Consider the following 68289-nt stretch of genomic DNA (forward strand, 5'->3'; position numbering starts at 1 on the left):
GTGTTAGTGTAAGCCTAGTTGTGACAATAATTAAGATTATTATTAGTATCTGGGAATAGGATATTTTCAGGGATTAATGAAACAAAGAATGACGGAAACCTGATTTGAATACATTTAAATTTAATTAACAGGCCTCCGCACTCTAACATCCCCCCACGTAGGACCCCCACCCCACCCCGCCATGTGACATCACGTCAGTGGGGTTTAAACAGGTTTTTTGAAAAGGGGGAACTGGCAGACAGAACCGGCCAGGGGCGTACAGCTAAGCACAGCAACCAAGGGGGAGAAGGTCATGCCTGGGCACAACGCTGGCAGTGCACCATGGCAGCATCCGCCCTGGGGGGCATTGCTGGGGAGTGGCGGGGGAGGGGGGGGGGGGGGAGCTCTCATTGAGGAGGTTTGGGTGGGGAGGGGGCTAGTTTTCCGGGGGTGAGAGGGCGATGGGTGATGGGATGTTTCATGTCTCTGGGGTCATTCCTTTTGGGTTTTTTGACATTGGGGCACCCTTTTAAAAATGGCACCCGGATCTCTCAGGAGCTTCAGTTGCTGGCGGGACAGGCTCAATCAGCACTAACCTTGCCAGCGTGACGCCGTGGGACCCGCCTCCTGGATATTTTTTCAGAGTGTTCAAACATTTGGGGGGGAAATGCCAGCTGCAAATGTGAGCGGCCTGCCCACCACTTCCCCTGCCCGAGTTGACAGTTTGAAACAGAATAAGAAAATTGCCCGCTTGCTGTCATTTTCCTCTCTGAAAGTGTGGAATTGTGCTGGGATTGTGTTGTGGGAGCCCACATTCTCTCTTCCTTCGGTACCCTGGCCAAGTGCCCCATCTTACCTGTGTTGTGCCAGGGAGTGATTCCTGACAAGCTGTTTGATCTTTGGGGCATCAGCCTGATCACGTCCTTGTTTGACATGTATGAGCAACACTCAGCACATACATGCTCAGTACATGGACCCATAACACACGTGCACACAATCCATAGGCACGAATACACTTAAGTGTCACCGGTTAGAATTGGAATGGCTGATTTCTCCTCTCTGTTCCCCGGGCAGTGAGGCCAGAGATCAAATCCAGGGCATGTCTGTCGTGTCTGGACTTGCTGCCACGTTGCCCATTTAATTCAATATCAGTAATAATCGCTTCTTGTCACAAGTAGGCTTCAATGAAGTTACTGTGAAAAGCCCCTAGTCGCCACATTCCGGCGCCTGTTCAGGGAGGCTGGTACGGGAATTGAACCCGCACTCCTGCTGGCCTTGTTCTGCCTCACCAGCCAGCTGTTTAGCCCACTGTGCTAAACCAGGCCAGCGGTTAGGTCAATTACTATTCATGCATTATGACTTGATAAATGTTATGAAATGCCATTGCACAGTAACAACAGGGGTGTCACTGGCCACTGGTACTGCCATCAATCACAGAAAAACAGGGACTCTAACAGAACAAACCAGTCTAACCTCACAGTGTATATGTTACTAAAGCAATGCAGACAACAAGGCTGAAGTCACAACTCAAATTCTGCACTTTCAGGTAATAGATAATTCAGGTAAACTGAGGCTCTTGGGGAGATTGCAGTCATTCAATCAGTGTAGAAACCTTTATTTACTATATTGCAGCATATCTGAATAAGCCGAATGGTTTCAGATGTATTATCAAGAAATAAGATCATCTTTCTGCAGCTGAATAGTGTGTGCAGCCACACTGCTAGTAACTTCTCATTGCCTTTTGACGATTGCATGGCTTGTCGATCAAATATTCCGTTTGTTATTGCTTATTCATGGGCAGCGTTGTCCTGTATGAAGCCCCTTTGAAATCTCACGCCATTTTTATATCTGGCTTTCCAATAAATATATTATAACTGCCTGTGAACTGTCAGCCTCGATAACGAACTTGAATTTGATCTGTTTGTGCTTTTTATGCCTTATTGTCGTTTACAAATCCACCAATCTGAAAATCTACAGGTTTTTGAAACTTCATCCAAAAATGAAACAGATTATTAAGGGATGGATTCTTCGCCGCCCATCGCCAGCCATGGAATTCCCAATCTAGCGAAGAATCGAATGTCAGGCTAGGACCCCAACTGTTCACATGATATATTCATGATTTGGATGAGGGAACTAAATTATCTCCAAATTTGCAGATGTTACAAAGTTGGGTGGGAGGGTGAGCTGTGAGGAGGATGCAGAGATGCTTCAGTGGGATTTGGACAGGCTGAGTGAGTGGGCAGATGCATGGCAGATGCAGTATAATGTGGATAAATGTGAGGTTATCTTCTTCGGTCGCTAAAATAGGAAGGCAGATTCTTATCTGAATGGGTGTAAATTGAGAGAGGTGAATACTCAGCGAGACCTTGGTGTCCTCGAGCATTAGTTGCTGAAAGTAAGCGTGCAGGTACAGCAGGCAGTAAAGAAAGTATGTTGGCCTTCATAGCTAGAGGATTTGAGTATAGGAATAGGGATGTTTTACTGCAATTGTATAGGGCAATGGTGAGGCCACACCTGGAGTATTGTGTGTAGTTTTGGTCTTCTTCTCTGAGGAAGTATGTTCTTGCTCTCGAGGGAATGCAGCGAAGGTTTACCAGACTGATTCCTGTGATGGCGGGATTGTCATATGAGGAGAGACTAAGTTGTTTAGGATTATATTAATTGGAGTTTAGAAGAGTGAGAGGGAATCTCATAGAAACGTTTAAAATTCGAACAGGATTAGATAGGGTAGATTCAGAGAGAATGTTTCCGAAGGTGGGACAGTCCAGACGAGGGGTCATAGTTGGAGGATAGTGGAGGAGATCGAGAGAGGTGGCCAGGTGGGGGAAGGGGGGGAGGGAGACGGGAGGGGATGGGGCAGGGAGGCGGGAGGGGGGGTTTGCGAATTGGCAGAGTTGGCGACTGAGCGTGGTCATGGATGGAGAGGGGGGCCATCTTGGATGGGCCCGATTTAGGGTGGTCTTCGAGGAGGCAGAGCTGGAGGGGGCTGATGGTGGACGGTAGAGGGGAGTGGGCTGATTAAGAGGTCTCGGGGTTTTTGTGCACCTGAGGAGTTTGAAGATACAGGTGATCTTTTTACAGGAGACGCATCTCCAGGTGAAGTTAGGTTGAGGAAGGGATGGGTGGGACAAGTATTTCACTCGAGGTTTGACTCATAGTCGCAGGGCAGGGGGGCAGCCTTGTAGGGGGGCAGCCATTTTGTTGAACAAAAGAACGGAATTTGTGGGGATCAAGGAAGTGCGGGACCCAGGGGGAAGACATGTACAGTGAGTGTGGTCATGGCTGATCATAGAGTTAAATACCCTGATCCCGCTTTCCCCCACCATATCCCTTGATTCCTTTAGCCCCAGAGCTGAATTTAATTCCTTCTTGAAATTACACGTTTTGGCCTCTACTACTTTCTGTGTTAGTCAATTCCACAGATTCACCACTCTCTGGGTGAAGACATTTTCTTTTTTAATGTATTTTATTCCAAACATGTGTCAAAGCAGTTACTGGGCTAAATCGCTGGCTTTTAAAGCAGACCAAGGCAGGCCAGCAGCATGGTTCAATTCCCGTACCAGCCTCCCCGAACAGGCGCCGGAATGTGGCGACTAGGGGCTTTTCACAGTACCTTCATTGAAGCCTACTCATGACAATAAACGATTTTCATTTCATTTCATATACAATAATAATAATATAATAATCACATTGTCACAAGTAGGCGTCAATGAAGTCACTGTGAAAAGACCCTAGTCGCCACATTCCGGCGCCTGTTCGGGGAGGCCGATACGGGAATTGAACCCGTGCTGCTGGCCTTGTTCTGCATTACAAGCCAGCTGTTTAGCCAACAGAGACCCCCACCCATCTGACCCCACCAACAGACCCCCAACAGAGACCCCCACCCATCTGACCCCACCATCAGACCCCCAACAGAGACCCCCCATCTGACTCCACCATCAGACCCCCAACAGAGACCCCCCCATCTGACCCCACCATCAGACCCCCAACAGAGACTCCCCCCCCCCCCCCCCCATCTGACCCCTGCATGAATGCTGAAACTAGTCTAGGCTGTAGGTTGAAAAATCCTTGCCTTTCCATTTACCCTTTTCTAATACCTGTTGCCTGGGACAGAAATGTTCGAAGCAGCAGCTGTTACAAATGTCAGAGGCTCCCTCGAAGGCCCCATACAAGGGCTTGAACGCCCCTGACAACCTTTGAAATACAGATCTTCCATTCAATTTTACACAGCAACACATGGCATTAACCAGTGATTGACAGTTTTATTACTCCAGAGACAGCCGCTTGGTGAATTGTTTATTGATCTTTCCCTGCACGCTTGAATGTATCTCCATTACCCTGCTTTGATGCCAACCACAATGTTTATAAACAGTCTTGCTATGATTGATAGCTCCTCACCACATCAAAAGCAGCTCAGGTTTTTCTGCTGTGGAAAAGAGAAGGGGAAAGCACTTAGCTGCTTTTGATGTGGGGAGGAGCTGTCAATCATAGCAAGAGTGTTTGTAATGTTGGAGCTCTCTGATGGGGGGGGTTCTGTGATAGGGGGTCTGTGATGTGGGGGTCTGTGATGAGGGGGGTTCTGTGATGGAGGGGGTCTCTGATGGGGATATTGCTCTTGCTGGAAGTTCTGAAGAAGAAGTTGGAGCCAGTGTAAACTATACAGCCCGTTGAGCCTGCTCCACAATTCAATAAAGCTGCGCTGATTCACAGAATTTACAGCGCAGAAAGAGGCCATTCGGCCCATCGAGTCTGCACCAGCTGTTGGAAAGAGCACCCTACCGAAGCCTACACCTCCACCCTACCCCCGCACTGCCAACTTATCCCCGTAACCCCACCTTACCGTACCTTTTTTGGACACTAAGGACAATTTAGCATAGCCAATCCATCTACCCCTGAACATCTTTGGAATGTGGGAGGAAACCGGAGCACCCGGAAGAAACCCACGCACACACGGGGAGAACGTGCAGTCTCCACACGGACAGCGACCCAAGCCGGGAATCGAACCTGGGGCCCCGGCTCTATGAAGCCATGGTGCTAACCAATATGCTGCTGTGCTGCCCAAATCTTCTACTTCAGCTCCACTTTCCTGCCCTGCCCCTATAACCCTGGATTCATTTGTGACAACGGCATATTTATTTTAGTCTTGAATATTCTCAGAGGTTTGTGGGCGGGGAGGTGGGAAGGTTGGAGGCGGAGTCAGCGTCTCGTTGCCTGGTTGGGTCGGTGGGAGCTTTTTTGATCTAAACCAATGTCTGGAAGATATGACTCGCGGGACGAGCATATCCTCGCCAGAAGGGCGGCTCTAGCAGGTGGAATGGGAGCCTGGGGATCTCAGCAAATGACAAGTGGCTGTAGAGAGACGCCGCCTGCACAAGCTACTGGATGAAGTTTTCTTTTCCGAAAAAATAGATCAACTAAATGATGATAAGGCTTGTAGTGTCGCAGGAATAACATCAGATGCCAATGTTCTTCCCAATGGAGCTGCGATTGATTGCCCAGAGGTACCAGGAGCTGATGCTGTGTGAGGAGTTGGTCACAACACTCTGTGATATCCAGCGTCCTGTTGGTGTTTCACTCTGCCAATTGTATCAGAGTGACCCCAGCGGAAACGACGCAGGCTGCAAAGCCCCATACATCGGGAATCACAGCGCTGCTGCAGTATCTATGCTGAAGCAAGATTTCAAGGTGGGTGACATGACTTTGGAGTCGTCACTTGCATTAGCAGCGAAAGTGCTGAATAAGACCATAGACGTGGGCAAACTATCGGCTGAAGAAGTGGACGGTCACCAAGCTGCTGAGCAGAAGGAAGTGGAGGCTTTAATTAAGAAGCACGAGGAGGAAGAAGCATAATCTGAACGTGAGAAGAGCAAAATGAGAAGAGGAAATTGTGCTACGAATTGATTGATGCCAAGGTTTGTGTTTGAGTAAAGAAAATAGAACAAAGAACAAAGAAAAGTACAGGAACAGGCCCTTCGGCCCTCCAAGCCGTGCTGACCATGCTGCCCGTCTAAACTAAAATCTTCTACACTTCCTGGGTCAGTATCCCTCTATTCCCATTCATGTATTTGTCAAGTTGCCCCTTAAACGTCACTATCGTCCCTGCTTCCACCACCTGCTCCGGCAGCGAGTTCCAGGCACCCACTACCCTCTGTGTAAAAAAACTTGCCTCGTACATCTCCTCTAAACCTTGCCCCTCGCACCTTAAACCTATGCCCCCTAGTAATTGACCCCTCCACCCTGGGGAAAAGCCTCTGACTATCCACTGTGTCTATGCCCCTCATAATTTTGTAGACCTCTATCCGGTCGCCCCTCAACCTTCGTCCTTCCAGTGAGAGCAAACCGAGTTTATTCGACCGCTCCTCATAGCTAATGCCCTCCATACCACTGATGTTTATCTATAATCCAGGTGACTGCAGGTTCCTCAGTATGGAGTTGGCCCAGCCGGCCACCATCCACCTTTCTTATACACTTCCGCACATCAATTGTATATGCACATTGACAGATGGGTTTTTAAAATAAAGAATAAAGGCAAAAAATTAAAAATAAGAAGGTTGGAGGCGGTGAGAGAAGGTTATACAAATGTGCCATACTTTCTCCTGCAGAATTTTCCAGTCTTTTCAATCAATGTTTATGTTGGCATAGTTTGGAGATGGGTTTGGTGACCTTATAGGGTCTCTGGGGGTGCGGGAGCGGGAGGTGATATTTAGCTCAGCTGGCTTGATAGCCAGTGTATGGATCAGTATAACACCAAGGGGAGGCAGTGGCGTAGCGGTATTGTCAATCCAAAGACGCAGAGTACTCTGGGGTCCCAGGTTCAAATCCTGCCTCTGTAGATGGTGAAATTTGAATTCAATAAAAATCTGGTGATGACCATGAATCGATTGTTGTAAAAACCCACCTGGTTCACTAATGTCTTTCAGGGAAGAAAATCTGCCGTCCTTACCTGGTCTGGCCTACAATTGACTTCAGACCCACAGCAATGTCGTTAACTCTCAACTACCCCTCAAGGGTAATTAGAGATGGGCATTAATTCGACACCCATGAACGAATAAAAAAAAGCCCATTTGAGCTGAGGTAGACTAGATGCGGTGCCACCATGTCTCCTCAGTGTGGCTGTCGCCATGGTTTCTCAGGTCACCCTCTGGTCCTGACATTCAATTAGAGGAGGCGGCCAAGGCTAGACGGCATCATCGATAGAGAAAGTTCACAAGGTCATGAGCAGGGAGCCATTATTGATCACTACCCAGGATTAATTTGGATAAATTATATTAACCAGACTACTTCAGACTGGTGCACTCTGAAACAATCCAATATTTGTGTCACAAATAGAATGTGAAGCAGCTAGATTTTCATTTGCAACAATTAGCAAGCTATTACGCAGGAGAAAAATGTATAATATTCTAATGCAAGACTGTCTCCTGGCTCAGTATTTTAAAGGAAAGCAGAAGGTTTGGAAGCCTGAGTGACAGTGATATTTCCCAGTCCATCAGAGGTGCGCAGCAGAAGTAGGGTTTATGATTGTAAAACGGAAAATCATTAATAATAATCTTTATTAGTGTCACACGTAGGCTTACACCAACACTGTAGTGAAGTTACTGTGAAAAGCCCCTAGTCATCACATTCTGGCGCCTGTTCGAGTGCACAGAGGGAGAATTCAGAGTGTCCCATTCACCAAACAAGTACGTCTTTCGGGACATTATGGGAGGAAACCGGAGCACCCGGAGGAAACCCACGCAGATACGGGGAGAACGTGCAGACTCCGCACAGATAGTGACCAAACGGGGAATCGAACCTGGGACCCTGGCGCTGTGAAGCAACAGTGCTAACCACTGTGGTACTGTGCCGCCCATATTAAATTTAATGTGATGGAGAAGGGGCAAGAGATAATGAAGTTAATGTACCCAGCGGACAACATTTAAAACCGTTATTGAAAGCATGGATCATCAAGCATGGACCATAAGCATGGATCATCAAGCATGGACCATCAAGCATGGATCATCAAGCATGGACCATCAAGCATGGACCATCAAGCAGGGCCATCAAGCATGAACCATCAAGCATTGATCATCAAGCATGGATCATCAAGCATGGACCATAAGCATGGACCATCAAGCATGGATCATCAAGCATGGACCATCAAGCCTGGATCATCAAGCATGGATCATCAAGCATGGACCATAAGCATGGACAATCAAGCATGGATCATCAAGCATGGATCATCAAGCATGGATCATCAAGCATGGACCATAAGCATGGACCATCAAGCATGGACCATAAGCATGGACCATCAAGCATAGATCATCAAGCATGGATCATCAAGCATGGACCATCAAGCATGGATCATCAAGCATGGATCATCAAGCATGGACCATCAAGCATGGACCATCAAGCATGGACCATCAAGCATGGATCATCAAGCACGGACCATCAAGCATGGATCATCAAGCATGGACCATCAAGCACGGACCATCAAGCATGGATCATCAAGCATGGATCATCAAGCATGGATCATCAAGCATGGATCATCAAGCATGGACCATCAAGCATGGACCATCAAGCATGGACCATCAAGCACGGACCATCAAGCATGGATCATCAAGCATGGACCATCAAATTTGAAAATATATCGAGAGAGAAAAACATTGGGCGGGATTCTCCGAGCCCCGCGCCGGGCCGGAGAATTGCCGCAACTGCGCCACGCCGCCCCGACGCCGGCACGCGATTCTCCGAGGAGCGGAGAATCAGCGCCATTTGCGCTGGCGGGTTTGGCGCGGCGCCGGCCGCGGACCACTGTCTGCGGCCAGGCCACCGATTCTCCAGCCTTGATGGACAGAGTCCCGCCGGCGCCGTTCACACCTGCTCGCAGCCGGCGAGAACTCTGCGCGTAGGGTCTGGGGGCGGTCTGTGGTGGTGGTGGGGGGGGCCTCCGAAGGGGTCTGCCCTGCGATCGGGGCCCACCGATCGGCGGGCCGGCCTCGGCAGCCCCGGCCCTATTTTACTATGTGGCCGACCCCTGAACCCTCACGCCATGTTGCATCGGGGCCGACACATTGAGGAAGTCCCCCGCGCATGTGTGGGTTGGCACAGCGCCCAGTTGGCGCCGGGAAGGGAGGCTGGAGCGGCGTGAACCACTCCAGCGCTGTGCTGGCCCACCGGTAGTGCCCGCGCCCTTTTTAAAAAAAAATAGAGATCAATCAGGCAAAGTGGAAAATCGATATTACCTTGGCAAAGTATTTGAACCAAGTGCTTGAGCAAGGAATCAAAAGCAAGGAGATGGAATACTTTTTGAGTTAGTTAAGGGATTAGCCAAGGAAGAGAATAGGTGCAAAATAGATTGGGAACAAATATACCATCAGGCAGCATTCACAACAGTTACTGCAAGCATGGATCATCAAGCATGGATCATCAAGCATGGATCATCAAGCATGGATCATCAAGCATGGATCATCAAGCATGGATCATCAAGCATGGATGACAATCAGGCAGTGGTGAAACAGATTGCTGTGATTTTATATGATCGAGGAGGGTAATTGTAACTTTGTCCAGTAGTGGAAAATACTTCTGACTTTCCCACCCATTCACTTGAGTGGAAGGAGAATCGCGCAGTTGGGTTGGGGTTGGGGGGGGGGGTTGCTGACTAATTCACTAGCACACATTTTGTATCATCCCCAAAATTACAATTAATCCAAATGTGGGGAACTTCATAACAGGATAAGTACGAAGAAGGAACGAACAACAATCTTCGCAGGAAGAGAAGTGGGGAGATGAACCTCAAAATAAATTCCTCCCCTCAAGGTGTTGTACCGATTCGGATAATCATCCGATATGTAAATATGCGAACAGACAATGAAAAGTGGCTCAGTGGTTAGCACTGCTGCCTCACAGCACCAGGGACCCAGGTTCAATTCCGGATTCGGAGTGACTGTCTGTGTGGAGCTTGAACTTTCTCCCCATGTCTGCGTGGGTTTCCTCCGGGTGCCCTGGTTTCTTCCCACATGCCAACAATGTGCAGGTTAGGTGGATTGACCATATTAAATTGCTCCTTATGAGCAGGTTATGTGGGGTTACGGAAACAGGGAGGTGGAATGGGCCTATGCACGGTGCTCTTTCTGAAGGTCGGTGCAGGCTCGATGGGCCGAATGGTCTCCTGCACTGTAGGAATTCTGTGGTTCTTTGGTTCATGAATTTTCAGGTGAGTGGTGCCCAGTGAAGAGTTGCAAAGAATGAAGAATTGAAATGGAGTGCTTTCTGTGACTTGTTCTCCAGCTCCCTGAAAATGTGGATACCACCAGGCGACTAGATATTAATTCTGAGTCTTTGTCCAAGGTAAGACAGAGGTCCACATTTGGCAATTGCAGACCAGTTAGCTTGACATCAATAATGGAATATATAACCCATTAGTGTCTATTATTATAAAACTATCTAGTGCAGATCCCAAGTATGAAACAAAACTCTTCTAGGTTACATGAAGAGAGGGTCATGCCTCACTCAGTTATTGGACTGACTTACGTTGGTTCCTGATGTGGAAACACCTCGGTCCGAATTCTCCATTTCTGAGCGTAAGTGTGGACGATCCGCGGTATTTTACGTGAAACAAAATCGGCACCAAACCCTCACTGATCCTGCGCCCGGTCAGGGTTTAGCAGATGTGCCAAGTAAAACTCCCGGCTCCCACTATATTAGCGTCCGGAGAATGGCCGTGTCCATGGCCGCGCATGCGCATAGCGACAACCTGCAGCGGTCGCGCCATATAAAATGGCACAGGCCGCACGCGGACCCGACCTGCCAAATACTGACCCCCTGGCCACCCCCCACCCGTTTCCGCCCCCCCGTCTTCGCGGAAGCCACCCCCCCCCTCCCCGGCCAGCAGTGCGCCTCCCGCCCGAAAGGCCGGGAATTCAGCCCATCGGGGGCCGAGCATCGGGGGGAGGGGCAGCAGGCGACGCACTGAGGCCGTCCCAACGGCGTGCGACACGCGACAAAGCCATTTTAGAGGGGGGGGGGGGGGGGCGGAGCATACAAAACCTGCCTCAAACAGGCACCGCCCCTGATTTCGGCCTGAAAAGGGATTCTCCACCCGATCGGCGATTGCAAAATCGCGGAACGGAGACGCCTGCCCCTCAAATTTAAAACCCTCACCCTCGTGTTCAAATTGCTCCATGACCTCGCCCCGCTTGATTTTCCTGATGGGCTTGAGAGAAGTGACCGAATTATCAGATGAAAGAAATGTGGTTCATGTTGTATCGCTTCCGCCAATGTTTGTCATGGTCTGTTACCAGGATTTATACGTCAGATTTGTACGATCAGAGGTGAAGCGGTAAATTGGATAGAAAATTGGTTTGAAAAAAGAAGCTGGAGAACATTCTTGAATGAGGACAGCTCAATCTGAGACCGGGTGACTAGTGCAATCACAAAGGCATAAATCCTGACACAATGGCTATTCAAACTATTTAAGAATGACCTTGGTGAGATGATTACAAACAGAACGTCCCAGCTTGCTGTTAAAATCACAAAATTATGTGTTGAGCAGAGGGCAGCACGGTAGCATGGTGGTTAGCATAAATGCTTCACAGCTCCAGGGTCCCAGGTTCGATTCCCGGCTGGGTCACTGTCTGTGCGGAGTCTGCACGTCCTCCCCGTGTCTGCATGGGTTTCCTCCGGGTGCTCCGGTTTCCTCCCACAGTCCAAAGATGTGCGGGTTAGGTGGATTGGCCATGCTAAATTGCCCGTAGTGTCCTAATAGTAAGGTTAAGGGAGGGGGGGGAGTTGTTGGGTTACGGGTATAGGGTGGATATGTGGGTTTGAGTAGGGTGTTCATTGCTCGGCACAACATCGAGGGCCGAAGGGCCTGTACTGTTCTATGTTCTATGTTCTATATCATCGAATGGGATTTACAAAGACTTAACAGTTCAGCAAATAACTAGAGTACATGCTTTAATTAATGTTGATGAATGTAGTAGCAACAGATGTTTTATTCAAAATACTGATATAAAGAGATATTAGGCCAGTGTTGTAATCCATGCAAGATATACAACGTGGAAACTGTGGTGGGAAAAAGGAAAACTCAGAAACAATTAGTCATGGATATGAGCAAGTCGTTTATTTCTTACTCTGCAGAGGACACGTTCCTCTAACCACAGGAGAGAGAGGAAGGCGCCCCGAGCGCAGCAACCTTCAGTCTTTATACATTCAAAAGATAAGCAGGTTAAACACAGGCATTCACGTAGACAATGGCTGGCTTTGCTTCTTACTAGTATTCCTCCATTCCATAGAAGGAGTTGTTTTTCTCCTGGCTTTACTATCTCGTCCTTCATACAGCTGGCATATCAGTTTTGCAGCTCCTCTCTCTAACCTTGCACACACACACAAACAAATGCCTGCAGCTTTGGTTAATCACAATATTAAGCAGTTATTCAATATTAAGTATTAAAATTGTCCATTACAAAACTATTAGCCTCCCCATGAGCCTCGCTGGGCATGATCTCCCCTCACTGAGGGACGGGGAGTCCATGGGCCGTCTAATAACCTCTAATATAAAAGTCAGCTAGGTTTGGAACCGACAACTCAGGCCTAGCTGGGATCAGAAGAGTACATATTATTACTTTGTAATAAAATTAGTTTATCTTATCCCAGGACTCGGCTGTGGTCACTAAAGTCAGGTGACCAAAAGCCTAGTCAAAGAGGTAGGCTTTAAGGAGTGTCACAAAGCGAGGAAGTGACATAGGAAGGCAGCGAGGTAGTGTGGTGAATGTACATCATGTAATTCACACTGTATAGTATTGCGTTCGCACTGTATAGCGTTGTGTCCTTGTGGGCTCTGTCTGTGAGCCACAGGGGGAGATGAGGAGCTTGTACAGGGCTCCACCCTCGGCTCTGCCCATGGCTCCTCCCACTACCGGAAGTATAAATGACTGCAGCCTTGTGAGTCTGCCCTCAGTTCTTCTGGTCGCAGGCAGGCTCAGTTGTGAGTCTATTAAAGCCACAGTTTACTTCCTATCGTGTCTCGAGTGAATTGATGGTCACATCAGGTAGTGAGAGGGAATTCCAGATATTGGGCCCGAGGCAGTCGAAGGAGTGGCCACCAATAGTGAAATGATTTAGATTGGATATGCTCAATATATTAGAAAGAGGGGAGTGCAGATATCTGGAAGGATTGTGGGGCTGGAGGAGATTACAGAGGTAGGGAGGAGTGAGGCAACAGGGCTATTTTAAGGACGAGTATTTTAAAAAGGGGACAGTGGCCGACCAGGGGACAAGGTAGGTCAGCGAGGGCAGGGCTGTTAGGGGAGCGGGACATGGTGCAAATTAAGATATGGGCAACTGTTTACAAGCAACATGCCAAGAAAGAGAAAATGGAATTAGATCCAATGATAGTCTTGCTCTCCTGTTGTTAGTTGATCTAATAAGAAATATTTTCCTCTCCCCTTCCAACGTTATCAACCTGCTGAAGTACACTTGGGAAAATCAATTAATCTCGGAGCAGCTTCCCTTCTCGATCTGAAGGTTCATTGGGTAACAAAAGGTAAGGGCAGCAGGGTAGCATGGTGGTTAGCATAAATGCTTCACAGCTCCAGGGTCCCAGGTTCGATTCCCGGCTGGGTCACTGTCTGTGTGGAGTCTGCACGTCCTCCCCCTGTGTGCGTGGGTTTCCTCCGGGTGCTCCGGTTTCCTCCCGCAGTCCAAAGATGTGCGGGTTAGGTGGATTGGCCATGCTAAATTGCCCGTAGTGTCCTAATAAAAGTAAGGTTAAGGGGGGGGTTGTTGGGTTACGGGTATAGGGTGGATGCGTGGGTTTGGGTAGGGTGATCATGGCTCGGCACAACATCGAGGGCCGAAGGGCCTGTTCTGTGCTGTACTGTTCTATGTTCTATGTTCTATGTTCTTTGCAAAGGTGACCTTGCCAATCTGTGAGCGAGACACTCAGTAACAATACTCCAGGGACAGCTCTGGTAAGAATAGCATCACTAATGGAATGAGATCGTACAAGTCAATGGATAATGCAACGCAGCTAAGCACGATAGCCATTCAGAACAGAAATTTCATTGCAGAAGAAACGGCATTAATATTAATATTGTAGGAGAAGCTGCTTCTGAATTCTCATTACATCATTTCCACTCGGGCGGTCCACAGGGCGCCCCTGACAAAGTCGAGGATGAGGCGACTGTTTGAGGTGGTAGAGGACATTTGTGAATGGTGTGGGAGGGGCCCAACTAATCATGTCCATATATCCTGCTCCTGCCTGAGGATTTCAGCACCATTTCAGCAATCTAATTTGAATAATAATTGTGGTAGTCTGCGTAGAGGTATTATGGTACCTAGTAATGCTGGAACACCATTGGTAGATAATGTATGCTTTCCATTGGTCGAGCCTGTATGGTAGCTACGCCCTGAAAGGCGGGGTATAAGAGCCCGTGCCACCCCAACAGCTTCCTTTCGGTACCTGAGCTGCTGGGGGAAACATCTAGCTTATTAAAGCCTTCAGTTGGACTACAACCTCGCTTTAGTAGTCATTGATCGTGCATCAATAATCTTTATTGTCACAAGTGGGCTTACATTAACACTGCAATGGAGTTACTGTGAAAAGCCCCTAGTCGCCACATTCCGGCGCCTGTTCGGGTACACAGAGGGAGGATTCAGAGTGTCCAAATTACCTAACAAGCACATCTTGTGGGAGGAACCAGGAGCACCCGGAGGAAACCCACGCAGACACAGGGAGAACTTGTGGATTGCGCACTGACAGTGAAGCAACAGTGCTAACCACTGTGCTGCCATGCCGCCCGCCTCAATTTGGAGCCTGGTATCCTGGGGGCCATATTCGGAGTGCCAGATGTTTTAGCCTTCGTCTCTCTGATCATTGGCAGGTGGGTTTTGATGGGGTGGAGGTAATCTTCTCCACCCTGTACCCCAGTATGGCTGGGGGATCTAATGGAGTTCCTGCATTTAGAGAAGGTGAAATTTGCCCTAAAAGGGGCGAAAGAGGGGGGTCCAGAAGAGATGGGGTTTATTTATTCCACATTTTGGAGAACTAGCTACAATCCACTGTTAGGCTGAGGGGGGGGGGGGGGGGGGATTGGGTTGCTGGAGGGGGGCAGACCTGGGGTGGGCTTTTGTGTCGGGTTTCTCTTGTGTAGTCATGTTTTTCAAATGTTTAAATGTAAAAAATTTGAATCGGAATACTTGCAAGAAACATTTCCATTTGTGCTAGCTTATCTTCTGTATCGTACCCGCAAAAGAATGAATAATGGGCTCAAATATACGCGATGCTCCCTCATCGCCCCATTCTAGCCCAGTGCAAATCGTGTTAGAACACCTTCACGAGAATCCCAACAATTTGTAAGAGTGTGAGGGAAGGCTAGTAAAACTAGCCATCAAAAATAAAGTCAAGGGAATGATGTCCCCAAAACCTGGCTTCACCGACTTCAATAGAAGAGACAATTCGGCATTGTCACCTGTTTCATTATGTCAAAGACCAATCTCATTCCCCTTTACACAAGATAAACCCGACACAAAAGCCCACCCCAGGTCTGCCCTAAAATGCCCCTTTACTCCCACCCACAGTATAATATGTGCTCTGGGACAGACAGAATTATCCTCCCTCTCTGGACCAGGATATTGTTCTTCACATTGATTACAAAGCTCGTCGTGGGGACCTACTCCAAAGGGTAAGGCTGGGATTCGAGGTAACACTCCCAAGAATCAACCAACTTTTCAACTTCGTCTGTTTTTTCGACAATGTGTAATAGAGACCTTCCTACATGGCAAAATAGCATCTATAAAAATTGTTGAATTGGAGTCAACCCAACCTTTCAAAAAGAAATCAGACTGCTGCCTGTTAAAATGTGTGAGAAATGAACAAGTAAATGGGATTAAACTGGGAGGATAGTTTATGAAGAGAAAGCAAGAGATGGGCTGAATGGCCTGTTCCTGTGCTGTAATTCTCAACGATCCTATGAAGCAAACTAAACCAATAGAAGGAAATGGTGCATCATGTGTCACTGCAACAGAGCGTAAGGATTGATGATGGAGAGTTCATTGCAAGTCGATGTACCTTTATCCCAAAGGATTTAGGTCAGTGGGAAGATGGACTATTCATCTCAATTATTAATTACTGAATAATCTCTTTATATTGCTCATTTTATTGTCCCTTTATAATGCTTTCTTTCTGCACTGGAGGGTAGAGGCTGGCTACGCTTTGTAATGTGAACCTTTCAAAGCAAGATGTGATTAATTATTCACGCACATAAATTTACCGAAAGAATATTGCGCCATTATTGCAGATGGGTATCTGGCTTTCATTTGTTTGTGATGGAATATAATTGATTACTTCATTAAAATGGGCGTGAAATCTCGCCAACAAATCTCATCGGCAACTTCAAAATAATTTCAGGTGAAATTGGAGGCATTTTCTTCATATATATATTTAATACGAGCAGATCATCAAATTCTTCCCGAGACTAACAGAGACGACAACTTGCTCGGTCCTGGGTATGTGAGATTTCAATGATTTCTTGGACAAGTCACAACCTTCCTAATTCCTTCTGCAGGTGGTTTTATATTGTTTTTGATTGGCTCTGCACGACCTAAATAGACTCTTAGCATTCTCTACCTCCGGTGATGCATTTGAATCCTTTAACAGTGAGTTTTAGAACATAGAACAGTACAGCACAGAACAGGCCCTTCGGCCCTCGATGTTGTGCCGAGCAATGATCACCCTACTTAAACCCACGTATCCACCCTGTACCCGTAACCCAACAACCCCCCCCCTTAACCTTACTTTTAAGGACACTACGGGCAATTTAGCATGGCCAATCCACCTAACCCGCACATCTTTGGACTGTGGGAGGAAACCGGAGCACCCGGAGGAAACCCACGCACACACGGGGAGGACGTGCAGACTCCGCACAGACAGTGACCCAGCCGGGAACCGAACCTGGGACCCTGGAGCTGTGAAGCATTTATGCTAACCACCATGCTACCGTGTTGCCCTTTTACTGTAACTTTTTCTGCTAACTCTGTGGGCCTGAAAGGCAATTTCTGCTTATAGTTTGTTTCCTCAGTTACCTCACCTCTCTCCCTTCCCCATATGCCCAATCTTCTCCCATATTATCCAGAACCAGCACTGGTAATCCTTTGCGACCAGCGTTGGTACTGGCATTAGCAATCCTTTGTTAACGAGTGGCATATTTTGCTTCTGTGATGAATGTAAGAAATGTTCATATTTTATATTTCTTGCAATAATGTTCTTAAAATCTGTGTTGTGGTGCATACAGATAGTATGACTGCTACACAGTGATTAAGGTGCTGTCTATGCCATGTGCACAGTCATGCCTGGCCAATGGACAGGACCAGGGAGCTAGCAGTGGGAGTATGAGTTGAGGACCCACAGGGGCAAGGCTACCGAAAATAGAGAACATGAAGTAAATGTGGATCGTGAGCCTGAGCTGACAGAATATGGATTTGGAATGGGCACAGGTAAGGAAGGCAGGGAATGATCTTTGGTAAGTGGTTACAGAAAGAGAGGCACTGATGATTATGAGAGGGTCAATTGATATTTGGAAAGTTTGAATATGTTGAAGATAAGCAATTTAGTGCCATATTTAAAAAGGCGAACAAAACAAATGCAGATATCCATTTGCTATACGCCCATTGATTTTAGCACACTGGGCTAAATCGCTGGCTTTGAAAGCAGACCAAGGCAGGTCAGCAGCACGGTTCAATTCCCGTACCAGCCTCCCCGAACAGGCGCCGGAATGTGGAGACTAGGGGCTTTTCACAGTAACTTCATTGAAGCCTACTCGTGACAATAAGAGATTTTCATTTCATTTTTTCATTTCACTCTGAATTGGTCTGAATGCCTCCCAGATGGTCAACATCCCATATCATCTTGCACCCGTTTGTCCCATTGCATGTAAAATAATGCAGTTGATTATCTGGAGCAATGGAGGAGTGACAAGAAGGTGGATTGAGCAAATCACTCGTTCCTCAGCTACATATTGGCTAAAAATACAGAGCGATTGGAAAGGTCATTGAACGTCCTCTGCTGATCACTGCGATCTCAACAGGGCCTGCAAATCGAAGCATGGGCCCTCTGAATTGGTTTGGACTTTGCCAACTCACCATCGAGGCGCTTTATTTATTTTTTAAAAAGTCAAAAACAATTTCATTGCTTTGGAACCTGGTTATAATTAAGGTCTCCCGTTCCGATGATTTCTGCTGGCTAGGATGAAAGGCCCCATTGGGTCAGTCCCACAGTCCACGATGTCTCCAGATATGGAGCATCTTGGCATTAGGGGGCATCTTGACAAATACATGAATAGGATGGGATTAGAGGGATACAGACCCAGGAAGTGTAGAAGATTGTAGTTTAGTCATGCAGCATGGTCGGCACGGGCTTGGAGGGCCGAAGGGCCTGTTCCTGTGCTGTACGTTTCTTTGTTCTTTGTTCTATGCCCGGGAATGAGAAAGTTCCAACTCAAATCGGTGAAGAACAGGATAACAGTTTAAACAGCAGTGTTATTTATTTAACCAGGTCATTGTGTGGAGTACTTATCTAGTTCAAGTAGATAATGACTAAAAAGTAATTCAAGTACTTAATCATCTAATTATCCAAAGAATTAATCTGCTGCAAGGAGATGGAACTGTCACATGTATAAGTGAGGATTTAGGGTGTGAATCTGAACACATCCTCCCTACTTTATCAAGGGGCTGGTTTAGCACACTGGGCTAAATTGCTGGCTTTGAAAGCAGATCAAGGGAGGCCAGCAGCACAGTTCGATTCCCGTAAAACATGCCTGAATGTGGCGACTAGGGGCTTTTCACAGTAACTGAAAATCGCTTATTGTCACGAGTAGGCTTCAATGAAGTTACTGTGAAAATCCCCTAGTCGCCACATTCCGGCGCCTGTCCGGGGAGGCTGGTACGGGAACTTAATTGAAGCCTACTCGTGACAATAAGCAATTTTCATTTCATTTCATCAGGGCAGCATTTCCAAATTGTAATGAGCTCATTGAAAGGCCACAGTTTGAATATTTCATCTCCTGTCACAAAAGCACATTTTTAAATTCATTCCTGGATTGTGAGTATTGCTGGCAAGACCAGTGTTTATTTCCCATCCCTAATTGCCCTTGGGAGGTGGAAGTGAGCGACCAATAACTCGCTCGGCCTCGTCAGAGAGGAGTGCTGATTCAACCACATTGATGGAAGTCTGGAATCACAGCCATGTGGGAACAGATACATTCCTTCCCTGAAGCAGCTATAAATTAGCATCAAGAACAGCATTAATGAGACTAGCCTTTCATTCCAGATTAATTGATTGAATTTAAATTCCTCCAGAGATTTGAACTTGCGTCCACAGAGCATTGGCTGTATTGCTAATCCAGTAACAATGCCACTGTGCTACCCTCCAAGCATCCAGCCTTGGAAGGAGCGTCGAGATTGCTTTGATTTTCACTTCTAAACGGCTGCTTAAATGGACATGTCGAGGTCCTTCAGATTTCACATTCCATGTATATTATTGAAGGAACACTTACTAAACGCAGCAATAAACCAAAGTATTCACTTGCTGGAGGTATGGGAACGTTGATTCAATTTCATAGAAACATAGAAAATAGGAGCAACATGAGGCCATTCGGCCCTTCGAACCTGCTCCGCTATTCATTATGATCATGGCTGATCATCCAACTCAATAGCCTAATCCTGCTTCCCCCCCATATCCTTTGATCCCTTCACCCAAGGCAGGGGCTGTTTAGCACAGGGCTAAATCGCTGGCTTTGAAAGCAGACCAAGGCAGGCCAGCAGCACGGTTCGATTCCCGTAACAGCCTCCGCGAACAGGCGCCGGAATGTGGCGACTAGGGGCTTTTCACAGTAACTTCATTTGAAGCCTACTCGAGACAATAAGGGATTTTCATTTCATTTCAAGATCGATATCTAACTGCTTCTGGAAAACATACAGAGCGCGATTATCCCGTTCCCCCAGCCGCATTTTCCTGGGCAGCACGGCCTCGCCGGCAGTAAGATTCTCTGTTCCCACAACCTGCCAACGGGATTTCCCATTATGGCCACCATATTCCACTGAGAAATCTACGGGCATGGGTACGCTGTCAACGCAACGGAGAATCCCGCTGACAATATTTTGGCCTCAAATACTTCCTGTGGTAACGAATTCCACAGGCTGACCACTCTCTGGGTGAAGAAAGTTCTCCTCGCCTCTGCCCTAAATGGTCTGCCCCATATCCTCAGACTGTGACCCTGGTTCAGGACGCACCCACTATCAGGAACATCCTTCCTGCATCTACCCTGTCCAGTCTTGTTACAGCTTTCTATGATATCCCCCCTCATTCTTCTGAACTCCTGCGAATAAAGTCCTAACCGACTCAATCTCTCCTCATATATCAGTCTAGCCATCCCAGGAATCAGTCTGGTAAATCTTAGCTGAACTCCCTCTGTAGAAAGAACATCCTTCGTCAGATAAAGAGACCAAACCTGCACACAATATTCCAGGTGTGGCCTTACCAAGGTCCTGTATCATTGCAGCAAGACATCCCTGCTCCTGTACTCGGATCCTCTCACTATTAAGGTCAACATCCCATTTGCCTTCTTTACCGCCTGCTGTACCTGCTCGCTTACCTTCATCGACTGGTGTATGAGGACGCCCAGGTCTTGTTGCACACTCCCCTCTCCTAACTTATGGCCATTCAGATAATAGTCTGCTTTCCCATTTTTGTTCACATTTATTCAAATTATACTGCATCTGCCATTCATTTGCCCACTCACTCAACTTGTCCAGATCACGCTGAGGGATCTCTGCATCCTCCTCACAGCTCACTCTCTCACCCTACATGTTGTCATCTGCAAATTTGGAGATATTACATTTTGTTCCCTCATCTAAATCATTGATATATATTGTGAATAGCTGGGGTCCCAGCACTGATCCCTACTGCACCTCACTAGTCACCGCCTGCCATTTTGGAAAAGGACCCATTAATTCCTACTCTTTCTTGCCTGTCTGCCATCCAGTTTTCTTTCTATATCAATACACTACCCCTTTCCCATGCCATTTTACATGCTAATCTCTCATGTGGAACTTTGTCGAAAGCCTTCTGAGAGTCCAATTACACCACACACCCAATGGCTCCCCCTCATCAACTCTATGAGTTACTCATCAACTCGACGAGTTACTCATCAACTCGACGAGTTACTCATCAACTCGACGAGTTACTCATCAACTCTACCAGACTTATTTCAGCTAGAATTTCTTGCCAATTTGTTAACACCAGGAGGGGCATTAACATTTCAATTAAATTAAGATTTCCGTGCAGCCTTTTAAAGATTTGTCCTAAGATTGTGCTTCATGAAAAGATATTGTGCGTAAGTTGTATCCCTTCATTGAGATGAGATCTTAAACCAAGGGATTCTTGTGCTATCCAAAGTGAATGTAAAAGACCCCATGGCATTACTCGAAGGAGAGTGGGGACTTATTACTGGTTCATATTCATTGTTCAACCAACATCAGGAGAACATATTATCTGGCCGGTAGCCTCTGTTGTGTTTGAACTTGAAGTGCGCAAAATAGCTGCCACATTTTCCGACATTATTGACTTCCTAACAGCACTGTGGGTGTACCTACACCACATGGACAGCAGCGGTTCAAACAGGCAACTCACCGTCACTTTCTCACGGGCAATCAGGGATTGGGCAATAAATGCTGGCCTCGCCAGCGACTCCAACATCCCGCCCCCCTGCCCACCCCACCCACACCCCCCACCCAACCATGCGTTCTCTGGCAGTGGAGAGTCCAGAAAAACAACAGGAAAATCCGTTGACAGCGGCGAAACCAGAAGATCCTGCCACCAGCCAATCATGGGTCACCTTGACCGTGGCAAGACATGTTGCAGGAGGGGGAGGACAATATAGATAGTCCCACCCATTGATTCATCCTGCATTTAATTAGTAGCTGCGAATATAGAAACAAAGGTCTGATCCTCCATTCTCCCGGCATACCAGATAAAGTCTACCACTTTGCTAAGCTATCTTTGAATATTCTTTGAGAAGAGTGGGCCGTCTGTACTGAATAATTGGGATGGCTCTATAATAAGGCAATAACATCCCACCCTCAGCAGTATTTTTCCCAGAGAGAACACCGCGTCCTGATCACTCTCAGTAACACAGTGTACTTTAAAGAGATCATTTTCACACTTTGTACTGCTGGTTAGGAGCTGAGCGATCAGATTTAATATTCTGCGCATGTTTTACCTGGTGATGATCTTGTGATGAAAGTTGGGAATGTTTTCAATCTGTGTTCGGTCTGCCTGCCAAAAGGCAGAGCCAGGAACGCATTCTTTAAACATTTCATTCTGCAGTACCATCAGAAAGCTGAGCTTCGAGGGCGCTTCACGCCAATGAACTGGGTCCATGATGTTGTAACATTGAGTGGGGTTTTTTCTGGCCCCAATGGGAGAAGCGAGCAATTTAACACTGTCGGCCAGTTCCCCAGTTCCATATTTCCCCAGGGGCAGAATGAAAATGAAATGAAAATCGCTTATTGTCACGCGTAGGCTTCAATGAAGTTACTGTGAAAAGCCCCTAGTCGCCACATTCCGGCGCCTGTCCGGGGAGGCTGGTACGGGAATCGAACCGTGCTGCTGGCCTGCCTTGGTCTGCTTTAAAAGCCAGCGATTTAGCCCAGTGAGCTAAACCAGCCCTGCTGGAATGACAGTGTGGGAGGGAAGCAATTGACCCTGTTATTCCGCTCTATTGTTGGAGATCAACTGGCAATTTCAGATGACCTCCAGGTCACTGCAGGTGGTGGGGAAAAGTTCATCCACCTCACCATGGCGTCCCTGTGCCTCAATGATCCAGTGCACCGACCTGGCTGGTCAGAGATCAACAGGACACAACTCGCCATCTACAGTAAGAGCATCTGTGGCAATGTTGCAAAGTTGGGATGGGACTATAAAAACGTTGGAGAGAAGTCGCCTCCTTTAATGGAAAGAGAATGGAATTAAAAGGCAGTCCCTGCTCCGCCGATGGAAAGAGAGCTTGCCCATTGGTTGCTAATAGACCATTTAAATCCCAGACTGTTCTTCACACTGTGCAGGTTTTGATCCCCATTTAACGAAGATGGTGGGGTTCTGAAATGCACATGGAGGGGTAGCCCTGTCCCTTGCCTCCACACCTGACTGCCTATGAGCGTGGCTCCCTGTTGAAAGCTCATGATTGGAAATTAAACCCTATTAAATAGGCAGAATTGTTCTCAAGTACCAAGCACTTCAGTCTATCTTTGCAGAATTAATTTGTGGAATCATTAGTTTAATGATGAAAGAACCTTAACCGGACCATCTTTTTTTTTTAACCACTTCTGCCTCCTTAAAACCCAATCGTTTGACCACCTCTCATAATACCTCCAATATGTGGCTCAGTGTTCAATTTTCTTTCCTCTGAAGCACCTTGTGATGTTTTAGGCGCTGTGGAAATGCAAGATATTACAACTTCATAGGGAAACAAGAGCCGGCGATAATTATACCTAAACAGAAAGGACATGGGAAAGTCACACGTAAAGACTGTGTCATATATCGTCATTCTACAAACTGTTTATATCCACAGATAGAATCCCTTTTGTGCAAGTGGCTAACTGGGATGGCCTCTGTAGCTGACTCCCTGCTTTTTTGGCTGCTGTGCAGGAGGAAGGTGTTATAAATAGCACAGCCCTTTAAACAATGCACCAGCTCACATTGTGTGTGAAGCCGGACATGGTTGATTGGCACATTTGTTCACCGTTAGTAACTGGCAGGATGCAGTAATATTGAACGTTCAGGAAGGAGTGGCCATTCCAGGGAGGGGTAAACGTCGCTGATATGATGGAAGGTAATCGCAAGTCACTAGAATTTATCATTTCACTGAATCAAGCCAGCTTCTAAAATTACAGTTCTCAACAAGCCAAATAATATGGCCTTTGCAGAATCATTTTTGGATTCTGATTTTCTTTTTTGAAAATTAATTATTTTCCCATTTGTTTTATTCCTCTGGTCTGTAAATGGGCATATTAGTTTATATCTGTTAATTTATTAATAAAACATATTAGTTTAATTATGTGAAGTAAATGCAAACTGCTGTGCATGCAGGAGTTTTATTTGTTGTTTTTTTAGAAAATATTTTATTGAGGCATTTGTAATTTTGCAGGAGTTTTATTTCATATGCACTTTGAGTGGGTTTAATGATACCAGTTTATAATTTTGGAAATTTAGGTACAATATTATATATGGGTTTACTCTCCCATCAATCCAGTCATTATTGACCTGACTATCGTCAGTCAGTTAGTTAGCTAGCCTTTCGGTAATACTTAAACACCAGAATTACCACCCATGTTTTCTATTGCAATTGTTATCAATGGAGCCCGTTTAGAATTTAATGTAAAGAGAACATTATAACACTCAGTGCTGGCGAAGGTCACCAGCACGGTAGCATGGTGGTTAGCATAAATGCTTTACAGCTCCAGGGTCCCAGGTTCGATTCCCGGCTGGGTCACTGTCTGTGCAGAGTCTGCACGTCCTCCCTGTGTGTGCGTGGGTTTCCTCCGGGTGCTCCGGTTTCCTCCCACAGTCCAAAGATGTGCGGGTTAGGTGGATTGGCCATGATAAATTGCCCGTAGTGTCCTAAAAAAAAGTAAGGTTAAGGGGGGGTTATGGGTATAGGGTGGATACGTGGGTTTGGGTAGGGTGATCATTGCTCGGCACAACATCGAGGGCCTGTTCTGTGCTGTACTGTTCTATTCTATCATCCCAGAAAGCCAGAGACTGCTCTCAAAGTGGTTTGACCTGAGGATCACAACAGAAGATAACATCAGCTTGTGGTATTACCATACATGATAGTTAACAAATAGTTAACAGGGTGGTTTTGGCCATATTCCCAGCTTCAAAATCCTGCTAAAATCTATTTCGGGAATTAGCTATACATAGGGCAGCATGGTGGTTAGCATAAATGCTTCACAGCTCCAGGGTCCCAGGTTCGATTCCCGGCTGGGTCACTGTCTGTGTGGAGTCTGCACATCCTCCCCGTGTGTGTGTGGGTTTCCTCCGGGTGCTCCAGTTTCCTCCCACAGTCCAAAGATGTGCGGGTTAGGTGGATTGGCCATGCTAAATTGCCCGTAGTGTCCTAAAAAGTAAGGTTAAGGGGGGGGGTTGTTGGGTTACGGGTATAGGGTGGATGCGTGGGTTACGGGTATAGGGTGATCATTGCTCGGCACAACATCGAGGGCCGAAGGACTTGTTCTGTGCTGTACTGTTCTATGTTCTATGAAGGTAATGGAAGAGTTAATGTAATGTGTGCAGACAGCCACCAGAGGGAGCAATCCTCGAAGTATGTAAGGGATGAAGCTGAGCCTTGTGGGGAAAGAAGGTTGGATTAGGTGGTAGGAGCAGAAACTGGGCTAGACTTACTGAAGATAGGGAGAGAGCATTTAATGAGTTAGTCAGTTCGTGTGTTTAATCAACGGTTTGTTTCTTAGGGATAAGTGTCGAATGCAAGTGTAGTGTTTCATAAATAGTTTTGTTAATTGACAAGACTCGTTGTTCTCTGATCAACATTGAAGCCATCTGGTTCGAGCATGGCAGAGAACAACACACAGCTGGCACAGGAATTGAACCTGCATTGTTTGCCTTGCTCCCCGTCACACCAGCCAACTGAGCTAGCCGTCCTCCCTCAGGTGCTGGCAGCACATAAACAAATAGTTAACAGGGTGGTTTTGGCCATATTCCCAGCTTCAAAATCCTGTTAAAATCTATTTCGGGAATTAGCTATTGTGCAAAAATTGTAAGAACTCTTTCATTTCACAACCTTTCATTACGGAGTAAGTATTTACTTTTCGTAGGCGGTTTTCAAAGCCTATTTAAGTCACTCCTACGAGCTGATGCAGGTGGGGAATGTATCCAGTGTGGACTAGGCCTTCAACTCGGCATGCAGCCTGTCAGATCAGGTGCCGTTCTGTGAGAGACAGAAACCAGAGGAATCCTGGATTCAAGCATGAGATGGTGTCATTACAGCTTGCTGAATAATGACAATATTGATAGTGGCTCATTCAATTTTTATTTTTATTTTCAGTAGTGCAGCTTACCTTTCAATAGCAACTATAGACATCTGCCTTTTCTTCCTTTGACTTTAATCTGTTAGATTTGGACCATCCCATTTCCTGTACTCCCCCTCACACAACAAATGGATTCCTCCCATCCTCAGCTTGGGCCCCACTCGCTTCCAAATCTGCCAGGTCATCTCCTGCCGTTTTTGTCATTTTTGAGAAAAGCACCATTTGTATTGTGGTGCCTCCTCTCTCACTTTGCTTTCCAATCCCCACTTCAGAGTCTTCTCCACTGGACGCTTGTGGTGAATGTAACTCCGTAATTCACACTGTATTGTATATACATGAGACCATGCATTTGTAAGCGCAGTTGCGTTGCCCGACCACTAGGGGGAGTAGCGCTGGGAATGCTTAGGAGTTTGTACAGGGCTCCACCCTTGGCTCCGCTATGACTCCTCCCCCTGGACTGCTGTATAAATACCAATGCTCAGAGCCAGTCGTTCAGTTCATCGAGAGTTCAACGCGGAATAGGCTGGCTCTGTTGTAAGTAGATTAAAACCACTGTTCGTATCTTAAAGTACGTGTCTAGATGGTTCCATCAACGCTTTCCGTTCATTCCTCGTAGATGTAACATCTGTCTGCCGTGATTATGGGGGCTGGTTTAGCTCAATCAGTTGGACGACTGGTTTGTGATGCAGAGATGAGGCCAACAGCGTGGGTTCAATTCCCCGTACCGGTTAAGGTTATTCGTGAAGGCCCCGCCTTCTCAACCTTGCCCCTCGGCTGAGGTGTGGTGACCCTCAGGTTAAAACATCCCCAATCATGGAAGAGGATGGAAGCGGCGTCCTGGTGTGGGCACGACTTTGGAGGTGCTGGTGACGGCCCCGCTCCCACTCCCCCGGCAAGGTATTCTACGAGTCCGGTAGTGGTGGCTTCCCTCAAAATGTGGGGACAGTGGAGGCGGCATAGGGGGGAGGTGAAGGCCTCAGTGTGGGCCCCAATACGGTGCAATCACCGGATTGCACCAGGGAGAATTGATGGTGGGTTTTTGAGTTGGCATAGGTGAGGCACCTTCAATTACGATGCGAGAGCGAGGTCGGTAATCAAAAGGCTTTAATCTACAGAGAACTGAACAGCATCCGAGAGAAGTGTGCTCACCACATGGAGCCTTATCCTATATACCGTTTCCTGGGGGCGTAGCCAGAGGCGGAGTCCCTCAGGGGTCCAAGCCTCTTAAAGGGGCAAGGTATTAAAGGTCAGATACCGTTTACGGCAGTTATTAATACCGTTCATCACAATAGGGCAGGCATCAGGTGGATGGGGGATCTTTTCCTCGATGGGAAGTTTGCGACTTTAGAGGAGTTGGAGGGGAAGTGGGGTCTCCCCCCTGGGAACAATTTTAGATTTATGCAGATTAGGGCGTTTGTTAAGCGGCAGGTGGCAAAGTTTCCGCTACTGCCGCCTAGCGGGGTGCAGGATAGGGTGCTCTCGGGGACGTGGGTCGGTGAGGGTAGGATCCCGGCAATTTATCTGGTGATGCAGGAGGAGGAGGAGGCCTCGGTGGAGGAGCTGAAAGCGAAGTGGGAGGTGGAGCTAGGGGAGGAGATTGACGAGGGGACGCGGGCGGACGCCCTGGGGAGGTTGAATTTGTCCTTTTCTTGCGCACGGCTCAGCTTGATTCAGCTGAAAGTGCTGCATAGGGCGCACATGACTGGGGCCAGGATGAGCCGGTTCTTTGGGGGAGAGGACAGATGTGGCAGGTGCTCGGGGGGCCCGGCGAACCATGCCCACGTGTTCTGGGCGTGTCCGGCGTTGGAGAGGTTCTGGAAGGGGGTGGCGGGGACCCTGTCTAAGGTGGTCAGCTCCAGGGTGGAACCGGGCTGGGGGCTCGCGATCTTTGGCGAGAGAGGCCGGCATTCTGGCCTTTGCGTCTCTAGTAGCCCGGCGCAGGATTCTTTTACAGTGGAGGGACGCGAAGGCCCCGAGCCCGGAGGCCTGGGTTAACGACATGGCGGGGTTCATCAGGCTGGAGAAGGTCAAGTTTGCCCTGAGGGGGTCGGTACAAGGGTTCTTCCGGCGGTGGCAGCCCTTTCTCGATTTTCCTGCGGAGGGTTAGAGGGCGGTCAGTCTCAGCAGCAGCCCGGGGGGGGGGAGGTTTATGGGGGGGGGGGGGGGGGGGGGAGGGGGGGGGGGGGGGGGGTTCGGGATCTGTTAAGGGGGTTTGTTTTTGCGACTGTTTGTTTGCTACTTTCTTGTTTTCTTTGTAGTTATTAATTTATTGCTTTGTATTGGGCGGGGGGTGTTTTTTCTGTTTATTTTTATACTCTGTTTATTTTATTGTTGGGAGAAAATTTGTAGTTGAAAAATTTGAATCAAAATTATTTTTTTTAAAAACATCCCCAATCCGCGCCCCCCCCCCCCCTCAAAAGGGGAAAACAGCCTATTCATCTGTGACTATGGTGACTTTACTTCCTGCATCAATATGTAGGGGCAGCACAGTAGCACAATGGTTAGCACCGTTGCCTCACAGCTCCAGGGACCTGGGTTCAATTCCGGCCTAGGGTGACAGTGCGGAGTTCCCACTTCCTCACTGTGTCTGCGTGGGTTTCCTCCGGGTGCTCCGGTTTCCTCCTACAGTCCAAAGGTATGCAGGTTAGCTGGATTGGCCGCGCTAAATTGCCCCTTAGTGTCCAAAAGATTAAATCAGGTTACGGGTATAGGGTGGAGGCATGGGCTTAAGTAGGGTGCTTCTTCCGAGGGCCGGTGCAGACTCGATGGGCCTAATGGCCTCCTTCTACACAGTAGATTTTACATAGGATTCCAAATATGTGTCACAAGAGACAATAATTTATGTGCATTTTCATTTCACTGCTGTCAAATTCCCCAATGATATTACTCCCCCCCCCCCCCCCCCCCCAATCTCTGTCACCTCCTCCAACCCTGAACCCTCTGCGATCTCTGCGCCTCCGACAATTCTGGCACCTTATCCATCTCCGATTTCCATCGCTGTACCCTGCGCACCCAAGCCTTCAACTGCCTCAGCCCCGAAGCTCGACAGTCCCCTCTCCAAACCTCTCCACTTCTCTCTTCTGGTTTAAGACATTCCTTAAAACCTACGTCTTTGGTGAATCTTTAGAGCTCCCTCCCTCACGTCTTTGGGACGTTGAGGACGTAAGTTGTTTTCGTCGTCGATGTTTTGTTCAGCAACGGGACGTGAGGGCCGAGAGCAGAGGTCTCAGATTTTCATTGGCAAAGTAATTTGATTCGCTGTGCGACCTTCATGTGCAATCAGTCACAAACTACCTGAAAAACAACCGAGAATTTCTGCGCAACTCTTCTAAGGCGTACAGTAGGGATAAAGATTGTTGCCCTATTTCCCTCAGCATGGTGCCTGTATTTCTCAGGTATAGATTGGTTCTTAATCCTTAGAAAACTGCCTGGGCTGTGTTGCCTGACAGGATGTCAATAATTAACCACACCAAAATACACTCTGAACCTTGTTATTCTTTGCGGCAAACATGTATTTGGACTATGATTGTTTTATCAGCTTTACCGAGTACTGACATTTTAATTAAAACAGCTCTTCATCTTGGCGAAGCGAATTACTTCTGGACACTGAATAGCAACAAGTCTACCTTGAGCAGTGTTTTTCAAACTTTTTTTCCGGGTCCCATTTTTACCAACCGGCCAACCTTCGGGATCCAACCCGGCCGACCTTCGCGACCCACGCCGGCCAACCTTCAGGACCCAACCTGGTCGACCTTTGCGACCCACGCCGGCCAACCTTCAGGACCCAACCTGGTCGACCTTCGCGACCCACGCGGCCAACCTTCAGGACCCAACCTGGTCGACCTTCGCGACCCACGCTGGCTGACCTTCACGACCCACGCCGGCTGACCTTTGCGACCCACGCTGGCCGACCATCGCGACCCATGCTGGCCGAACTTTGTGACCCACACCAGCTGACCTTGGTGACCCTTGCCAGCTGACCTTTGTGACCCACGCCAGCCGACCTTCGCGGCCTACGCCAGCTGATCTGCGCGACCCACCATTTTCTCTTACCTTGGGCGGGATTCTCTGACCCCCCGATGGGTCGGAGAATCGGCGGGGAACGGCGCTGATCCTGCCCCGCCACTCTGACGGCGGCTGCTGAATTCTCCGCTGGTGGTTTTTTGGTGGGGGTGGGGATCGCGCCGGTCAGGGGCCGTTGCCGTGGCCCCCCCCCCCCCCCGGCGATTTTCCGGTCCCCGATGTTTTTGGCCAGTCCCGCCGGTGTGAATTACACAAGGTCTGTACCGGCGGGAACTGGCTCTGAGGGCGGCCTGCGGAGTCCTCGGGAAGGGGGGGGGGGGCGCGCGGGGGGATCCGGCCCCGGAGGGTCCCCCACGGTGGCCCGGCCCACGATCGGGGCCCACCAATCTGTGGGCGGGCCTGTGCCGTGGGGGCACTCTTTCCCTCCGCGCCGGCCTGTGGAAAGGTCCGCCATGGTTGGCGCGGAGAAGAAACGCCCTGCACATGTGCCATCTCACGCCGGCCGGCGGAGACCCTTCAGCACTGGTTGGCGTGGTGCCAATCACTCCAGCGCCGGCCTAGCCCCCGAAGGTGCGGAGGATTCCGCTCCTTCCGGGCGGCCCAATGGCGGAGTACTTCACGCCACTCTTTGGCGCTGGTACGGCCCGCCCCGCCGGATAGTGGAGAATCCGGCCCTTGTTTGCTGCTGATAAAAATGGAGGAAATGGTTTTGGGCCCCTTTGGCCCTCATACATGCTCCTCCGATGGAACCTGTTGGATGAAGGTGAAGCCTTCCGGTGTCGGAAAGTATGGAGTCTCCATCTGTCCAAAGTTCAGTATTTTTTTCCTGTAAAAGTTTATCAAATAAACCCCCTGAACTTGTAAAAATAAATTTAAAAAACGAATAAAATAAATGAAAAAAATTAAAAATAAAATGAATAAAATAAATGAATAAAACCCCCCCTGAACTTGTAAAAAAAATAGCTGTTTAAAAAAAAACAGTCACACTGCACATGCGTGCCTGATCACCGGTGTGCATGCGCATAGTTTTGCGCACCGATGATCTGGCACGCATGCGCAGTGCGGCCGCATTTTTGTTACATGTTCGCGGCCATTTTGAAGGCCGCTTGCAGCCGGAGTTATTAAATGCCGGCTGTTGCCCGCGGATTTGCGCGATCGGGAACGCCGCGACGGACAGCTCAGCGACTCTCCCAACACCTGCCCACGACCCACCTGCCACCTGCGGGTCGCGCCCCCGAGTTTGACAATGCCTGGCCTAGAGTATAAAATATTTATATGACATTGGATATGTGATCACATGACGCAGTCAATCATGGATGACACAGCGGCACAATCATAGAATTTACAGTGCAGAAGGAGGCCATTCGGCCCTTCGAGTCTGCACTGGCTCTTGGGAAGAGCACCCTACCCAAGGTCAACACCTCCACCCTATCCCCATAACCCAGTAACCCCACCCAACACTAAGGGCAATTTGGACACTAAGGGCAATTTAGCATGGCCAATCCACCTAACCTGCACATCTTTGGACTGTGGGAGGAAACCGGAGCACCCGGAGGAAACCCACGCACACACGGGGAGGACGTGCAGACTCCGCACAGACAGTGACCCAAGCCGGAATCGAACCTGGGACCCTGGAGCTGTGAAGCATTTATGCTAACCACTATGCTACCGTGCTGCCATAAATGGTTAGCACTGCTGCCTTACAGCGCTAGGAACCCAGGTTCATTTCTGGCCTTGGGTGAGTATCCAACAGTGTACAGGTCAGGTGGGGTTACAGGGATGGGGTGGGCGAATGGGCCGAGGTAGGGCGTGCGTTTGGAGGGTTGGTGCAGACTCTGTGGGTTGAAGAGGCTTCTTCTGCACTGTAAGTGATTCTAATTGGTTTGGCAATGTTTTTGCTGCCGCTGGTTTTACTACAAAGGTGTTTAAGTGATCATTGGCGCTCACCTGCTCTTCACTTATGGAGCTCAGTATTACGCTGACTCTGGCTGCATCAAGGACAGAAAGAAAATTCTCGCTTCCAAATTAAATCCTGAAGGCCTTCCAAATCTCCGTGGGATGCTTCAGTTTGCAAAATTGGAAACTGACTCTTCCAAGGTTTTGGTGATGAATCTGCTCTTGCAGTCGTTCTGTGGCTGTTTAAAAATGAGGGAATGGCTATCTGGCGATGTTCCAGAAGTGGAAACCTGGTTTCTAAAGTGTCGACATATTCGGAAAACTGAAACCATATGAGTAGGTTCTTCCCGGAGGTGGAGGACAGATGTGAACGGTGCCAAAGAGGCCCGGCCAACCACGCCCACATGTTCTGGTCTTGCCCCAGACTTGTGGAGTACTGGACAGCCTTCTTCGAGACTATGTCCAAAGTAGTGGGGGTGAGGGTGGAGCCATGCCCGATAGTGGCGGTCTTCGGGGTTTCAGACCAGCCAGATCTATTCCTGGGGAGGAGGACGGACGCCCTTGCCTTTGCCTCCCTGATCGCCCGCCATAGAATCCTGTTTGGCTGGCGGTCAGCAGCACCGCCCAGAGCTGCAGACTGGCTGTCCGACCTCTCGGAATCTCTCCAAATGGAGAAAATCAAATTCGCCATCCGAGGGTCAGACGACGGCTTCCATAGAACGTGGGAGCCATTCATGCAATTGTTCCGGGACCTGTTTGTGGCCAACGTACAAGAGGAAGAATAGTCGGGTGGCCAAGAATCAGGGGAAAATGGACGTGAATCAGGGGAAGGTAGCCCGGGGGAGGAGGGGGGGGGGGGGGGGGGGGGGCTACGGGTTCGTTATGGGGGTTTGTTCTCATGATTTTATGCTTATTTCTTTTTCTTGTTAATTTATTGTTTTTGTATTGGAGGGGAGGGGTTACTGTTTTTCTCTGTTGTGATAAAATTTGTTGTTGAAAACTTGAATAAAAATTATTCCATTAAAAAAGGACTTCCAAATATTCCATTTACTATAAGGAAATTTGAACTCATTCTTGTCAAGAGAATGTCACTTTGAGAAATGTTTGGCTTTTCATGTTACTGCAGTGATGTCAGAGTGGAATACTGTGTCCAATTCTGGTCACCACACTACCAGAAGGAGGTGGAGGCGTCGGAGAGAGCATAGAAAAGGTTTACCAGGATGTTGCCTGGTATGGAGGGTATTAGCTACGAGGTGAGATTGAATAAATTGGGAATGTTCTCCCTAGAAAGACGGAGGCTGAGGGGGCGACCTGATAGAAGTTTATAAAATTATTAGGGGTATAGATAGGGTGAACAGTTGGAGGCTTTTTTCCCAGGGTGGAGATGACAATTACAAGGGGGGCACACGTTCAAGGTGAGGGGGGGAAACGTTCAATGGAGATGTGCAGGGGATCTTTTTTTACACAGAGGATGGTGGTGGCCTGGAATGCACTGCCAAGTGAGGTGGTTGAGGCAAGTACGTTAGCGACCTTGAAGACTTATCTGGATAGGCACATGAACAGATGGGGTATAGAAGGGCACGTGGTCGGCGCAGGCTTAGAGGGCCGAAGGGCCTGTTCTGTGCTTTGTTCTTCAGGAGAAATATCTTCACCCACCAATGAGTGCTCAGCATGTGGATCTCCCTGTCTCAGGGAGTCATTGAGATGAATATCGGAGCTCGTTCAAGAGGCAACCATAAGCACATGAGGGAGAAAGGAATCGAAGGAACTAAAAGCAGAAAATGCTGGAAAGCAAGTTCACACGGCAAGCCTTTCACTGCCACCTTCCCTCTGCCTGCCTCTGGACTTGATTAAACTTAAAATATTCCAGCCGTTTCCAGATCTGACAGAAGGTCAGGGACTTTAAATATTAACCCTATTTCTCCCTCTGACCGGCCTAAGTATATTCAGAATGTCCTGTTTTCATTTCAGAGTTATTTCAGAATACTCACAGTATTTTGCCTCACCCTCGGAGGTATCCACTCTACTGTCATTTCAGCCTCTTGAGAGCATCCTCGATTCTAATTGCCCCACCATAGGCGACTTTGCCCCCTTAGCTGACTGGATTCATTACCTGCCTAAACCTGCCTCCCTCGCTTCCCCCCGGTACAACGCTGCTTAAAGCGGGGGCAGCATGGTAACATTGTGGATAGCACAATCGCTTCACAGCTCCAGGGTCCCAGGTTCGATTCCGGCTTGGGTCACTGTCTGTGCGGAGTCTGCACATCCTCCCTGTGTCTGCGTGGGTTTCCTCCGGGTGCTCCGGCTTCCTCCCACAGTCCAAAGATGTGCCGGTTAGGTGGATTGGCCATGATAAATTGCCTCTAGTGTCCAAAATTTCCCTTAGTGTTGGGTGGGGTTACTGGGTTATGGGGTTAGGGTGGAGGTGTTAACCTTGGGTAGGGTGCTCTTTCCAGGAGCCGGTGCAGACTCGATGGGCCGAATGGCCTCCTTCTGCACTGTAAATTCTATGATATCTATGAAGCCTACCTCATCGCTAAGATTTAATCCACCTAATGGCTCCTTATCCTAGCAGAATCATAGAATCACTAGAGTGCAGAAGGAGGCCATTCAGCCCTTCGGTTCTGCCGAGCACCCAACTTAGGCGCACTCCCCCAGGCCATCCCATAACCCAGTAACCCCACCTAACCTTTTGGACAATAAGGGGCAATTTAGCACGGCCAATCTACCTCAACCTGCACATCTTTGGACTGTGGGAGGAAACCGGAGCACCCGGAGGAAACCCACGCAGACACGGGGAGAAGGTGCAGACTCCACCCTGCAAGGTAACAGTGCTAACCACTGTGCCACCGTGCCCATGTCTCATTCTATAACACTGCTAAAAGTACAATATAAATATAGCTTGTTCTTGTTGCTCCAGTGTGAAGCTCCCTTTTTATCACCTCAATAACATGTTTCGCTCAATTTGAAGCTCTGCATGATCGATAGCAATTCTGTTTCTCACATCAGACGCTGTCTTTCGTTTCCCACAGAGTGAACTTCTCAGTGTATTACCAAGCTGTGGGCTGTTGTCAGCTTCACTGATTGGCAAAAGGAATTTGACTAAGTGTGGCCCAGTTATACCTCACACCCTTCCAGGCAGCAGTTTCCAATCCAGATGACAGAATGGGCGGGTTTGTCCGCCGGCGGCATGTTCCGTTTTGCCGGCGTCCGGGGGTTTCCCGACGGCGTGGGGCTGCCCCACAATGGGAAACCCCATTCACCATCCGGCGTAACGGAGAATCCCGCCGACGGGTCGAGGCAGAAATGTGGCGCGGCGGGGCGGAGAATCCAGCCCAATGTGTGCAGTTATCAAACTGTCCGGCTGCCGACACTAATGTCTGAAAAAGAGACACACTGGACTGAAAATGCGATCCCTGTTTCTTGCTCCACGATTGCTGCCAGACCTACGGAGTTTCCCCAGAATTTTCTGTTTGTATAAATTTCATGGGTCGGGTTCTGATCCTGAGGCTAAGTGTTGACGACGCCGTCGGAAATGCCGTCATATTTCTCGACGGCGCCAACACGGCCTCAGGATCAGCAATTCTGGCCCCTACAGGGGGCCAGCACAGCGCTGGAGAGCCCCGCGCCGCTCCAGCTGCTGATCGCGATGTCAACTGGGCGCCGCGAGGTCCGCGCATGCGCAGTGACACCGGCGCCAACGTGCGCATGCGCAGCGGCTCCCTTCTCCGCGCCGCTCCCGCAACATGGCATGGGGCTAAAGGGGCCGGCGTGGAAGAAAGGAGGCCCCCAGCCCGAGAGGCTGCCCGCCAATCGCGGGCCAGGCCACAACGGAGCCCCCCCCCCCCCCCCCCGGTCGATCCCCCCCCCCCCCCCCCCTCCTTACAGGCCATCTCCGGAGCCTTCCATGCCAAAATCCCTCCAGCTGAGAGCATATTAGAATGTCACCGGCCAGACTGGGGCTTTTTGTTATGGCCGCTCGACCCATCCCGGACCGAGAATCGGGGGGGGGGGGCAACCAGAACGGCCCCCGACTGGTGCCACGCGGACCGTGCTGGCGCCAGTGGCGCCGATTCTCCGCTCTGTGGAGAATCATGTCCCGGCATCGGGGCGGCGTGGTGCGATTCACGCCGGTCGTGGCGATTCTCCAGCCCAGCCCCGGACTGAGAGAATCCCGCCCCATATTTCCAGCTTCCACGGTATTTTGCTTTTACATTAATCGTTTTAATGTTGAAGGAGGGAGAAGGTTTTGGGAAAACCAAATCTCGTTTTCACGGGGACAGTGGTACCTGTCTTTATTTATTTCTTCGCCATGTTTTATTCTCACGCTATAATCGTCGTCAGAGAATGCTAGAGGAACACAAAATGAAGGAATGTGCGGGTCAGAGTTCATCTCAGGCTTTAACGTAAAGTGGGCCTTGGCCTCTTACATGTCTGGTCAAATATCCGGTTCTTCGATTAGCTGATCATAGAATCATAAATTCCCTACAATGCAAACGGAGGCCATTCGGCCCATTGAGTCTGCAACAGCCCTTGGAAAGAATACCCTACTTAAGCCCATGCCGCCACCCTATCCCCGTAACCCAGTAACCCCACCAAACCCTTTGGAAACAAAGGCGCAATTAAGCAGGGAGAACGTGTAAACTCCACACAGCCACCCAAGGCCGGAATCGAACCCAGGACCCTGGTGCTGTGAGGCAGCAGTGCTTACCACTGTGCCACTTTGCCGCCCCTTTGGAGGCTTTAAGCGTGGCACATTCAACCCCATCAGTTTATTGCGACTGCCAAAATGAATTCCTATGCTGTGCAATTCTGTGAGTAAAATGTTAGATACAGCAGGGGCTGTTTTGGTGCGAGCAGGTACTAAATGGGTGTGTGGTTTTAGTGCACAATCTTTGATTCTAATTGGTGATTATTTGGCTAAGGGAGGGGACGGGACTGGCAGCTCAATGTTCCAGGGTACAGACACCATAGGAAGGATAGAACAGGAGGTAAGAGAGGAGGAGGAGATGTGTTTTTGATTAGGGAGAATATCACAACAGTACTGAGAGGGCGGGCGGAATTCTCCGCAGGGGGCCGAATTCGTGAAGGCCACGTGAACTCGGCCGAGGTTCACGACGGCCTTGGAGCCCGCTCCCCGCACCTAATTCACCCCCACCCGGGGGGCTAGGAGCGGGCCTCTGTGCTTCTCGGCTGCGACCTCGTCGCGCCAAGAATGACGCGCATCCGGCGCATTTGTGAAGTCATCTGCGCATGCGCGAGTTGCCGGTTCCAACCCGCGCATGCGCGGATTACTTCATCGCGCAGACGGCATGAACCCGCGCATGCGCGGTGCCGTCTTTCCCCTCCGCCGCCCGGCAATACGTGGCGGCTTGATCTTGCCGGGCGGTGGAGGGGAAAGAGTGCGTCCGTTTTGGACGCTGGCCCGACGATCGGTGGGCACCGATCGCGGGCCTGTCCCCTCCCGAGCATGGTCGTGGTGCTCCCGTGCCAATCGGGCCCCTAGGTGCCCCAAACGGGCATCTGCCGCCCGTTTCACGAATGCAGCGACCAGGTGTGGTTGCTACCGTGTTGAAACGGGCGTGAAGGGCCGGCCGCTCAGCCCATCGGGCTCGGAGAAGGCGAGTGGTGATTTTTCCGAGCCGGGGGGGGGGGGGGGGGGGGGGTGGAACCCGGGGGGCGCCAGGGGGGCGTAAAAAAATGTCGGGGGGCCCTCCCGCGATTCTCCCAGGCCGTGCGGGGAGCGGAGAATTCCGCTATTGGAGGAGTCTATATGGGTAGAACTGAAAAATAAGAAGGGAGATACCACTTTGATAGGATTGCACTACAGGCCCCCAAATAGTCAGCGGGAAATTGAGGAGCAAATATATAAGGAGATTACAGATAGCTGCAAGAAAATAAGGTGGTAATAGTTGGGGACTTTAACATTCCCAACATTTACTGGAACAGCCATAGCAGGAGGGGCTTGGATGGAGAGAAATTTGTTGAGTGTATTCAGGGAGAATTCCTCATTCAATATGTGGATGGCCCGACTAGGGAGAGGGCAAAACGTGACCTCCTCTTGGGAAATAAGGAAGGGCGGGTGACAGAAGTGTTAGTGAGGGATCACTTTGGGACCAGTGATCATAATTCCATTAGTTTTAAGATAGCTGTAGAGAATGATAGGTCTGGCCCCTAAAGTTCAAATTCTAAATTGGGGGGTAGCCCGGAGGTGGCTATGGGGGGTTACAGGGGGTCATTATCTGGCAGGCCGGGACCATTCGCGGCTGGCACATGTTGTACAGCGCGGCCGCTGCAGGTCAGAGCATCGATGTGGGGGCGCCGCTGATTTTTTCATTGTCAAGCTGGACACGTCCTCCAGACATATCCTCAACATTGGAGAATCCAGCCCGGGATGGACCAAGAGTCTCCCGATGTATTTGAAAAAGTCCACATCAAATCTTCAGCAGCAACTGAACAGCATGAAGAGGTGCTCAAAATCCTCAGCAACATCTTTATTCCCAATCAGCTAGTCAGTGTTGGAGGAGTTCGCGAGATGGAAAAATATCCAACAAATGTCTCCATAGCCTCATTGAGCTCTGGAGGCAACTTAAATCAGCCTCTGTGATCCTCTGGGCGGCCATTCTTAGCAAACCATACTAACCCCTTGATCGATGGTGTCTTGCTCTAAACACGGAGTAAGGCAGCCTCTCAACTCAAGACCCCAGCTTAGCCACCAAGAAGGCTCCTTATGCATCAATACTCCCACCCCAACAAAGTACCTGGGGCGGGATTCACCCCTACCCGGCTGGGCGGAGGGTCCCGGCGGGACGGAGTGGCGTGAACCACTCCGGCGTCGGGCCGCCCCAAATATGCGGAATCCTCCGCACTTTCAGGGGCGAGGCCTGCCCCAGAGTAGGTGGCGCCCCGCCGGCTGGCGGGAAAGGGGCTTGGCACCATGCCAACCAGCGGCGAAGGGCATCCGCCGGCGGGCGCGGGTCGGCTCATGCTTGGGAACACCAGAGAGTGCTGGCGTCATCCCCGCGCATGCGCAGAGGGATTTGCTTTCGCACCGGGAATGGCGGAGGACCACAGACTCCAGTGCGGAACAATAGAGTTATTATAGAACAGTACAGCACAGAACAGGCCCTTCGGCCCTCGATGTTGTGCCGAGCAATGATCACCCTACTCAAACCCACGTATCCACCCTATACCCGTAACCCAACAACCCCCCCCCTTAACCTTACTTTTTAGGACACTACGGGCAATTTAGCATGGCCAATCCACCTAACCCGCACATCTTTGGACTGTGGGAGGAAACCGGAGCACCCGGAGGAAACCCACGCAGACACGGGGAGGACGTGCAGACTCCGCCATGGCACAGGCCCGCCCGAGGATCGGTGGGCCCCGGTCGCGGGCCAGGCCACCTTGGAGGCCCCTCCCGGGGCCAGATCCCCCTGTGCCCCACCAAGAACCCCGGAGCCCGCCCGCGCCGCCAGATCCCGCCGGTAAGGGACCTACTCCAATTTACGCCGGTGGGACCGGCAACCGACGGGCGGGACTTTGGCCCATCGCGGGCCGGAGATTTCGGGCAGCCTCGGCGACCATTGAGTTGTGCCGGTCCCCGCCATTCTCCGAGGCAGGCGGCGCAACTCACGCCGGGCCGGTATTTGGGGGGGCGGGAGAATTAGGACGCCGGTGGTGGGATTCACGCCGACCCCCGGCGATTCTCCCACCCGGCTGGAGGTCGGAGAATCCCGCCCAAAGTATCTCCTTCAATATCAGACCAATGACCCTGAAAAAACAGACATTGAGACCAGCCAGTGAGATATTTCTGCTGTCATTCACGAGAATGAAATTCATGCAGTCCTCCTCCTTGGGACGACCTTATTTATGTTCAGAGAAATGCACTGGTTTTATTTGTTATTGCAATCTCTGATTGAACAAAGACCTAATTAGTACAGCACAAAGTGACATTCCACAATAGGTGCTCTGTACCTGGAGCGAAGTGTCCTCATCAAATTCCCAGGACATGATATTGTGCAATAAGCAGGCTATCACTGGATGATTAATGAAGACGATAGGGTCAGCAGCAATTAAGCTTTACTTGCATTTTTTTTTTCCTTTCGTGTTTCACATGTTTTCATAGGTTATTATTTGGGGAAAGTTGGTCGTTGAGTGGGTTAAAACTGGCTTAAACTTGGGTACGATTGGCCGTACACTGGAATGACAGTGGCTGTACACTGGGATGACACTGGCTGTACACTGGGATGACACTGGCTGTACACTGAACATAGAACATAGAACAGTACAGCACAGAACGGGCCCTTCGGCCCTCGATGTTGTGCCGAGCAATGATCACCCTACTCAAACCCACGTAACCCGTATACCCGGTAACCCAACAATCCCCCCATTAACCTTACACTACGGGCAATTTAGCACGGCCAATCCACCTACCCCGCACATCTTTGGACTGTGGGAGGAAACCGGAGCACCCGGAGGAAACCCACGCACAAACGGGGAGGACGTGCAGACTCCACACAGACAGTGACCCAGCCGGGAATCGAACCTGGGACCACTGGAGCTGTGAAGCATTGATGCTAACCACCATGCTACACTGGCTGTACACTGGGGAGGGACTGGCTGTACACCGGTGTGGGACTGGCTGTACACTGCGGTGACACTGGCTGTATACTGGGATGACACTGGCTGTACACTGGGGTGAGACTGGCTGTACACTGGGGTGGGACTGGCTGTACACCGGGGTGGGACTGGCTGTACACTGGGAACACTGGCTGTACACTGTGGTGACACTGGCTGTACACTGGGGTGGGACTAGCTGTACACTGGGGTGACACTGGCTGTAATCCGGGGTGACACTGGCTGTACATTGGGGTGACACTGGCTGTACACCGGGGTGACACTGGCTGTGCACTGGGGTGGGACTGGCTGTACACTGGGGGAAGACTGGCTGTACACTGGGGTGAGACTGGCTGTACACTGGGGAAGACTGGCTGTACACTGGGGTGACACTGGCTGTACACTGCGGTGACACTGGCTGTACACTGGAGTGACACTGGCTGTACACTGGGGGAAGACTGGCTGTACACTGGGGTGAGACTCGCTGTACACTGGGGTGACACTGGCTGTACACTGCGGTGACACTGGCTGTACACTGGAGTGACACTGGCTGTACACTGGGGGAAGACTGACTGTACACTGGGGTGACACTGGCTGTGCACTGGGGTGACACTGGCTGTACACTGGGGGAAGACTGGCTGTACACTGGGAACACTGGCTGTACAGTGGGGTGACACTGGCTGTACACTGGGAAGACTGGCTGTACACTGGGAACACTGGCTGTACAGTGGGGTGACACTGGCTGTACACTGGGGTGACACTGGCTGTACACTGGGGAAGACTGGCTGTACACTGCGGTGACACTGGCTGTACACTGGGGTGGGACTGGCTGTACACTGGGGTGACACTGGCTGTAATCCGGGGTGACACTGGCTGTACACTGGGGTGACACTGGCTGTACACTGGGGTGACACTGGCTGTACACCGGGGTGACACTGGCTGTACACTGGGGTGGGACTGGCTGTACACTGGGGTGACACTGGCTGTACACTGGGGGAAGACTGGCTGTACACTGGGGTGAGACTGGCTATACACTGGGGGAAGACTGGCTGTACACTGGGGTGACACTGGCTGTACACTGCGGTGACACTGGCTGTACACTGGAGTGACACTGGCTGTACACTGGGGGAAGACTGGCTGTACACTGGGGTGAGACTCGCTGTACACTGGGGTGACACTGGCTGTACACTGCGGTGACACTGGCTGTACACTGGAGTGACACTGGCTGTACACTGGGGTGAGACTGGCTGTACACTGGGGGAAGACTGGCTGTACACTGGGGTGACACTGGCTGTACACTGGGGGAAGACTGGCTGTACACTGGGAACACTGGCTGTACAGTGGGGTGACATTGGCTGTACACTGGGAACACTGGCTGTACACTGGGAACACTGGCTGTACAGTGGGGTGACACTGGCTGTACACTGGGGTGGCACTGGCTGTACACTGGGAAGACTGTCTGTACACTGGGAACACTGGCTGTACAGTGGGGTGACACTGGCTGTACAGTGGGGTGACACTGGCTGTACACTGGGGTGACACTGGCTGTACACTGGGAAGACTGGCTGTATAGTGGGGGAAGACTGGCTGCACACTGGGGTGACACTGGCTGTACACTGGGAAGACTGGCTGTACACTGCGGTGACACTGGCTGTAATCCGGGGTGACACTGTCTGTACACTGGGAACACTGGCTGTACACTGGGGTGACACTGGCTGTACACTGGGGTGACACTGGCTGTACACTGGGGTGAGACTGGCTGTACACTGCGGTGACACTGGATGTACACTGGGGTGAGACTGGCTGTACACTGGGAACACTGGCTGTACACTGGGGTGACACTGGCTGTACACTGCGGTGACACTGGCTGTACACTGGGGTGACACTGGCTGTACACTGCGGTGACACTGGCTGTACACTTGGGTGACACTGGCTTTACACTGGGGTGACACTGGCTGTACACTGGGAAGACTGGCTGTACAGTGGCCACATACGGGCCTTTCCCTGCTCAGTCTCACTTTGTAAGCCAGCAGGTGCCTGATTGACTGGGGGTGGGTCAACCCAAAAATAACTTTGGTTGATCTTGGGTGGGAAGGGGAGGCAGTGGGCAGCAGGGGGGTGTTGGTGGGTGGGGAGGAGGAGGCCACCTCCATCAGGAGCCCCTTTCTGTCTGGGGACTCCCATCCCTCAAGCCCCCGAAGATGGTCGGACCTCCAGCTGCCTCATGATGCCCCAGACCTTCCCTACCCCCTGACCCTTGACCTCTGCCACCCACCTCTCTGCTCGTCCCTCTTTCCAGACTGCTACCTGCAGCGCCTCTTCCGGCCATTGTGGCGCTGTTCCTGGAATGACTGGAGAGCTGTTGGCCATTCTGATTGGCATGTAGCCCTCCAAGGCAAGACGTCCCCACTCTCATGTGTGGAAATCCCTCATCCTGCCAATCAATGCTCATTAGGGCATGAAACAGCATCTGGCCTGCTGGAGACGGCAGGGATGTGTTTCTGAAAATAGAACATGATGCAGGCAGAGGTCACGATCGACTGGTGTTGAAATCAATGTTGAGTCCAGAAGGCTGTAGAGTGCTTGTACTGTACTGAAAGGTCAGGGGCTGCTCCTCGAGCTTCACTGGAAGACTGGTGCAGGCCAAGGACAGAAAGGTCAGCATGGGAGCAAGGTGGAGAATTAAAATGACAAATGACAAGAGGCTCGGGATCATGCCTGTGGAATGAATGGAAAGGTTCCGCAAAGCAGTCTGGTTTGCGTTATTCAATTATCTCTTACTTCAAGAATAAAGTGATTGTCTTTAGTTGAAACCTTATTCCAAACTAAGTCACAGGGAGCTTTGAGTCAATTTCAGAAATCTGGAATGAAAATATTGAAATAACATCACGTGCGTCCCAACTGTTACAAACATGTCCACAATACAGGCACAGATTCATAACGTCAATGGTCACAGATGACCATAAAATGCAGCATATTAGATCTGCTGATCTTGGTGACAACACCAACAGTAAAGCTCATTCAAATAACGGGCAGTTTTGTGAAAGTGTTGTCGAGTCTGTGTTTGTCACTGTGCGGATAGAATGTAGAATATGAAAGGCGCCTGATGCGCGATCAATGAACACAGAAACGAAGGAGTAGTCCGAATCGAAGGCTTTAATCTACAAGAAGTGTACCCAGCAGCTTGAGTACAGAAAGAACAATGGCTGCTGGGAAACACGGGTTCTTATACTCCGTCTGCTGAGTAAGGTGAGGGCCCATGGTGTTCGAGGTGAGCTACTGGCATGGGTTGAGGATTGGCTGTCTGACAGAAGGCAGAGAGTTGGGATAAAAGGTTCTTTTTCGGAATGGCAGCCGGTGACCAGCGGTGTCCCACAGGGTTCAGTATTGGGCCGCAGCTGTTCACCATCTATATTAATGATCTGGATGAAGGGACTGGGGGCATTCTAGCGAAGTTTGCCGATGATACGAAGTTAGGTGGTCAGGCAGGTAGTGCTGAGGAAGTGGGGAGGCTGCAGAAGGATCTAGACAGTTTGGGAGAGTGGTGCAGGAAATGGCTGATGCAATTCAACGTGAGAAAATGTGAGGTCTTGCACTTTGGAAAAAAGAATCCAAGCATAGACTACTTTCTAAACGGTGAGAAAATTCATAATGCCAATGTACAAAGGGATCTGGGAGTGCTAGTCGAGAATTCCCTAAAGGTAAACATGCAGGTTGAATCTGTGATTAAGAAAGCGAATGCAATGTTGTCATTTATCTCAAGAGGGTTGGAATATAAAAGCAGTGATGTGCTACTGAGCCTTTATAAGGCTCTGGTTAGGCCCCATTTGGAGTACTGTGTCCAGTTTTGGGCCCCACATCTCAGGAAGGACATACAAGCACTGGAGCGTGTCCAGCGGAGATTCACACGGATGATCCCTGGAATGGCGGGTCTAACATATGATGAACGGCTGAGGATCCTGGGATTGTATTCATTGGAGTTTAGAAGGTTAAGGGGAGATCTAATAGAAACTTACAAGATAATACATGGCTTAGAAAGGGTGGACGCAAAGAAACTGTTTCCGTTAGGCGAGGAGATGAGGACCCGTGGACACAGCCTTAGAATTAGAGGGGGTAAATTCAGAACAGAAATTCGGAGACATTTCTTCAGCCAGAGAGTGGTGGGCCTGTGGAATTCATTGCCGCGGAGTGCAGTGGAGGCCGGGACGCTAAATGGCTTCAAGGCAGAGATAGATAAATTCTTGATGTCGCGAGGAATTAAGGGCTAAGGGGAGAATGCTGGTAGGTGGAGTTGAAATGCCCATCAGCCATGATTGAATGGCGGAGTGGACTCGATAGGCCGAATGGCCTTACTTCCACTCCTATGTCTTATGGTCTTATGGTCTCGTAGGCGGAGCTACCGTCCTCTCGACCAATGAGAAGACAACACTTGGGCCAATGGGCAGCGAGCCTTCTACACCAATAGCAGCTCACACTCCCAGGTACCGTAGTACCTCTAGTCATACTACCACAGCGCCGTAGTCCCAGGTGGCCACAGGCTGCTTTCCCCTTTGAGGGGGGAGAGCTGACTGGTGGTGATTTAGATATCCCGCCCCTAGTGGGAGAGTTCATCCTCCACAAGTAGCTCAGGGACGACAAGCATTTCCACCCCTTAGGCCCCGTGAGGGGTTTCAGTTAGCGCCGCTCCCCATCACAAACCCAACGTCTAAGCCATGTCACTGTGCATAACAATGCCCAAGGCATTTATAATCTGCTAGCAACTCCCTCCCAGCATGGTAACATGTGTTACAATATTGCAGAGATATTTTGGCCGTGGGTGGACTGTTCAGTGTCTGCTAAGTTTCTCCCGATGTAAAGACTGACCGACCTAGAGAACAGCGTGATTCAGGTGTGCAGCTGCTTCATTTCTCACTAATTTAATAACAGCAGTTCCTAACTAGTGGGAGCTGAAAAGCTGTCTCTCCATTTCCAATCATTCATCACACCTTCTCCTCCATCGTACTGATTCCCAACGTGCTGCAAGGCAGCATTCATGTACCATCAATTGTACGCGAGGCGAGTGATTTACCAAAGTCAGGCTTTAATTGACTAGAACACAGCTCTGCGATCGTCTACAATGGAAAGGGCCGATCGTCAGGCGTCTGACCATTTATACCTCGTTAATAGAGGCGTGGTTAACTCAGCCTCTCGGCCAATCGGTCGAGAGGCACATGACCGACCAGGGCCAATGGTAAGCCGATGTTCTGGCCCAATGGCAGACGAGTATGCAGATCATATCACCACAAGCATTTTGTACAATTGTCCTGTCAACAAGCCATTGAACAGCAGCAATGACAGCGCTGTCTGCCTGCAGACAGTCACAGGGCGGGATTCCCCGCTTGCCGACGCCGCAATTGTATTCGCCGATCGGGTGGCGAATCGCTTTGGATGCTGAAATTGGGGGGGGGCGCGCCTCAGGTAATGTCCTGAGGGCGTCGATACGTGGCACGGCGTACTCCAGGAGTACGCCGCCTTGGATTGGGTGGAGCATCGCAAAAGCGGTGCGCCCCGATTTCGTCGCAAACTTGGATTCTCCGGCTGGTCGCCGAACACGATATTGGCGTCGGCGATCGGAGAATCCAGCCCGTGCTTGTTAGGTGAATTGGACATTCTGAATTCTCTCTCAGTGCACCTGAACATGCGCCAGAATGTGGCGACTAGGGGCTTTTCACAGTAACTTCATTGCAGTGTTAATGTGAGCCTACTTGTGACAATAAAGGCTATGCTATTGTTCTGAGGAAGGAGTAGAAATAATTTGTTTTAATTCCTCACACAAAGCTCATCTATTTATTCAGTGAGAGTGAGTTGTGTTATTTGTACTGTAACTTTCATATCATGGAAGTGACATTCAGTGAAGCTTATAAAATTATTTAGCTCACGGTTGACGTTTGCAAGTCACAAAAGATAATCTTTTTCTTTTTAAAGTTCATCGACAGAAGTCAGATGTGCTCGGGCAGGTGGACATGTAGCCAGCGTGTGGCGTGCACCCTGTACTATTGGAGCCTGTAACCAACATGACAGGGCTAATAGCAGGTGAGAACGAATCCCTCCACCCACTACAGTGTTCAATTATTTCTTTCGAAAAACACAGGTTTTTCATTATCTCTATATTTGGAAGGCACGTTCACATGTAAGAAGCAGAAATTCCTGCTATGTCTGAAATTGATAGTGTGGTGGCTCTTTCCCTATTCTCATAATTTACTTTAAAGTGCTATTTTGCACATTTAAATATCTGATATATATTTTTTCATTCATTTATGGGTTGTGGGGTTCACTGGCTAGGTCAGCATTTATTGCCCATATCTAATTAGAACATAGAACATAGAACAGTACAGCACAGAACAGGCCCTTCGGCCCTCGATGTTGTGCCGAGCAATGATCACCCTACTTAAACCCACGTAACCCGTATACCCGTAACCCAACAATCCCCCCATTAACCTTACACTACGGGCAATTTAGCATGGCCAATCCACCTAACCCGCACATCTTTGGACTGTGGGAGGAAACCGGAGCACCCGGAGGAAACCCACGCACACACGGGGAGGATGTGCAGACTCCACACAGACAGTGACCCAGCCGGGAATCGAACCTGGGACCCTGGAGCTGTGAAGCATTGATGCTAACCACCATGCTACCATGAGGCCCATATTTGCCCTTGAGAAGGTGGTGGGGAGCTGCCTTCTTGAACCGCTGCAGTCCATGTGGTGTAGGTATACCCACAGTGCTGTTAGAGAGGGAGTTCCAGATTCTGTTTGCGAATTGAGTGCCAATCAAGCGGACTGCTTTGTCCTGGATGGCGTTGAGCTTCTTGGGTGTTTTTGGAGCTGCACTCATCCAGGTAAGTGGAGAGTGTTCCATCACCCTCCTGATTTGTTTCTTGTGTTGGACAGTCTAGTTGGTGGACAGGCTGTGGAGGGTCAGGATGTGAGTTATCCACCGCAGGATTCCTAGCCTCTGACCTCTTCTCACAGTATTAATGTGGCTAGTCCAGTTCAGTTTCTGATCAATGGTAACCCCAGGATGTTGAATGTGAGGGAATCAGTGATGGTAATGCCATTGAATGTCAAGGGGTGATGTTTAGACACTCTCTTGTTGGAGATGGTCATTGCCCAGCATTTGTGTGGTGCCAATGTTAATTGTCACTTGTCAGCCCAAGCCTGGATATTGTCCAGGTCTTGCTGTACAAGGTCATGGACTGCTTCATTATCTGCAGTCACGAATGGTGCTGAACATCGTGTAATCATCAGCGAATATCCCCACTTCTAACCATATGATGGAAGGAAGGCCATTAATGAAGCAGCTGAAGGTGGTTGGGCCTAAGACACTACCCTGAGGACCTCCTTCAGCGATGTCCTAGAACTGAGATGATTGACCTCCAACAACCACAACCATCTTCCTTTGTGCTATGCTACTGTGCTGGGGCAGCACGGTAACACAAGTGGCTAGCACTGTGGCCTCACAGCGCCAGGGTCCCATGTTCAATTCCCCGCTGGGTCACTGTCTGTTCGGAGTCTGCACGTTCTCCCTCCTTCTGCGTGGGTTTCCTCCGGGTGCTCTGGTTTCCTCCCACAGTCCAAAGACGTGCAGGTTAGGTGGATTGGCCATGATAAATTGAATCTTAGTGACCAAAAAGGTTAGGAGGGGTTATTGGGTTACGGGGATAGGGTGGAATTGAGGGCTTAAGTGGGTTGGTGTAGACCCGATGGGCCGAATGGCCTCCCTCTGCACTGTATGTTCTAGGTATGACTCCAACCAGCGGAGAGTTTCCCCCCTGATTCCCATTGACTCCAGTTTAGCTCAGGCTCCTTGATGTCACACTTGGTCAAATGCTGGCTTGATGTCAAGGGAAGTCACTCTCACTTCACCTCTGGCATTCAGATCTTTTGCCCATAGAATCATAGAATTTACAGTGCAGAAGGAGGCCATTTGGTCCATCGAGTCTGCACCGGCCCTCGGAAAGAGCACCCTACTCAAGCCCACGCCTCCACCCTATCCCCGTAACCCAGCAACCCTACTTAACCTTGTTGGACACTAAGGACAATTTATCATGGCCAATCCACCTAACTCTCACATCTTTGGACTGTGGGAAGAAACCGGAGCACCCGGAGGAAACCTGGGCAGAGACAGGGAGAACGTGTGGACTCCGCACAGACAGTGACCCAAGCCGGGAAGCGAACCTGGGACCCTGGAGCTGTGAAGAAATTGTGCTAACCACTGTGCTACTTTGCTGCCCTTCTTTGAACCAAGGCTGTAATGAGGTCAGGTGCTGAATGACCCTGGCGGACCCAAACTGAGTGTCCTTGAGCAAGTTATTGCTAAGTCAGTGCCGCTTGATAGCTATGTTAGTGACTCCTTCCATCACTTTACTTTTTTTTTTAAAATAATTTTTATTGAAATTTTTCGATACAAACATTTACCCCTACTACATTTTAAATTATAACACAACAAATCCCCCCTGGAAAATCCTCCCCACGCCCTCCCCCGCGCGCACCCCCCCACCCTCTCCCCCCCCCCCCCCCCCCCCCCCCCCCCCCCCGCGCTACCAGTCTAGCAACCAAACCGTTTTTCCCTTTCTGCCGATGGCCTCGGGCAGTCATTGCCCGCGACCCCCCGCTGACGTGCTCCCTTCGTTGCTATCCCCCCCCCCCTCCCTCCCCCCCCCCCCCCCCCTTTCTCCCCGGGTTGCTGCTGTTTCGGCCTCCAGTTCCTATCTCTGATCCAGAAAGTCAAGGAAGGGCTGCCACCGCCGGAAGAACCCCTGTACCGACCCTCTCAGGGCGAATTTGATTCTTTCCAATTGGATGAAGCTTGCCATGTCGTTTAACCAGGTGTTAACACTTGGTGGCCTTGTGCCCCTCCACTGAATCAAGATCCTTCTCCGAGCTACCAAGGACGCAAAGGCCAATATTCCGGCCTCCCCTGCCTCCTGTACTCCTGGCTCCACCCCAACCCCAAAAATCGCTAGCCCCCACCCTGGTTTGACCCTGGTTCCCACCACTCTCGATACCGTCCCCGCCACCCCCTCCCAGAACCCTTCCAGTGCCGGGCACATCCAGAACATATGTACATGGTTCGCAGGGCTTCCCGAACACCTAACACACCTGTCCTCACCCCCGAAGAACCGACTCATCCTAGTCCCCGTCATATGGGCTCTGTGCAGCACCTTAAATTCTTCCATCACTTTACTGATGATTGAAAGTAGACTGGTGAGGTGGTAATTGGCCGGCTGGATATGTCCTGCTTTTTGTGTACAGGACATACCTGGGCAATGCTCCACGTTGCCCGGTGGATGTCAGTGTTACGGCTGGACTGGAATAACTGGCTCCCAGACAGCGGAGGTGGAAACTCCAGTGTCGGCAGTCCTGATTCCTCTGGGCCTTTTCACCCCCCCCCCCCCCCCCCCCCACACACACACACACACACACACACACACACACACAACCACCACACACACACCCTTCAATGTTTACGGAGTGAGTGGAAGCTGCAACTCAAAGGCCATAGTCAAATCCACAAGCAAGGCAGGAATCTGGGACATCCTGTTGGGGTTTTGGCAGGAACCTGGGACATCCTGCTGGAGTTGGGTTGGAAGCTGGGACAGCCTGCTGGAGTTAGGTTGGAAGCTGGGATATCCTGCTGGAGTTAGGTTGGAAGCTGGGACAGCCTGCTGGAGTTAGGTTGGAAGCTGGGACATCCTGCTGGAGTTAGGTTGGAAGCTGGGACATCCTGCTGGAGTTGGGTTGGAAGCTGGGACATCCTGCTGGAGTTAGGTTGGAAGCTGGGACATCCTGCTGGAGTTGGGTTGGAAGCTGGGACATCCTGCTGGAGTTAGGTTGAAAGCTGGGACATCCTGCTGGAGTTGGGTTGGAATCTGGGACATCCTGCTGGAGTTAGGTTGGAAGCTGGAACATCCTGCTGGAGTTAGGTTGGAAGCTGGGATATCCTGCTGGAGTTAGTTTGAAAGCTGGGACATCCTGCTGGAGTTGGGTTGGAAGCTGGGATAACCTGCTGGAGTTAGGCTGGAAGCTGGGATATCCTGCTGGAGTTGGGTTGGAAGCTGGGACATCCTGCTGGAGTTAGGTTGGAAGCTGGGATATCCTGCTGGAGTTAGGCTGGAAGCTGGGATATCCTGTTGGAGTTAGGTTAGAAGCTGGGATATCCTGCTGGAGTTAGGTTGGAAGCTAGGACATCCTGCTGGAGTTAGGTTGGAAGCTGGGATATCCTGCTGTTGGGTTGGAAGCTGGGACATCCTGCTGGAGTTAGGTTGAAAGCTGGGACACCCTGCTGGAGTTGGGTTGCAAGCTGGGACATCCTGCTGGAGTTAGGTTGGAAGCTGGGACATCCTGCTGGAGTTAGGTTGGAAGCTGGGATATCCTGCTGGAGTTAGGTTGGAAGCTGGGACATCCTGCTGGAGTTGGGTTGGAAGCTGGGACATCCTGCTGGAGTTAGGTTGGAAGCTGGGACATCCTGCTGGAGTTAGGTTGGAAGCTGGGACATCCTGCTGGAGTTGGGTTGGAATCTGGGACATCCTGCTGGAGTTAGGTTGGAAGCTGGAACATCCTGCTGGAGTTAGTTTGAAAGCTGGGACATCCTGCTGGAGTTGGGTTGGAAGCTGGGATAACCTGCTGGAGTTAGGCTGGAAGCTGGGATATCCTGCTGGAGTTGGGTTGGAAGCTGGGACATCCTGCTGGAGTTAGGTTGGAAGCTGGGATATCCTGCTGGAGTTAGGCTGGAAGCTGGGATATCCTGTTGGAGTTAGGTTAGAAGCTGGGATATCCTGCTGGAGTTAGGTTGGAAGCTAGGACATCCTGCTGGAGTTAGGTTGGAAGCTGGGATATCCTGCTGTTGGGTTGGAAGCTGGGACATCCTGCTGGAGTTAGGTTGAAAGCTGGGACGTCCTGCTGGAGTTGGGTTGAAAGCTGGGACATCCTGCTGGAGTTAGGTTGGAAGCTGGGACATCCTGCTGGAGTTAGGTTGGAAGCTGGGATATCCTGCTGGAGTTAGGTTGGAAGCTGGGACATCCTGCTGGAGTTGGGTTGGAAGCTGGGACATCCTGCTGGAGTTAGGTTGGAAGCTGGGACATCCTGCTGGAGTTAGGTTGGAAGCTGGGACATCCTGCTGGAGTTAGGTTGGAAGCTGGGACATCCTGCTGGAGTTAGGTTGGAAGCTGGGATATCCTGCTGGAGTTAGGTTGGATGTGTGTTGGAAAGGCAAATTGGCCCCAATGAGACTCTTTATTTCTCCCTCCACAGAAATCCTGTGAACATCTGGCGATATCCCAGAGTGAACAACTGGGGAATCATCCTTGTTTCCTCTTCACAAACACATCCCGATTACAACAGGGACATTATGTAACTCCTGAACGTCACATTCACTCAATGTAATTAAATTAAGTTGGCAGTAATCTGATTAATACATAATGATTGTGCCTTTGATTTGCATTATGATTTTAAAAATTAAAAATGGAAGCAAAACCTTAGGCTCTGCAATTATTCCCGTTCATTCCTCATGAATATAAATGAAATGTCACTGTCAAAAGGGTTTGTAAAGTCGCATCTGTTTGCCAATTTGGAAAAGCGAATTGAAACGGATAGATGGCATGTGGCAAAAAATGGAAACGGAAACCATGAACAAACTCTTTATATTTGCAGTAGTACTGGAATTAATTTCTACAACACAGCAAAGAGGCAGTGATGTCGTACATCAGGGAAAGGAAACACTTACAAGGCTATGTGGAAAGAGCAGAGTTGAAGGTGGATAGTTTGCAGAGAATGCAGACACAAAGAGCTGAACCAGCGGGTTCTACGACCTGTACTTTCTGATTGAATCGGGTAGCTGTTTAACCACGTTGACCTCTGTGGTGAATGTATTCACCATAATATAAGTTGTCTGTATAGTACTGGGGGCAGCACGGTAGCATGGTGGTTAGCATAAATGCTTCACAGCTCCTGGGTCCCAGGTTCGATTCCCGGCTGGGTCACTGTCTGTGCGGAGTCTGCACGTCCTCCCCGTGTGTGCGTGGGTTTCCTCCGGGTGCTCCGGTTTCCTCCCACAGTCCAAAGATGTGCGGGTTAGGTGGATTGGCCATGCTAAATTGCCCGTAGTGTCCTAAAAAGTAAGGTGAGGTGAGGGGGGGGGTTCTTGGGTTACGGGTATAGGGTGGATACGTGGGTTTGAGTGGGGTGATCATGGCTCGGCACAACATCGAGGGCCGAAGGGCCTGTTCTGTGCTGTACTGTTCTATGTTCTATGTACTGTGGCCTATGGCCAGGGAATGGTAATATGATCTCCTTCCATGTATTGTACTGGAACCCTGGCGGGCTCCGCCTCTGACTCCGCCCCCCCCGGGGCGGTATATAGACCTGCCGCCAGTGGGCGGCGCTCATTGTTACAGCAGTCACAGGCAGGCATGTTCTTGGATAATTAGGCCTGTTTTCACTCGTTCTCATCGTCTTGTAGTGAATTGATGGTACATCAACCTCCCGGTCCTTCTCATGTGATACGCCGACATGTCTTTGATGGGCAGATTGGTAAGCTATGGAATTGTGCAGGGAACGTCCTGTACTCCGAGTTCCTAACCTCGGATGAGCCATCAAAATAAGAAACTGAGCATTGATAAAGTTCACTAGTGAGAAGGAAGAAATGTCCAACAATGTATAACCCTGCGCTGCACTCATATCCCCCTTTCCAAAACAGCACTGAACGAACCTGCGGAAAGGTTCATTTTCTCTCTGAAAAATATAGAAGGCATAGCACGGAAGTAGGCCATTCGGCCCATCTGGTCTATGTCAATGCTTTCGCTCCATGTAAGCGACGTCCCAGCCCTCTTCAACTAACCCCACCAGCCATATAGTAATGACACCAACTTGTATTTAATGTTATACAACTACATTACTGAACAGAAGTTGACTCTGAAGCACATAGGCTGATATTAAGCAAATGGCCCAAGGCTTGGTCGAAATGGTTGATTGTAACGGAGAAAAGAGGGATTGAGAGGCAGTGGGATTTAGGGAATCCCTTGGGAGCAGGCTGCTGAAGACACGGCTGCCAATTCCCAGAAGGAAAAACAAAATGCAGTAAGACGGGGAAATAAGAATACTGATCCGAACTGTTCTTTCCTTCTGGGAGAGCAGTGAGAAGAGACAAGAACGTGAAGGGGCACAGATACCTGAGAGGAGTTACAGAGATAGGGCTGGGCCAGGCCAAGGAGGGCAATCTGATAACAAAGATGAGGGGTGGGATTCTGACCGAGAATTTTCAAATTGAGGCATTACTACTGGGAAGCCAATGCAGGCTACTGAGCTCAGGGGGAATGGGTGAACGGGATTTATTGCGAGTTGGGATGTGAACGGCAGAGTTTGGGATTCCCTCAGGCTGGTGGATGGTTGGCTGGGAGCAGGCCGGCCAGGAGTACGTGTTGGAATAGTCAAGACTAGAGAGAGACCAACGTGTAAAAGTTCAGCATCAAATGAACTGAGGCAAGGATAGAAAATATCATGGGGGGGGGGGGGGGGGGGGGGGGGGGGGGGTTAAAGGGGAGAAGTGGATGAGAGGAAGATACACTATTGATGGAAAACGTCAGGTTGAGAATTTTGGACACTAAGGGGCAATTTAGCATGGCCAATCCACCTAACCTGCACACCTTTGAAATGTGGGAGGAAACCGGAGCACCCGGAGGAAACCCACGCACACACGGGGAGGATGTGCAGACTCCGCACAGGCAGTGACCCGAGCCGGAATCGAACCTGGGACCCTGGAGTTGTGAAGCGATTGTGCTATCCACAATGCTACCGTGCTGCCCACATCACTAAGGAGATAAAGGGAAGGAAGCCCTGCTGGATCATTCTTTTTAAGCTGACGATTCTTTAGAAACAGAGACTCAAAATTATTTGTAACGACCCCACATTCCGTTACGTCCAGGACTTTCTCTGCAGCAAGTGACAGAGATGTCTTGGTATTCAGACCATGAACCTGTCAAAGATGAGTCACTACCAACAACATATTGTGTCGGACAATTTGGCCTTTAGTTAAACCCCACTTTATCCCCATCATTCTTTGTGCGGACTTAAATTTTATTAAGTCAGTTGAAGCCATGAGATGTGGGTGGCCTACTCATCAGCAAAGCTGAAAGGATTTTGCAAATTAAAGATTCAAATCATTTACATTTGACTTGACGGTAACCCAGAGCAACCTGCCAGACTAGGCAAAGTCCACCCAGGGTCATGGTCACTTATTGTGTTCATGGATATGGGATTAAACCAGTTACAGGATTGAATTTCATTCTGTGGCTGAACATCCACCAGCTTGAGCTAATAGAATTCTGTTAAATCCTTGTTAGACACAGTTAAATACATTATACATTTTATTCTATTTTTTACACCAGTGTCAGTCGCTTCATTTTTGAAGTAAAATAAGCTTCCATTTCTCCGGGCGAATGTGATTAGAAACTGTGATATTTATGAAGCAAATATTGAACAGGACTGTTAAGCAAAGCTGACAGAATCCGACCCACAGGAATATTTGAGGAAAGCGTTTATGGATGTGAGAGAAACCATCGTGGTTGTAAAATTCAACTGAGCGATTTTATTTTCAATGGTCCTATTGATTTGGAACGCAATGTAGGGCATGATTCTGTAGCTTTGTTGCACCTGGGTTAATGGCGGGACGAGGCCGTTGAATCTCGCGAGAGATTTAGCGAAATCTGGCGAGATGTTGCGGCCTGGATCTTGCCTTCGCAGATCTGTATATTCGTGGGATTCCCCCGGCCCCCAGGATCTAACGGCCGTGCCTGGGAGACATCGCCAGGGTGTCGTTTAGTACTGGCTTTCACAAACGTGGACCAGTCGTAATGGCACCTGGGGGAGTCTCTCCCAGGTCATTAGAGACCCTTCCGTGATCGGGAACAGGGCAGGGTGGCACCCAGGCACCATGGCACTGTCAGCCAGGCACCATGGTACTGTCAGTGTACCAGGGTGGCACCCAGGCACCATGGCACTGTCAGCCAGGCACCATGGTACTGTCAGTGTACCAGGGTGGCACCCAGGCACCATGGCACTGTCAGCCAGGCACCATGGTACTGTCAGTGTACCAGGGTGGCACTGCCAGGCTGAGAGGGACACTACCAGGGTGCCAAGCTGGTCGCGCCAATGTGCCCAGGTACCAGGTTGGCTCTGTCAGGGATCAGGCCCCAGCGGGGCTTACCAGGTTAGGGCGAGAGGGTGCACCTGGCAGCCTCCCTAACTCACCAGCAGGAAATTACTCATGTGGCCTCGGTGGAGAGAAACTCCACCGTTGAACAGAGGGTGTTCCTCAATGCTGTGGAAACACCCCGCTAAATGCACCAGACATAGATTTTTTTCCCGATTAAATCTCCATAATTTCTGATCAAGTAGTAAAAGAGAGATAGCATTATCTGGATGGGCCACATGGCCTCTTTGTGTGCCACAATGACTCCAAAGAGATACAGTGATTGGTTTCAGATGGAGGAAAAGCTGCCTGGTCCTGCTCGTTGGACATTGGGCCTACCTGACCTTCCATTCTGCCCGACCCCCTTTCCGACTATACAACCCATTACATTTCTATTCCCTTTCAGTTCCACAGAAGGGTCAGAGGGCCTCGATTCCTACTGGATGTAGGCTGAGAACAGGGTGGACTCTGATTCCCCCATGGTTGAAGAATCTGCTCCCACACATGAAGAATGACTCCTGAGGCGAAGAGTCTGAGGACAACTGTCATCATTGTCATTTATTGCGGACTGTTGCCTTCAGCTGAGAAATACACTATTAAAAAACTCTGGTGAACATTTTAACTTGCATTTTTATGCTGTATGCTTGGATTGACTGCAAAAGAGCAGCAAGTGGGCAATTTGGAATATTGAAATTCTATTTTTTCATCAACTATATCCCTTTAGTCTTTGCCGCATCAGGTGGATGTTAAAGGTCCCATGATGTTTAACGATTATCACGGAGTTCTTCCAGTGTCTTGGGCCTTTAACCAAGCCCACCATCAATAAATAGATTAACCCCCTTTTTACTTTCATAAAAAACCTTTCACTACAGTTTTGTTTGCTCCTCAGTCCCATGGTCCTGATCTATGGACACCCGATGAGGAGAGGGTCGGAGCATGAAGAGGGTCTCCTCCTGAATCTGTGCCTGGCCATACGTGCCATCAACAGGCCCAGGCAGCAGGCCCGAGTGGGTTTCCCGTCAAAACTTTCCGCCCCCCCCTACCACAGCTATATTCATGGCTGGGTATCCCTAGAGAGGGAGTAGGGGGTGTCTACTGGCACTGTCGAGGCCTCTCTCTCTGCCATCTAAAGACTATCTCTAGATCATTTGGTAAATTCAGAGTGATAACTGCTTTCAGTAGGGAATTTAAACCTGATGTGCTTCTGTAAAAAGGTTTTTTGGTCTTGTGGATGTTAAAAGGAAAGTTTAAGGATTACTTCAAGTGTTATTCTTTGGGGGGTGTATTTGAATTGATGGTTGCTAAGATGTTCACTGTATGTTTTAAAAAGGTTAACCGAGTTCATAGAATAAACATTGTTTTGCTTTAAAAATTACTTCTGCTGTACCACACCTGTAGCGTGAGCCGTGTGCTCCCCATACCACAATCTATTAAAAGTCGTGGGTCAGGTGAACTCCATGATACACTTTGGGGTTCTCTAAACCCTGGCCCACAACAGATGGTCAAACCATGTTGAACGTTCCATTCTTCGGGACTCATTATAAGTGTGATGTTTAGGGAATAATTAAATTTTCATCCACTTGTCTCCTGTATGTGAACCAGGTGTACTGAACAGCATAACTCTAAAATCAAATGAATCATGCACAGTGGACCAGCAGCGAGGAACTTATTTTTATTTTTTGATGGTATTTGGTAATGCCAGCATTTATTGCCCATCCCTAATTGCCCTTGAACTGAGGGGCTTGCTAGGCAAGGTTGCTTAGAGGCAAGCACGTTGAGATGGATTCAAAGTCAGATGTAGGCCAGACCAGGTAAGGATGGCAGATTTCCTTCCCAAAGGGGGCATTCGTGAACCAAGTGGGTAATTACAACAATTATCATGTTCACCATTACTGAGGAGAGCTTTACATTCCAGATTTATTGGATTCCAATTCAGCCGCCATTGAACCCAGGCCTAAGCCACTAATCCAGTGCCATTACCATTACGCGGCCATTGTTGCTGCTGCCCTCCCCCACGTCAAGATTTATTGGCCACCCGGAGTTGCCCTTGGCAAGGCGGTGAGCTGCCTGCCTACTTGAAGCACTGCAGTCCATGCAGTGGAGGTGAATACAGAGTGAAATAAGATCTTGTTCCGTATTTCTTCATTACGGCAGTCACCCTCTTTCCAAATAGACACAGTCACTTGACAAATAGACTTTCCGGCAGGGTAACTGGATTCAGGTATAGGTGGAGCGTACATGCTTGTGGAACACCGGGCATCTCAATTCGAAGCAATTTTCTATTCCCCATTAGAAATTCTGTTTAACGGACGTTACATTTGCTGAGACAAAGATGAAGATATATTTCACCTCACTCCACACCTCCCACTGGCTGGTGGAACTTAGGAGGCGATTCATGAATTCACATCTTTCAGAAAAGAATATATATCTACAGCTTGGAACCTGATCATGGGGGTAAGTAACCTTTAGTTCAGCTGACCGCAGAGGTCTGCGGGAGCAGCAATGCGCCCAAATAGAAATAGAACAAAGCGAAATAAAATCCATCCTTCTAAAAAGTTACGAATGAAATGGACTCGGGGACAGTGATGTTTTTTTGATTGGTTCTTGAGATGGGTGACGTTGGCTAGACCAGCATTTATTGCCCATCCTATTTCCCTGGATAGAGTCATGGAGAAATACAGCACAGAACAGGCCCTTCGGCCCACGATGTTGTGCCGAACTTTTGTCCTAGGTTAACCATAGATTATCATAGAATTTTGGACAATTTATCATGGCCAATCCACCCAACCTGCACATCTTTGGACTGTGGGAGGAAACCGGAGCACCTGGAGGAAACCCCCACACACACGGGGAGGATGTGCAGACTCCACACAGACAGTGACCCAAGCCGGAATCGAACCTGGGACCCTGGAGCTGTGAAGCAATTGTGCTATCCACAATGCTACCGTGCTGCCCAAGTGGGGCAATGCTGCAGTCCACTTGGCGTAGGTCCGCCCCCAGAGCCTTTTTCTGAGGCGCTTTGACACGACCTCGATAGGCCTTCTGGGAGGAACTCCAACATACTCAAAGGGATAGACAGGGTGGAAGCAGATAAGGGGCTGGATTCTCCGTCGGCGAGATCCTCCGTTCCGCCGGCAGCAGACTCACGCCCTCGGATTTCCCGACGGCATCAGGGTGCCCACAATGTGGGCAACGGATACGGCGGGACGGAGAATTCCACCCAAGATGTTCCCCGCGGTTGGGAGAGTCTCGAACCCAGGGACACAATTTCTAAATAGAGAGCAAACCACCTTGGAGCGAGCTGAGAATTTTCTTCCTCTCACTGATTTTCTACTCCTGCCACTTGTCATCGGGATGTCCCATTGAAGCCAGCCCACGCCATTGGAATGGGCTGCCAGCGGGAAAGGAGAATTGCAAGGCCGGAGAACTACGGCCCAAACTTATTAATTAATTGAATTTAAATTCCTCCAGCTGCCAATTTGGGATTTGAACCCATGTCACCAGAGGATTAACCCAAATCTCAGGATTACTAGTCTAGTAAAATTGCCACAGTGCTCCTGTAGCTCCAAAACCACGTGGGCAGCACGGTAGCACAAGTGGCTAGCACTGTGGCCTCACAGCGCCAGGGTCCCAGTTTCGATTCCCCGCTGGGTCACTGTCTGTGCGGGGTCTGCACGTTTTCCCCGTGTCTGTGTGGGTTTCCTCCCGGGTGCTCCGGTTTCCTCCCACAGTCCAAAGACATGCAGGTTAGGTGGATTGGCCATGCTAAATTGCCCTTAGTGAAGGTTAGGAGGGGTTATTGGGTTATGGAGATAGAGTGGAAGTGAGGGCTTAAGTGGGTCGGTGCAGACTCGATGGGCCGAATGGCCTCCTTCTGCACTGTATGTTCTAAATGGTAACCGTTCCATGTAGCTGGATAATTGGCCTGTGAATTAAAGCTGGAATGCAAAGGATCAGTTTACCTTTTATCCCCAGGGCTCTCCTTAAACCACAAACAAATGACCGATTTCGGGAACTTCCACTGAAATACCTCAAGTGATTAATATTTCAGTCCAAAGTACAGGTGCTCTGGGAGCTGCAGTGTGACTATTAGCAAGTGAGAGAGATTTTTTCTCTCGCAAGTCGGGAACCAATTAGCCAGTTTTTTAAAAAAAAATCTGCCCTCAGGATGAGTAAATGACCCTGTCACCACCAAAACATTCTCCAGTAAAAATGAATGGTTTATGGATCAATGGGAATACACATAGCGTCATGGCACAGAGAAGAGTCACTGCAAGTTCAATCCAAATCCTGCTGCGAACATTCAGAATCCCTCACCAGGAGATTGCAGACTTAAAATCCAACCTTCAGCCACATTCAAATGCATTTATATTCACTGCGCTTAAAACTGCCAGGGTTTTGGAATAAAAGTACTGAACACATAGAGAAGTGACCAGTATATAAAAGGGCAGCACGGTAGCACAGTGGTTAGCACTGTTACTTCACTGCGCCAGGGTCCTGGGTTCGATTCCCGGCTTGGGTCACTGTCTGTGCGGAGTCTGCACGTTCTCCCCGTATCTGTGTGGGTTTCCTCCGGGTGCTCCGGTTTCCTCCCACAAGTCCTGAAAGACGTGATTGTTAGATGAATTGAACATTTTGAATTCTCCCTCGGTGTACCCGAACAGGCGCCGGAATGTGGCGACTAGGGGATTTCACAATAACTTCATTGCAGTGTTAATCTAAGCCTACTTGTGACACTAATAATAAAGTTTATTTAACGGACAGTTCACAGTAAGTCATTTCATTTCAGTAAGAGATTTTTTTATAACCTATCGCAGCAAGTTTTGAAACTGTATTTATTAAACTGGCCAAAGAAAAGCTGATTTGATCAGGCGATGGTGGAGGGTGGGGGTTGTGGTGAGCGAGGGGTGGGGGAGGGAGGCAAAAGATGTGCTGGGGGAGGGTGAAGGATGCGAGGAAGAACACTTTTATGCAGCAAGTATTAATGACCTGAACACACTGCCCATGAGGGTGGTGCAAAGGGAGACGGTGAATAACTTCCAAAGGAAATTGGATGGGCACTAAATTTCAGAGGGGCGACAGGGAGGGAATGGGACTGATGAGGTTGCTCTACAGAGGACTGGCATCGGTTTGATGGGCTGAATGGCCTCCTTCTGTGCTGTCTAATTTTGAGCTTGTACCAGGAAAAAGACCACAAAAGCAACTTGGTTGTTGTAAACACCTAAAAGATTTGGTATTGTCCTTCTGGGAAGGGAACCAACCCCCTCAGTCAGGCCTACAATCTTACGTCAAGTCTTGACGTCTTCTGACATGATTTAACGAACCGTTCTATTAATTAGGAAGACAATGTGATTCTCGTGCACCACCAATGTGGTTTTCTTAACTGCCCTCTGAAATAGCCGTGACACAGGCAATTATATGAAAGGACTGCTAAGAACATGGCCTAATATATTTGTTATAACCTTACAGGGGGCCCAGGGATCTGCGACATCAGAGTCCCTGTGGCATCACCTGAAACTAGGCATCCACAAAAACGAGAACTGACCGAGTGAAGCTTCAAGGCTGGACAATGAGCTGCTAGACTGTGGAAGCATCACACCAGAGGCAGAGCTGAGCGATTCCACATTCAACAGTAAGATCCCATCGACAGCAATGAGATAAATAACCCATTGATCTGCTGGTCATTGAAAGATATATGTTGGCCGTGAAACCCCTCAGTTATTCGCTAAATGATGCCTTGGAACCCGTTAGGTCATCTAATTAGACAGATCTTTAAACACCTCATCCAAAAGGCATTTCTCTGACATTGCAGCACTCTCTCACTCAATCCACATTTTGTATTCCAATTTCTGAAGTGGGGTTTGATCATTCCGTTATTACGTAACGTTATTACTGAACCAAGCTGATAAATGATGGAGACAAAGAAAGACGATGATGGGGGGTCATAGGGAGTGGAAGGGGTGATAATGAGGCAATCAATTGGATTATAAAACACCGTCAAGTTCGATTAAACTACCCCTGTAGATATCAGGCTGGATTCTCTGCAGCGTTTGGCGCGAAGAATCAAAGTTCCCGACAGTCTCAGTCCGCCAACTCAGACTCAGTCCGCGGCCGCCACCATTGGGGGCGGGCCGATCGGAGGGCGCGGGGGTGAGGGGGCCTCATACGGGGCCGGGCTATTTTTGGGCGGGTGATCCGGGTCAGGCGCGCGGCCGACCGGGGGGGGGGGACTATTTACGAGGTCCAGCTCCGCGGTCTGAGTCCGCCATGGCCCTCGGCACGGCCGGGTCCCTGCTGGCCCCCTGAAGGTAGGTGAGTCATGTTGTTTTCTTACGAGGAAACTCGGGAGTGCAACGCCTGCGTGTTTAGCCCCATTTTTGGAGAATCCAGCCCATTAAGTCCACCCACAAAAACCTAGACCCACCCATCAGGAGCAGCACAGTAGCATTGTGGATAGCACAATGGCTTCACAGCTCCAGGGTCCCAGGTTCGATTCCGGCTTGGGTCACTGTCTGTGCGGAGTCTGCACATCCTCCCTGTGTATGCGTGGGTTTCCTCCGGGTGCTCCGGTTTCCTCCCACAGTCCAAAGATGTGCAGATTAGGTGGATTGGCCATGATAAATTGCCCTTAGTGTTGGGTGGTGTTACTGGGTTATGGGGATAGGGTGGAGTTGTTAACCTTGGGTAGGGTGCTCTTTCCAAGAGCCGGTGCAGACTCGATGGGCTGAATGGCCTCCTTCTGCACTGTAAATTCTATGATTCTATGATCTCTGAACCTACAACAGGCCTCATAAAATCTGCCGCTTGCACACACACTCACAACACTAATCCAGCATAAAGCATCTCACCTTGAGCAACAAAAAAGATAACATCTAATTTTGCAAACAGGTCAGTGGCATGATTTCACTGAATGTGGATCTATCAAAATGGAAAATGAACAACCTGCCTTTTAGCTGCATAATTACTTCAACCACTGAAAATAAATGATATCCCCCACGTGACACTTACAGGTCCTGCCTGCAAATTCGCTCTGCTGACAACATAGGTCATTATATATCAGTGTGGAACACCATAAATTACCGAAATAAACTTCAAACTAGATATTCTTGAATTAATAAGATACCTTGCAACTAAAGACAAGTACATCCTGATATATCTTACAAACTGACAGTGTTGATTGAACATACATTTGTCTGGATGATTTCCTATATAAACCAGACTAAATTGACCTTCTTTATATATATTTTTTTTTTATAAATGTTTTTTATTCGGTTTTCATGTTTTATATTGAACAAATTACAAATTGTTAGAGAGAAAAAAAAAAACACGCAAAAATTAACATATATATTTACAGGTGAGCATCTTCGTAGTAATAACTGTGGCCTCCCCCTCTTCGCCGGCATACATATTTTACATTCCCCAACATGTTTATTGGCATTTATTTAGTTTGGTTTTGGGCCTTAGCTAGCCATCAAACCCCCGTAACGAGCCCGTAGCCCCCCCCCACCCCCCCCACCCCCCCACCCTGGCTACCTTCCCCCGATTCCCGACCATTTTCCCCTGATTCTTGGCCACCCGACTATTCTTCCTCTTGTACGTTGGCCACAAACAGGTCCCGGAACAATTGCATGAATGGCTCCCACGTTCTGTGGAAGCCGTCGTCCGACCCTCGGATGGCGAATTTGATTTTCTCCATTTGGAGAGAATCCGAGAGGTCGGACAGCCAGTCTGCAGCTCTGGGCGGTGCTGCTGACCGCCAGCCAAACAGGATTCTACGGCGGGCGATCAGGGAGGCAAAGGCAAGGGCGTCCGCCCTCCTCCCCAGGAATAGATCTGGCTGGTCTGAAACCCCGAAGACCGCCACTATCGGGCATGGCTCCACCCTCACCCCCACCACTTTGGACATAGCCTCGAAGAAGGCTGTCCAGTACTCCACAAGTCTGGGGCAAGACCAGAACATGTGGGCGTGGTTGGCCGGGCCTCTTTGGCACCGCTCACATCTGTCCTCCACCTCCGGGAAGAACCTACTCATACGGTTTCTCGTTAAGTGGGCTCTATGTACCACTTTTAGTTGCGTCAGGCTGAGCTTTGCGCACGTGGAGGTGGAGTTGACCCTATGCAGTGCTTCGCTCCAGAGTCCCCACCCTATCTCCATCCCCAGGTCGTCCTCCCATTTCCTTCTTGTTACGTCCAGTACGGTGTCGTCCCTATCTACCAGTCGGCCATACATGTCACTACAGTTCCCTTTCTCTAGGATACTTGCGTCCAGTAGGTCTTCCAGTAGTGTCTGTCGTGGCGGTTGTGGGTACGTCCTTGTCTCCTTTCGTAGGAAGTTTTTGAGCTGCAGGTACCGTAGCTCGTTCCCCCCAGCTAGCTGAAATTTCTCTGTCAGTTCATCCAGTGTTGCGATCCTATCGTCCGTGTATAGGTCCCTGACTGTCAGTGTCCCCCCGTCCTGTCTCCACCTTTTGAAGGTGGCGTCGGTCAGTGCTGGTTTGAACCTATGGTTGTTGCAGATGGGAGCCTTGTCCGACATTTTGTTCAGGCCAAATTGCTGCCGCAGTTGGTTCCAGGATTGGAGGGTGGGCTGCTGGAGTGTTTTTTGGGTGGGGATGGGAGTGCTGCTGTGGCGAGGGCCCGGAGGGAGGTCCCCATGCAGGAGGCCTCCTCCGCACGCACCCACTCGGCTTCTGGCTCCTGGATCCATCCCCTTACTCGCTCGGCTGTTGCCGCCCAGTGGTAGAATTGTAGATTCGGGAGGGCTAGCCCCCCCCTGGATTTTGTTTTCTGTAGGACCTTCTTTGGGATCCTAGCATTTTTACCCCCCCATACGAACGCCATGATAAGTTTGTCCAGCGCTATGAAGAAGGTCTTGGGGATGTAGATCGGAATGGATCTAAACAGGAAGAGGAACCTGGGCAATATGTTCATTTTGATCGTCTGGACTCTTCCTGCGAGGGAGAGTGGGAGTGTGTTCCATCTTTGCAGGTCCTTTTTTACTTCCTCCGCCAGGCTGGTGAAGTTCCATTTGTGGATCCCTTTCCAGTCATGGGCTATTTGGATCCCCAGGTAGCGGAATTTATGTCGGGCTTGTTTGAACGGCAGCCCCTTTAGTGCTGCCCCCCCCCCCCCCCCCCCCCCTTGCTGGTGTACTGGGAAGATCTCGCTTTTGCTCATGTTGAGTTTGTAGCCCGAGAAGGCTCCAAACTCTTTCAGGAGCGCGATGATTCCGTCCATGCTGCTTTGTGGGTCCGAGATGTAGAGGAGCAGATCGTCTGCATAGAGTGAGACTCTGTGCTCTCTGTTTCTTTATATTTTTAACTTCATATTTTTACCCCCCCCCCCCCCCCCCCCACAAAATACAAACACTTTCTTAATTTGATTTTTATTGCATTTTCACAGAAAAATACGTCACCTTCAATTTACATTTAAGAAATTTTCAATCAAAACTTTTGTCGAAGGGACAATTAAACTTTCGTTGACTTGCGGTAAGTAGCCGATGATTAACAATCATAAGGAAAGAGAACACAGTATTCGCCAAAGAAATATGCAGCGCAGCAAGAATAAGCTAAAATAACCCGAAGACACAATATCGGGGCAATTTTAAACCAGCATGCCAGGTGAAAAACTGAGGGTGGTTTTGACACGCAGCCCAATTTTAACCTTCTCTGAAATATTGGGTGGGGTTTAAAACTTCCACCAGATCCTACAAGCTGCCTACCCGAGGTTAATATTAGCCCCACAGCATATATTATTATCATTATTAATTTCGTGACCTTGTAGAACAAAATAATGGTTGGAATTCTGCGGACCGTTGGGGTTCCATTTTCCCGCCATTGGCGCACTCCCACTTCCCGGGTTTCCCGGCGGCGTGGGGTGGCTTCAACGGGAAATCCCATCGACAAGCGTCGGGAAGAGAGAATCTCGCTGTCAGCGAATGGCGCACCGCAAAGAAACACGCGGCTGGGGGGGGGGGGGGGGGGGGGGGGAACCAAACAGCCCCACCCAAAGGCACATGGCCTATTCTTGCTCCTAATTCGCATGCTTGTATGTTATGGATATTTGGAAGCAGGCACATTGACGGGGCCACCATAATTCAGATTCCTGCTGAGCTGGAATAAAAAAAGGCCCATTTGCAAATCACCGGCTTCAAATGATTAAAGTAATGTTTCTGCAGCAGCAGGCTTTGACAATCAGAACCTATCAAGCAGTGAATCTCCTTGTACTTTACAAAAAAAGTCAAAGAAAATCTTGGCAAACCTCTTTTGCAATAAGGCATGATGGCTTCACGCATTTGACAGCAGCAGTTTCACAATGTCCAGTCTTTCAGCTTATTCATCAGACTGAGTTTGTGATTTTAGCACATTTTTACTGGAGGCGCTGGTAACTTCATTCCCTGTTGATTCCTGAGGGATATATCTGTGATATTCACAAGAAGTGTTTACCACGGCAATTATCATTGGCCTGTCTGTCTTGTTACTCTTCCTCTGAACCCTTGAGAGTTATTTGCAGTTGCGTACGTGTAGGATTTTCATCAAAGTCATTCATTGTAAATTTCATAGGATTTTAAACTTTGCAGTTTCTAATGTTACTGAGTCAATCTTAAGTGCGTTCTCCAATACTAAATTCAGCTGGTTCATGCACATTGAACTGGTTCAATTTCTCACATGATCTTTGCACACACATGTTCAGCAAAATTAAACATTTAACTATAACGGGGTTGGTTTAGCACAGTGGGCTAAATGGCTGGCTTGTAATGCAGAACAAGGCCAGCAGCGCGGGTTCAATTCCCGTACCGGCCTCCCCGAACAGGCGCCGGAATGTGGCGACTCGGGGCTTTTCACAGTAACTTAATTGAAGCCTACTTGCGACAATAAGCGATTATTATTAACATGTACTCCCTTTTAATGTGACAGGGAAGAAAATGATCTGGAAATAATTGGTTCTGCACAAGGTAGGTTTTTGTTAAAATCCTTTTTTTTGTTACCTGATTTAGAAAATAGATTTTCTGTTGCTAAATTCGGCCTGATTTCAAGAATGGTTACTACATGTTAGGTGATTGTAACAGTAACATTCAACAGCTGCCTCGTCAATTCTCAGAATGTCTAACTTTAAACGAATCTGACAGGCAAGTACAAGATCTTCGAGGTACCTTCATTCTAAAGCAGTATCAAGAAGAAAAGCAGTTAAATCACTGCTTGTTTTGGAAGCGAGTTCCCAGAAGTGAAAGGGCTTCATCCCCCTTCTGCTGCATCCTTCAGTCTTTATAAAGATGCTGTTGTTCCTAAATGCCATTCAGTCCATTCGATCAATCTGAGCTCAGATGCCTTTAAAGAACTTAACAGGATCCATCAAATTGATTACAGAAGTGCACTTGCAGAGCCAACCTATCCCTCTTCTAATCTATGGGTGGCACGGTAACACAGTGGTTAGCACTGTTGCTTCACAGCACCAGGGTCCCGGGTTCGATTTCTGGTTTGGGTCACTGTCTGCAAGTTCTCCCAGTGTCTGCCTGGGTTTCCTCCGGCTGCTCCGGTTTCCTCCCACACGTCCCAAAAGACGTGAGACTGGATTCTCCGCTGGCGGGATGCTCCGTTTTGCCGGCAGCCCGGGGGTTTCCCGACGGCGTGGGGCTGTCCCACGATGGGAAACCCCATTGACCAGCCGGCGTAACGGAGCATCCCGCCGGCGGCGTGAACCAGAAATCTGGCGCGGCGGAGAGGAGAATCCAGCCCGTGCTTGTTAGGTGAATTGGACATTCTGAATTCTCCCTCTGTGTACCTGAACAGGAGCCGGTGTGTGGCGACTAGGGGATTTTCACAGTAACTTCACAAGTGTTAACATAAGCCTACCTGTGACAATAATAGGGATTATTATTTTTGAATTGCTGTCAAGTAATGGGACTATAGAAAAATGGAAAAGTATACTAGTGGGGCAGATAAGGGACAACAAATAGAGGTAGTGCATTTGGATTTTTAAAAGCATTCAATAATGTAACATTAGTACAAAGAAAATAGGGCCCATGGAATTGAGATAATATACTCCAGATTCACAGCAATGTGATTGACTCTTAAAAATGCCCTCTGAATTGGATGGGCAATAAATTCCCATAATGGAGTGATTATAAAAGAAACTAGAGTGAATTGAGTATTGGTCACTGAACAGCAAACAGATAATAGGCCTTTTGTGGGTTGGCATTTGTTGCCCATCCCTAACTGTCCTTGAAGCGAGCCACTTGTTAGTTCATCTCAGAGGGTGTTTAAGTGTCAACCACATCACCGGGGGTCTGGAATCACATGTAAGCCAGACGGGGTAAGGACGGCAGATACCTTGCCCTAAAGAACGTCAGCAAACCAGATGGGTTTTTACAACAATCAACAATGGATTTATCGCCATAATTATACTTGCAATTCCAGATTTTTAAAAATCAAATTCCAATTCACACTATCTGCTGTGGTGGGATTCAAG

General features: G+C 49.4%; 1 protein-coding gene and 1 long non-coding RNA gene across 2 annotated transcripts; both read left to right on the forward strand.

Annotated features, from left to right (window-relative positions):
• The first annotated feature begins 5239 nt into the window (after positions 1 to 5239).
• On the forward strand, positions 5240 to 5845 carry LOC119956093 (proteasome subunit alpha type-4-like). Its single transcript, XM_038782947.1, has one exon. The coding sequence runs from the start codon at positions 5437 to 5439 to the stop codon at positions 5827 to 5829; it is 393 nt and encodes a 130-aa protein (XP_038638875.1). The 5' UTR covers positions 5240 to 5436; the 3' UTR covers positions 5830 to 5845.
• Positions 5846 to 23712: 17867 nt separating this feature from the next.
• Positions 23713 to 57048, forward strand: LOC119956094. Its single transcript, XR_005458585.1, has 3 exons — positions 23713 to 23843; positions 46561 to 46668; positions 56228 to 57048. It is a non-coding gene; the product is annotated as an uncharacterized LOC119956094 (long non-coding RNA).
• The last annotated feature ends 11241 nt before the right edge of the window (positions 57049 to 68289 follow it).

This window comes from Scyliorhinus canicula, chromosome 22, assembly GCF_902713615.1.
Source record: "Scyliorhinus canicula chromosome 22, sScyCan1.1, whole genome shotgun sequence".
Classification (NCBI taxonomy): Eukaryota; Metazoa; Chordata; class Chondrichthyes; order Carcharhiniformes; family Scyliorhinidae; genus Scyliorhinus; species Scyliorhinus canicula.

Excerpts from the sequence above, each read along its gene's own strand:
- LOC119956093 (XM_038782947.1), top strand. The coding sequence starts at position 5,437 with ATGCCAATGTTCTTCCCAATGGAGCTGCGATTGATTGCCCAGAGGTAC.